Genomic DNA, 72,089 nt, shown 5'->3' on the forward strand with positions numbered 1-72,089 from the left:
ACAGTCTGGTTAAAAAGATCATGTTAATTTAGGATGCACCAAGAGACAAAAGGGAGAAAGGGGTTGGGGTGGAGGGAGGGGAGTGTATTATGCCACTTCCAATTTTCGCATTTTAAAGAACCTAACTCTTTAACCTACGAATTATAGACACAAACAGAAAGTGATCAAGTGAGAAAATTAAACAATACAATGATTTATATGTGAAAAGCTTTCTTGCTCAAGGGAGTAAAATTACTACAAACCCTCGTAGAATTTGCATCAAAACTTCACTATCTTCAAAGAGCGATTTTAGGTTACAATTCAATAATTAAAGGGAATATAATTAAACTCTAGTATCTCAACCCCTACCATCAATCCAAATGTAGCTATCCCCTTCCTGAATATAAACTCTACCCTAGAAGGCTAAACAAAAATTTCAAAACTGTTTATCTATGACTGCACTTCTCAATATGCAATATAGGTTACAATTTAAAATAACTGACTGAAACTTAAAAACTAAAGAACTTTAGTAGGTTCATTTGCTCGACCTGGTTCTTTAGTTGAGATAGTAAATTTTGTTGTGAATTGAAATAGGAAATAAAGGATATAGGAGGTTCTAGGACCTGCGGACGCCTGCAGGTCTACCTTGGATCTCTGTGGGGACTGAAGGTAGCCCCCCAAATGCTATGGTCTAAGAGCTGCTCGGGATCTGCACATAGTGCAGAGTGTAGTATCAGCACAACCGACCCCATGTGTTGGTAAGTGCCTAGCCTAACCTCGGCGAGGTAGTGATGAGGGTAGGACCAGACTACCAAATGAACATGTGCAGTTATATAATATACAATGTAAAATAAAATAAGAATAAACAAGTAAAGATGGGAGGGAGTACATGATGCGGGGGTGTATCAATATCAACAATAAATCAAGAGTAACGACATAGGTACATCTTAGAATTCACGGCAAAACAATAAGAAACTTGTATCCAATCTATAAACACTTTGTATCAACAATTATTGCGGCGCGCAACCCGATCATAATATATAACAACACTGTTGTGGCGTGCAACCCGATCCATATCATTTATCACTATTGCGGCGTGCAACCCGATCCATATCATTTATCATTGTTGCGGCGTACAACCCGATCCACATATATCATTGTTGCGGCGTGCAACACTGTAAGCACGTGATTTTTGCCCAATATGAGAATTACTCCCAAAAAATTCAAAAATAAAATGATTTTTCTTTGGTGTGCAATTTTGTGATATTTTGAATAATTATTTGTATTTGTCTGTGCATGTTTATTTGCTAAATTAATAAAAAATACAAAAATATGTCGCATTTTGCATGTAGAATTTAATTCTATAATTGTTAGTAATTAAATTTGTTTTACAAAAATTAAAAATTACAAAAATAGGCATCGTTTGCATTTTTAGCATTTAATGTCCAAATATACAATTTTATGCTTAATTATTACTTAATTGTGAGTTAATTGTTATTGGGAGTTAATTTGCGCTTTTATAACTTAATTTAATTCTTAATAATAGTTTAAGTATTTTTATAATTTAGTTTTAGAGAAATAAAAGAAGAAAAGAGAGCGAAAATATAAAGAAAGTCGGAATTGGGCTTCTTCTTCGATTTCAAGCCACAGGCCCAAAAAATGGCCCAATCTTCCCTACGACCCAGTCCATTTCGAACTGGGTCGACCCAGTCCATAACCCAATAGACCCAAACCCCTTTGTCTTACATTTTACAAAACAAAACAAAACAAAAAGAAGACAAAAACCCTAAAATATTTCAAAACAATCCGCCACCCCCCTTCCCTATCTTCTTCTTCTCCAAGTATCTCCAAAGCTCATCCATGGCTTCCCCCTCAAGCTCCCATGGCTGCCTCGTCCTCATCTTCTTCATCGCACCATGAACGAGCAGTCCCATGGCTGCTTCTTCTTCTTTTAAACACCAACAACTCCACCATCGCACCATGAACGACCCCAAGCTTTCTTCATCGCACCATGAACGACCCCAAGCTCAAGCTCGTTCATGGCTGCTTCCTCGCAGTCCCTTTCATCCTCTTCGTCGAACAACCAGCCTCGCCTTCCACCCGAGGCAACCCCAGTCGCGCCGGAAAAACCCTCGACCAACGAAGGAGGAACCCCATCGTTGCGGCTTCCCTTCCTCCTCCCAGCTGCCGCGACGCTGCTTCTTCCTCCTTCCGAGCACGTCGAGCTGCTGCCATGGTCGACCAGCTGCTCCTGTTCTGCCGCGTCAACTGCTGCCCGTGTCCAGCTGCGACGAGCAGCCATGGCTGCTCCGAACGGATGTCGCCGCTGTTTCTCCTTAACCTCCATTGCTACTACTTCGACGTTGTTTCAGCCAAATCCTTAAGTTCGAGTTCGTCGTTGGTTAGTCGTTCGTCGTTTCAATCCGGTACATATCTGTAAATTCATGTCATGAAAAGCTTCAACATGACATATTAATGAAGTTCGGGAATTATAATTCTGTTTTCCATTCGTTCAAGTTCATTAGTTTAAAATTTGGTTTTGTTTCAGTTGATTAATATAGTAGTATGTTTGACGTGATGAATATAAGATTATTGTTACCTCTTAAAGTTCGTATAAGTGTTGTAATAATATCACCTATTTCGGAATTTTCATTAAGTGAAGTCATGATTGAATTATCAAGGTAGGGAACATGACATAAAATGGGCCATTAATTACATCCCGTAATATTGTTAGCTAAATGTAAAGTAGAATGGAAGTATCAAGAAATTACATTATTAGTATATCTTGTAAAAAATCTGATTTTCGTTTAGATTGATATAAGTTGTATGTTCATATATGTCATGATGATGAGTATATATATAATCATATATGGAAGGTGATTTGATATAGCTCGTTACGATGTTAGAGTGTTATGAATGTTTCAGACGGACAATTGTGTTGCATGTAAGGCAATTTTATTCAATCGATTTGTATAATAATTCATTTTCTTATCAACTTGATGCCTATCTACCATCATAAACAAATTAATCAAACGATTATAACTTTGGATTAAAACCAAGTAATGTAGAAGATGATTAGGTTTATAGATTATAACATTTTTTTTAGCATTCGCTTCAAATAGAACAATGAAAATTCTTCAAAAATATCACTTCCTTTCTTACATCCATTCTTTCCCAATTTTTATACGTAATTTACACGTTATTTATTTGGGTAGGCAAATATTGTATTCACTAAATGGTAGTATTAATCACACGTTGTTTATTTTTACTCCTCAAATTCGAATGGTTTGAGGAATATAATTCATACGCGAAAAAATATAAATTGCGATCAACGTCCAATAAATTGTAAATTCTTTTTAAGGAATTTAGAGACTAGAAGAATATTTATTTCTCATGATGTTCACATAAAAATACGTGGATATAATAAACAATTTGTAAACAAATTTATACTACCATCAAGAATATTTTTGTGATTAGGGATACGTTCGCGTAACCTAATTATATTTCTAAAGGCAATTCGGATTATGCGTTCGCGTAACTTCGATCGAATATTAATAAAAGGGATTTCTCGGAGAATATCATTATTAATTTCATAAAAACCCGAGATGTGCAGTTCACTATTTAATCATACAAGAGCGACAAATGTTCTTAATTTTATTTTAAGCACAATTTCCAATTTAAGTCTGTTTTTATAATAAAAAAAATTTCGAAAAAATAATTATTATATTATCAATATCATCGTGTATACGTACGCGTGACACGATTTTTCACGTTAAAAATATATAATATATAAAACGGATACACGTATGCGTGATTCGATTCGAAGAAGGGTCTTTAATTATAAACAATCTAAACAGAAGCGATAACAAAATCATGCAATAAAAATGTAAAATCGAGATAATTAAGCCAAGAATAAAAACAGTTAAGCGACCGTGCTAGAACCACGGAATTCGGAAATGCCTAACACCTTCTTCCGGATTAACAGAATTCCTTACTCAGGATTTCTGGTTCGCAGAATAATAAACAGAGTCATATTCTCCTCGATTCAGGGATTAAAATTGGTGACTTGGGACGCCTTAAAATTCCCAAGTGGCGACTCTGAAACAAACAAACAAATCCCGTTTCGACTGTCCTTTAATTGGAGAAAACTCCCTTCACCCCTCGCGGGCGCGGAAAAAGGAGGTGCGACAAGCATGACAGTCCAGAATAGCACGACACGGAGATAGCCAATCCATGCTCAAAATTCGAGCTTAAAATAACTGTTATAGTTGGCTTTATTTATTATTTGATTTTTACATGATATATACTTAATGTGCTAAATGATGCTTTTACCGCTTTAGTATTATCTGAATTGTGTATATAAAACTGCTACGAAACCCTTCTTCTTTCTGAGTCTTCTAAATTTATGGTGTACACGTGCGCGTGGTCCACCTTTCTGTTAGAAGTCACACCAAATAAGACGAAGTTGGGACAAGTAACTAGGCCGGGCAGACTTTCGTGCTCCCGGTACGTTGCCCCCATTTCGGCTCAAGCTGTCCACTTGGGTAAGCCAGGGCTAGAACAATATGCCTTAGGTTTTTCACTTAGAATAACTCAGCTACATGCCGGATCCCTAGTAGGAACGTTTGTTTGCATCACGTGCATTTGACTTTGGAGGCTCAACACAGGGGTTGGGTCTGTCTAGGACAGGTGTACCAAAAATGAAAATGACCATCCTGATGCATCTTACTTGCTACTATTTGCGCATTTATTTGATTCGGACTTGTGTGTTGACTGACTTTTGAATATCAGGAATAATATTTTGAAATTGAAAAAAAAAGAAAAAGAAATAGCGGTTAGGGAATTGATTGTTTATTTTTGAAAAAAAAAACCAATGCCTAAATATTGTCAAAACTCTGCCGAAATTTCGAAAAAATGAAAAAAAATGTTTTATTAGTTTGTTTTACTAAAAAGCAAAGGAAAATAGAAGGAAAATAAAAAAGTCGTTGTTCTGTCTTATTTTTTTTTCAAAAAAAAATAGAAAAAATATATAGTTTGTCTTGCCATGAAAATAAAAATAAAAAAGAGTCTTATTTTTTAAAAATGTTTTTTTTGTTATTTATTTGTTTATGAAAATGTAAAAAATTTAAAAAAAATAAAAAGAGTCTTTCATTATTTGTCACAAATATATATATATAAGTCCAAAAAGTTTTTCTTTATTTCCAAAATATATATGTATATCTTTATTAGTTGCAAAAAATATTTGTCTTGCCAAAAGTCTAGAAAAGTTTTTTTTAGACCCCCAATTTTCAAAACAAAAAATTCAAATACATTTTCCATTATTGATTTCTTTAGAAAGTTATTTTTTAATTATTTTAAAAAAAATAATAAAATAAAAAATCCGAAAATATTTTGATTCTTCTTTCAAAATTGAAAAGAAAATTCAAAATTCAAAATAAAATATTTTTAGAAGTATTTCTTTGATTAAAGGTAAAATTCCGAAAAAATATTTTCTTTTTTTCTTTAGAATAAGAAAAAAAAACAAATTTCAGAAAAAATATCTTAGAAGTCTTTCTTTTAAAAAGAAAATCAAAAAAAAAACTTCCTTTCTTCTTTTAAAGTAGTTCTTTCACAAATTCAAAAAAAAAAAGTTAGTTCATTTACTTATTCTTGATCTGCCCGAACTACGCGGGTTTGATTCTCACCGGATGTGAGATACGTAGGCAACCCTCATCGGGTCCAACCCCCATTTTTGCTAAAATAGCCAAAAACCAATAAATAAATAAAAAACATGTCAAAATTTTAATTTTTTTATAAATAAGTCGGGCAGTGTCCAGCCTCCACTTTTTGCTAAAACAAAATTGCCAAAAAAAAATATGTCAAATTTTAGTTTTGTCATAAAGAAGTCGGGTAATGCTGTTTTATCAAGACATAGCCGAATGTTCCCGAAAGGGCCGCCGGAAGGCTGACTTTGCATAAACAGCCACCTTTGGGTCATTTTTTAAAATTTGGTTCAGTTGGCCCACACAGCCTTAAAAAATCTTCGTCCCCGAGGCGCTGAAGGGCCGTGTTGCAACACCTAGTTTTTATTGTAATTTGAAAAAAAAAAACAAAGAGTCAACGGTCAGGTGAATTTTTTTTTAGTCAAAAATAAGCCGAGCTAGCTTCGACAGTGTCTTAAACCGTTCTTGCCGAAATAGCCTTAGAGTATCTTTCAGTTGTCGAAAGGTTATTTTCCTAAAAGAATGGACAAGTTTTTAAAGTGTCATAAAATAATCCTCTCCGGCCTCAAAATTTGGAAGGGGCCACATTTGCAAAAATAGCCGTTTGGTTGCATTTGTCAAACGGGGAAAGGAAGCTGGCCGTTTGTTTTTGAGTTTGTAAATCTTTTGATTAAAATATGTGGGTTGTTTGATTTTCGAGTTTGTAGGTCATCTTCAAACCATTGAAACCCAGTTTATTTTAATATGAAAATTGAAAAAAAAATGATTAGTATTGTTCATCTTTTATTGGTCCGAACTACGCAAGGTCTGATTCATGCGGGGTCATGATACGTAGGCAATCTCCATAAGATTCGACCACAACAAAAAAATGAAAAAAAAATGAAAAAGAAAAAATGAAAAAAATGAAAAACAAAAATCGAAAAAAAAAAGAAAGAAAATGAAAAAAATGAAGGAAAAAAAAAAGAAAAATGAAAAAAAAGAGATGTTGTTAATAATGAGGACCGACTGAGTCCATTCTAACCTGTTTTGAATCGCAAAGAAAGAAGGTGGTTGGTTTGTGGTAAGCCGGAAATACAAGACCCAGAAGCACACTTTGCGGGGATCAGGCCTGATAGCAGAAGCACTCGAATCCTATTGGGACTTGTTGACTAAGGTTGACGATATCGAAGTTGGAAATGGTCTAGACAATACTGATGCAAAGCTCAGTGGCTAAGATGCCAATTTTGATAAAGTGGGAGGACGCTCCGTTCCTTGGTTAGCAAGAGAGAAGCTTTTGGTGGCTTGTTTTGTTGTCATTTCTGTTGTCCGGATTATCCTTAGGGTTGTAGTCCGAATATTGTCTTGTGTCAAACCTTCTTATCTTTCCAGTTTGTCATATCAGTTAGTTTAAGTTTTGTTAAGGTTGTGTTAGGATTTTATTCTGGTTGTTTTGTTTGTTTTATTATTCAAACCATTTTGCCGGTAGTCTAATACAAATGCCGGTCTTTTATTGTTTCCAGTCATCTTTTGTTTAGTCCTTTTATCATTTTTTGTTCAGCGCCGATTCTCGTGACATGACATGCGCACATATTGAGCCTAATCTTTAAAGTTAATCATAAAACCCTGGAGAGGTGATCAAAGCATTTAAGGGAAATAAGAACAGTTTGAGATTATTTGAAGCCCGAGTCATGTGGAACTGGGGCAAGTAAAACTTAAAGAAAACCATTAAATGCAAGATTCGCCAAATTGGCATGAGGGTCGTTCATGAGAATGAGAGTGTCGCCCAACGGTGCTTTAGAAATGACAAATGAAAAAGCAAGTGTTTAACATAATTGTCAAGTCCAGCACCATCGGAAAAGACTATAAATCTATGATCAATTGTGTTGTTTGCATTTGGCATGTTTTGAAGACTAGAATGACGAAGGCATTTTGTTCTGCTATCTAAACACTTTATCCTTCGTTACCCCCCTTTGAGCCTTATTTATTTTCTTTCATACCCCTCGTTCGGAATCAATAGCAACGACTAGGAAATACGAGCCTGGAAGGTAAAGGAAAAAAAATAAAAAAAAAACGAAAAAAAAGGAAAAGAAAAGAAAAATGATAAGAATAAAAAAAAACAAAAGAAAGTCAAATGAAAATAGAGGAATTGGGAACTACGTTTGACCTGATTCCTCAAAGAGGATACGTAGGCGCCTCACGGCTCGGTCATGGTGTAATAAAAAAAAAATTAAAAATAAATAATCCCCAAGCAAGAAACTGGGGCAAGAGTTGCGCTTGTTATAAACAAATATGATTTCGAAGGTTGTAATTTTGAACCCCAAATTGATTTATTTTTGAGCCTTTAATACCCTTTCTTTCTAAGCCTATCCAAAAAAACCCACATTACGGTCCAAAGAAAGATCTTCTGACCAGTCTGCAAAAGATGCCAAGTCAGACAAATGAGAGTCTTACCGGTGAACATAACACTCTGTTCCACAACAGAAAAGACTCTAATCTCCAGCAGAGAGAGTCATATCGGCAACACTCCAAATCCCCAGCTAGAAAGTGATACAAATGAGAGAGTCTTATTGGTGAAAATCTTCACGGACACCATAAGGTGATGAAAGCTGAGAGAAAAACCCAAAATGAGAGAGGCTTGATAGTGAAAACCCTTCGGGCACTACAAGTCGAATAAGATTGGGAATCAGATGGGGGATAGGCCACATATGCATGTCATGACCATTAGAGTCGGTGTTTGCGTTTGATAGGTTTTTATTTATAGTTTCTTTTGTTAAAGAGTCATTTTTTTCCGTTGTCTTTTATTCTGTTCCCTTTTATCTTTTCCTTTCATAGAAATTTCCCCAGTAGAGTCTGTTTGGTCAGAACCAGTGGGAAATGACTTCAAAATAGGCCATCGGCTTTCCAAGATAAGATCTGACTAGTACATCCAAGTGGTATAGTCAGGAAGGAACAAGCGCGAGGCCAGTGTCAAGAAAGATATCCCCAACAAAAGGATTGACAAGTGTCAAGAGGGATATCCTTTCCAAAATCAAAGGTTATAAACCTCAAGGCCAAGGCCTATGGACAAATCAAGGAGAGCAATGAGCATGATTTGGGAAATTCATGCAAGACTAAAGGGTCGGGAAAATGCAAGTTTCCGAGCCATGCCACGAAAGAAGAGGGATATCCCCAGCAGAAAAGGATTATACCCAACAAATAATATCATCCCCAACAAGTTTTGGAATGCAGAGCAGGGAAGGAGAAAGGGAAAAGCCATCCCAGTAGGCGTATCACAACCAACCACCGCATTTCAAACTAACAAATTTTGTTTTGAAACAGGTAAGATAAATGACATTTATAACGGAAATGCATGCCACAAGAAAGATTGTCAAACTGGGGCAGAAAATTTTCTTTTCAGTTAGAAAATTTTCTGGAAGACAGGTACCCATTCGAGGAAGAATAAAAATAACACCAGTCTCAAGGGAAGTGGTCTTTGAACTAGTGTTGCCCCAATATAATAAGTTTCAATGGAGGAAGTTGTTCCCCAGCAGACATTAACAAAGGGATGACACTTGTGCTCAGAAAAATAAAAGCCATTATCATCCCCAACAGCTTCCAGAAGAATGAAGCATAGATTTGAAGGGATAAAATTCCCCAGCAACGTTATCCTCAACAACGTTATCCCAAGAAGATAACACTTTTATCCCCAGCAGTGTTGAAAAAACAAAAAAAAATCAAAAAAAAAGAAGAAGAAAATAAAATTTGAATTTGAAGGAGGGGAAGAAAGGAGACTCCCACAGTGGTATTATCCCCAGCAAGCAAGAACAAAGCAGAGCGAAGGAAGGAGAAAAGAAAAGAAGAAATTACGAAGGTAAGTTTCTCAAATCATTGATCTTTACATTTTCCTCTTAGGATAAAAAGTCCTAATCTGATGAATTTCCCTCCCGATACAATCTTGGTCCGATGAAATTTTTCTCCCAAGATAAGATATCAAATCTTAGTCCGATGAATCTTTCTCCTAAGATCACAACAAAATGGACCTAGTCTGACGATTTATCTCCTAGAGTCACAATCTTGGTCTGATGAAATTTTTCTCCCAAGATAATATAATAAAATCTTAGTCGGATGAATCTTTCTCCTAAGATCACAACAAAATGGACCTAGTCTGACGATTTATCTCCTAGAGTCACAATCTTGGTCTGATGAAAATTTTCTCCCCAGATAATATAATAAAATCTTAGTCGGATGAATCTTTCTCCTAAGATCACAACAAAATGGACCTAGTCTGACGATTTATCTCCTAGAGTCAAAATCTTGGTCTGATGAAATTTTTCTCCCAAGATAATATAATAAAATCTTAGTCGGATGAATCTTTCTCCTAAGATCACAACAAAATGGACCTAGTCTGACGATTTATCTCCTAGAGTCACAATCTTGGTCCGATGAAATTTTTCTCCCAAGATAATAATAATATCCAAATCTTAGTCTGATGAATCTTTCTCCTAAGATACTAAAAAAAATAAAAGAAGAAGAAGTCAGGCGTCCACCTGGAGAATGAGGATGAAAAATTGAAGAAGAAATCAGGCGTCCACCTGGAGAATGAGGATGAAAAATTGAAGAAGAAATCAGGCGTCCACCTGGAGAATGAGGATGAAAAATTGAAGAAGAAATCAGGCGTCCACCTGGAGAACAAGGATGAGGAAAGGAAATAGCAATCAGGCATCCACCTGGAGAACGAGGATGAAGAAAAGAATTAGCAACCAGGCGTCCACCTGGAGAACAAGGAAGAGCAACGGAAGTATTAGAAGTCAGGCGTCCACCTGGAGAACAAGGATGAGTAATGGAAGTATTAGCAATCAGGCGTCCACCTGGAGAACAAGGAAGAGCAATGAAAGAAACAGCAATCAGGCGTCCACCTGGAGAACAAGGATGAAGAAAAGAAATAGCAATCAGGCGTCCACCTGGAGAACAAGGATGAAGAATTGAATTAGCAGTCAGGCGTCCACGTGGAGAACAAGGAAGAACAGTTGAAATATAAGTCAGGCGTCCACCTGGAGAATGAGGATAAAGAATTTAAGAAGAAGTCAGGCGTCCACCTGGAGAACGAGGATGAAGAATTTAAGAAGAAGTCAGGAGCCCCCCTGAAGAACAGAATGGCGATATATTGGTTGAAGTCAGGAGCCCGCCTGAAGAGAGGAAAGGCGTTTTAAAAAGTTGTTGAAATCTTGCCAACCTAAAGAAAGAAATGGCAATGTATGGTTTGAAGTCAGGAGCCCGCCTGAAGAGAGGAATGACAATTATTTTCAAAGTTGTTGTCAGGAGCCCGCCTGAAGAGAGGAAAGGCGTTTTTAAAAGTTGTTGAAATCTTGCCAACCTAAAGAAAGGAATGACGATGTATTGGTTGAAGTCAGGAGCCCGCCTGAAGAGAGGAATGGCAGATTATTTTCAAAGTTGTTGTTGAAGTCAGGAGCCCTCCTGAAGAGAGGAAAGGCGTTTTTAAAAGTTGTTGAAATCTTGCCAACCTAAAGAAAGGAATGGCGATGTATTGGTTGAAGTCAGGAACCCGCCTGAAGAGAGGAAATGGCGATTATTTTCAAAGTTGTTGTTGAAGTCAGGAGCCCGCCTGAAGAGAGGAATGGCGATTTAATGGCGATGTATTGGTTGAAGTCAGGAGCCCGCCTGAAGAGAGGAATGACGATTATTTTCAAAGTTGTTGTTGAAGTCAGGAGCCCGCCTGAAGAGAGGAAAGGCGTTTTTAAAAGTTGTTGAAATCTTGCCAACCTAAAGAAAGGAATGGCGATGTATTGGTTAAAGTCAGGAGCCCGCCTGAAGAGAGGAATGGCGATTATTTTCAAAGTTGTTGTTGAAGTCAGGAGCCCGCCTGAAGAGAGGAAAGGCGTTTTTAAAAGTTGTTGAAATCTTGCCAACCTAAAGAAAGGAATGGCGGTGTATTGGTTGAAGTCAGGAGCCCGCTTGAAGAGAGGAATGACGATTATTTTCAAAGTTGTTGTTGAAGTCAGGAGCCCGCCTGAAGAGAGGAAAGACATTTTTAAAAGTTGTTGAAATCTTGCCAACCTAAAGAAAGGAATGGCGATGTATTGGTTGAAGTCAGGAGCCCGCCTGAAGAGAGGAATGGCGATTATGTTCAAAGTTGTTGTTGAAGTCAGGAGCCCGCCTGAAGAGAGGAATGACGCTTATTTTTAAAAGTTGTTGTTGATGTTGGGAGCCCGCCCAGATAACAGAGGCATACATTTCAGTCTTTATATTTCAAGCGTCGAAGTTGGGAGCCCGCCCAGACAACAGAGGCATACATTTCAGTCTTTACATTTCAAGCATTGAAGTTGGGAGCCCGCCCAGATAACAGAGGCATACATTTCAAGTCTTTAATTTTCAAGTATTGAAGTTGGGAGCCCGCCCAGATAACAGAGGCATACATTTCAAGATCAAGTCAGAGGACAATAAAACAGAGGGTTACAATAGGAATCCCCAGCAGGAAACAATAAAATTCCCCGGCACCGGGAAATAGAAGGTTGCAATAAGAGGTCACAATACAAACTCAAGTACATGTGTCAAAAGAAGAAAAGCACCGGAAGAAATGCAAGCAGACAAGGAAGCAAGACAACAAAAACAAATTGTACTCTAACCTAGCTTCTTGTTTTCTTTTAAGCATGGTGTAACAAGGAGATCGGTAAGCAGTGGTAATAGCATGCAACAACAGTAACATTGCAGTTTCACGGTAGTCCCAGCTACCAAAACTTCCCGAACTACATTGACCTGATTCCTGTTTAGCCCAGGATATGTAGGAAACCTTTGAAGCAAAGGTTCGGTCAAATCTTTTTCAAAAAATGCTTCACACGGAGTACTCGGATGGGCAAAAAATCGCTCGCTTTATCTTTGCACGAAAACCCTTCGTGTCTTCGGGCAAAGAGGGGCAGCTGTAAGCACGTGATTTTTGCCCAATATGAGAATTACTCCCAAAAAATTCAAAAATAAAATGATTTTTCTTTGGTGTGAAATTTTGTGATATTTTGAATAATTATTTGTATTTGTCTGTGCATGTTTATTTGCTAAATTAATAAAAAATACAAAAATATGTCGCATTTTGCATGTAGGATTTAATTCTACAATTGTTAGTAATTAAATTTGTTTTACAAAAATTAAAAATTACAAAAATAGGCATCGTTTGCATTTTTAGCATTTAATGTCCAAATATACAATTTTATGCTTAATTATTACTTAATTGTGCGTTAATTGTTATTGGGAGTTAATTTGCGCTTTTATAACTTAATTTAATTCTTAATAATAGTTTAAGTATTTTTATAATTTAGTTTTAGAGAAATAAAAGAATAAAAGAGAGAGAAAATATAAAGAAAGTCGGAATTGGGCCTCTTCTTCGATTTCAAGCCACAGGCCCAAAAAATGGCCCAATCTTCCCTACGACCCAGTCCATTTCGAACTGGGTCGACCCAGTCCATAACCCAAAAGACCCAAACCCCTTTGTCTTACATTTTACAAAACAAAACAAAACAAAAAGAAGACAAAAACCCTAAAAAATTTCTAAACAATCCGCCACCCCCCCTTCCCTATCTTCTTCTTCTCCAAATTTCTCCAAAGCTCATCCATGGCTTCCCCCTCAAGCTCCCATGGCTGCCTCGTCCTCATCTTCTTCATCGCACCATGAACGAGCAGTCCCATGGCTGCTTCTTCTTCTTTTAAACACCAACAACTCCACCATCGCACCATGAACGACCCCAAGCTTTCTTCGTCGCACCATGAACGACCCCAAGCTCAAGCTCGTTCATGGCTGCTTCCTCGCAGTCCCTTTCATCCTCTTCGTCGAACAACCAGCCTCGCCTTCAACCCGAGGCAACCCCAGTCGCGCCGGAAATACCCTCGACCAACGAAGGAGGAACCCCATCGTTGCGGCTTCCCTTCCTCCTCCCAGCTGCCGCGACGCTGCTTCTTCCTCCTTCCGAGCACGTCGAGCTGCTGCCATGGTCGACCAGCTGCTCCTGTTCTGCCGCGTCAACTGCTGCCCGTGTCCAGCTGCGACGAGCAGCCATGGCTGCTCCGAACGGATGTCGCCGCTGTTTCTCCTTAACCTCCATTGCTACTGCTTCAACGTTGTTTAAGCCAAATCCTTAAGTTCGAGTTCGTCGTTGGTTAGTCGTTCGTCGTTTCAATCCGGTACATATCTGTAAATTCATGTCATGAAAAGCTTCAACATGACATATTAATGAAGTTCGGGAATTATAATTCTGTTTTCCATTCGTTCAAGTTCATTAGTTTAAAATTTGGTTTTGTTTCAGTTGATTAATATAGTAGTATGTTTGACGTGATGAATATAAGATAATTGTTACCTCTTAAAGTTCGTATAAGTGTTGTAATAATATCACCTATTTCGGAATTTTCATTAAGTGAAGTCATGATTGAATTATCAAGGTAGGGAACATGACATAAAATGGGCCATTAATTACATCCCGTAATATTGTTAGCTAAATGTAAAGTAGAATGGAAGTATCAAGAAATTACATTATTAGTATATCTTGTAAAAAATCTGATTTTGGTTTAGATTGATATAAGTTGTATGTTCATATATGGCATGATGATGAGTATATATATAATCATATATGGAAGGTGATTTGATATAGCTCGTTACGATGTTAGAGTGTTATGAATGTTTAAGACGGACAATTGTGTTGCATGTAAGGCAATTTTATTCAATCGATTTGTATAATAATTCCTTTTCTTATCAACTTGATGCCTATCTACCATCATAAACAAATTAATCAAACGATTATAACTTTGGATTAAAAACAAGTAATGTAGAAGGTGATTAGGTTTATAGATTATAACATTTTTTTTAGCATTCGCTTCAAATAGAACAATGAAAATTCTTCAAAAATATCACTTCCTTTCTTACATCCATTCTTTCCCAATTTTTATACGTAATTTGCACGTTATTTATTTGGGTAGGCAAATATTGTATTCACTAAATGGTAGTATTAATCACACGTTGTTTATTTTTACTCCTCAAATTCGAATGGTTTGAGGAATATAATTCATACGCGAAAAAATATAAATTGCGATCAACGTCCAATAAATTGTAAATTCTTTTTAAGGAATTTAGAGACTAGAAGAATATTTATTTCTCATGATGTTCACATAAAAATACGTGGATATAATAAACAATTTGTAAACAAATTTATACTACCATCAAGAATATTTTTGTGATTAGGGATACGTTCGCGTAACCTAATTATATTTCTAAAAGCAATTCGGATTATGCGTTCGCGTGACTTCGATCGAATATTTAATAAAAGGGATTTCTTGGAGAATATCATTATTAATTTCATAAAAACCCGAGATGTGCAGTTCACTATTTAATCATACAAGAGCGACAAATGTTCTTAATTTTATTTTAAGCACAATTTCAAATTTAAGTCTGTTTTTATAATAAAAAAAAGTTTCGAAAAAATAATTATTATATTATCAATATCATTGTGTATACGTACGCGTGACACGATTTCTCACGTTAAAAATATATAATATATAAAACGGATACACGTATGCGTGATTCGATTCGAAGAAGGGTCTTTAATTATAAACAATCTAAACAGAAGCGATAACAAAATCATGCAATAAAAAATGTAAAATCGAGATAATTAAGCCAAGAATAAAAACAGTTAAGCGACCGTGCTAGAACCACGGAATTCAGAAATGCCTAACACCTTCTTCCGGATTAACAGAATTCCTTACTCAGGATTTCTGGTTCGCAGAATAATAAACAAAGTCATATTCTCCTCGATTCAGGGATTAAAATTGGTGACTTGGGACGCCTTAAAATTCCCAAGTGGCGACTCTGAAACAAACAAACAAATCCCGTTTCGACTGTCCTTTAATTGGAGAAAACTCCCTTCGCCCCTCGCGGAGGCGAAAAAAGGAGGTGCGACAAACACTACAAGAAAAATAATTATTAGTGACAAGAAAAATGGTCCCTAAAAACTAAAATCTGATCCTTAAAGAGAAACAACGACCAACATCACCTGGTCGCGACCCGTCGCTATAGGCTTCGCCGCTGAAGGTCAATAGCGATGGGGATTTTGAGCCGGTCTCTAAAGGGCTTCAACGACCAGCAATTTTCCCTTCTCTATAATATTTTTAAGGACCAGATTTCTGGTCCACAATAAAAGAAAAATAATACCTTAATTAGATAGTATCTGGTCCTTAATTGATTTAGCTACCAGATTTTTCTGGTCCCTGAAATATTTTGGGAACTACTTTTTCTCGTCCATAATTATAAATCAATATCTATTAAATTGATCAAATGACTATTGACATTACAGCTAGTCCCTGAAGGTTAATATGAATAAATCTCAATTTTAATCAATAAAATTCTCTAACCACCATGGTCACAAGAAATAATATAATATAAATCTTTCTATTACAAAAATTGAGTAACTTCTTGTTAATGGCAAGATGTATATATAGCCATAATATAAGTCACAATATCTTTTACAAAAACCCATAGCAAAAACACCTAATTAATATTCCTAGATTAGAAATATAAAAATAGTTTTTGCAATAATATATCATTGTAAAATCATAGTCATCTTTTATATATGTCTCCAAAAGCTGCATCTTAATATGTAATTTATAGTTTCCAAAACCTGAAAAAAAGATGCAAACAATTATTCTCAAGAATAAATTGAAGGAAAATAGAAAATAAATTTTAATAGGATAATTATTTAACCACTTACCTAAATAAATGCCCAAATTCGTCAAATGTAATTATATATACTTGAAAAACAAACCGTCAATATAAAAGAGGCTGCATGACAACAAACATGAGTAGATTAGAAATAATATATCTATTTTTTGGATAATAAGAATAATAAGTCAAGTTTTCCTAAGCTTTAAGATAAAAAACTAATAGTCAAAAGGCTGAGCTGAGGAAGTTCTTCTCATTTCACACAACTGTTGATAAGGACAAATTAGCAACAAAAAGCGCATTATGTAAGTCAAGTACACAAGGATGACAAATGCAAGATACATAAAGATAAGATCTGTTAGGACAAGCAAAATGTATTTGGAGACACAAAACTAGTATCCTCAAAAATTGGCAGTCCACTAGAAATTGAAGTGGATGGACTTCAGCTAAAAGTATACAATCTAAACTGCATACATAGAATCAAGAAGAGTGTCAGCGGGAAAAGGAGGAGGGTGAATTTCATTATCAAAATACCAAAAGATCCTAGCTCTAGAATCAGGGAATTGCGTCCACTTAACTAAAGAGCTATGCATTTGAAAAAACAGACAATACAAATCAAATTGGAAGTAACAGTTTATGACTTGTTGTGTTAGAGCAAAGTAATTAAAAGATAAGTAATTTGCTATAAATAGTACTCTGTCTAGTCTTTTCAAGCTTAGTGCTTGGATTAATTAGTCCCTTTCTAGTAGGTCTAGTTTCTCATTTGTTAGAACAAGCATTTACATTGATTTTTTTAAATTGGAAAACATTCTGCATCTTGACACAATTGAGAAGAATTCTAGTAGGTCTAGAGGTTATTGAAGCAAGATTTGTGTAATTTGCTTGCACATGACTCACACATGAGATCTCTGGTTCACAATATAGACAGCAAGGAGCTATGGGGTAAATAAAATATCATAATACTGAACACGATAATAAGAATTGCTAGCCAAAAGGGCAGCCATTCCCATTCTTTCTTGTCTACCCCCTTTGGCACATTTATAAGAGCCTCTTGGATTAGCTTACCCTTCACATACTTTGCATGCAATTTTCCTCTCCATTTAATCCATAATTTCTTCATCCAACCCAAAATATGATCACGATGAATATCCATGTCATCACTATCAAATTTATCCTACAATAAAAATAATTTTTTTAAAGTTTAGAGTATGTGAAAAGCTCTCCTGGAGCAAAGCAAAAATTTAACTTTCTAACAGTTTTTCAAAGTTAAGACATTAAATCATACTCTATCGTATATAATTCAATAACATCAGAAAAAGGATAACTACTAGGAAACATCTCAAATAGCACTATAGAGCATATTGATATCAGCCTTTGCTCTAACTAGCAAAGTAAAATTACCAGTGACAAACATTTTTCGGAGGCAATCCTCTGAGTCATTTATTTGGAACTCTCTGCATCTCATCAATAGAAGAATTGATGAACCCCGATTGAATAAGCTTCATCAAGTCGGCTATCAACATGCTGCATCCATTGCTTACTTGGTGCCATAACCTTGACTAGTATATAGATATTAGATAAAAAATATATATTTAGGATAACAAAAATACTAAGGTGCACATAACCTTTTATTAAACTTGCAAACCCATTCTAATGAGCAAAACTTTCTAAGATATCACAAGATGAGATACACTATTAATTGATAGTCAAAATAAATAATATAGAATTGCTCAGCAAAATAAATAAATGATGTAGCTTACATATTCCTATTCATTTAATACACCTTCTACCATAATTATTTTTGACTAACGATGACACTAGTACATATACTATTGTGATATTTTGACAGAATTGACAGTGAAAACAAAGGACTTTAATGAAACCAAGTTGTTTACTGATTATGATGTTTAAATTTAGCTTTGAAGTTCGCTCCTCTATCTATCTTGAGGTTTCTTAGATAGATATTAGTCCAAATTAGCTAAGAAACTCATTAACAATAAAACTTAATTAGTAAGTTTGAAAAGACAACCTCAAGAAAAACAGATATGGGACATTCAAATCTTGCATATCTACATATGTAGTTATGCACATACAATCCTAAAGCATTACAACAAACAATAACAACATATTAAACTTCATTAAAGCATTATGTAAGAGAATGCATGTTAGTATTGAGAACAAAACAAATTTATTCTTCAGATTGCTTCTACATGAGAAGTAAAAAACTAAACAAATATATTCATAGTACAACACATTGCTGGAATACATTTCTATGCCAGCAACAGTGAAATCAAAACTCTCATACTATTGGATATTCTTAATTAATGAACATAGACTTGCAATCTTTCATAGCTAGTGCAGTATGAATCAAACAACTGGGACTGTAGGGACCAGATGATCCAAAATGATGTCAACATTAAAATATGCAAGTTTAAAAATTGAAACAAAGACAATGGAGGGAAATAGTTAACAAAGACAATGCATACCACCATTTCTTCCCGTCTAGAGGTTTTCTTAAATATCATATTGGATTTACCAAGATCAATAAATTGGTTATACAATTCAAAAACCCATAAAATTCTAGAGTAAAGAAACTAAATTATAGCACATAATATGTAAAAAATTCAACCAATTCATCACCACATAAGAAAACCCATAACAAATAATATCACACAATATACCCACGACATACATTCCTTAGTCTTTCAATCAAGTTCCCAAAAGACTTGCTTAATACAACTCTAATAGACAAAGTTCCACAACTAATACTCAAATACTTTACTTTAGCTCACACAAGAACAATTAAATTTTAAATAGATTAAAAAAAATAAAACGTTAAGGTGACTCTTGCCCTCCAAGCCCCAACTTCAAACCCAATACCCTCACTTCTAGTTCTCAAACAACAAAAATTAGTATTCTAACAAAGAAATAAACACAATCAAAGAACCATATGTCAAAAGAAAGAACGAAAAAGAGAAAGTAACGGAAGGAAAAAGTTTCTGATTTTCATTTTAAAAAAACGAGTAACATGAGAAATTGAAGAAATTAACTTACCCTTGAAGTAGCTAATGCCCAAGGATTAACAAATTTGTGCCGAAAAAAGAGCTATTGAGAAGGTTTTAGGTGTCTTGGAATTTTAGGGTTGAGAGAGAGAGACGGGAAAAAATATTTTGGGAAGTACCTAAAAGTAAAAAGTTTTTACTTATTCTTCTTCCGTTGAAATGTGATTATTAGAGACTGGGTATTTGTCTTTGTTTAGACCAGATTTAAATCCCTTCATTTATTTCGAATAAAAAATGCGATTTTGGGACCAGGAAATGAAATGTTCCCTATATGTACACTTTTAGAGACAAGATTTTTAACTAGTCGCTAATTCTTGGTCCCTAATAACCCTTTTTCTTGTAGTTCAACCCGATCTACATATACAATTAACAACAATCATAACGAGAGTCCCGACACGGAATCAATAAAGAACTACACTATTCCGGCAAGAGAATCGACAGTATAAGTAACTACGTCCCGGCAAGGGAGAAACAACTATAACCAAACTTGTTCCAACACCTGACTACCTCAGCTAACACCAATACTTAGTAATATGTATTGGTGATATTATTACGGTGAAATAAGGGAGAATTGTGTTGTACGATGGGATCAGGTTTCGCGCCACAACAATCTATGTGTTTCTACTTCCTTAATGTGTTGTGTTGGCTTCGATATCTTCATATAAGGCTCAAAGGGTTGGTATTTCTGGCATTTACTGGTTTTCCTTTGGAGGTTGAGTTAATTTCATGTGTTAACTACTTTAATTCGATTCCACATTTTCTTTCCTTCCGTTATTTCATTCTGCATATAGGTTACAGTGTAAGTGACCCGCCTTAGCCTCGTCACTACTTCGTCGAGGTTAAGCTCAGCTCTTATAGAGTTCATTGGGTCGGTTGTACTCATACTATACACTCTGCACTTCTTGTGTAGATTTGGGAGTCAGTAGCGTGCCCGGGTTGACTATCAGTGTGGAGACTTGAGGTACAGTTGCTCGGCGTTCGCAGTCCCCCCCCTGGCTGTGTATTTTTCTTTTAGATAGCTTTACTTTTATTCAAACCTTTATCTGTAGTATTCTAGTAGCTCGTGCACTTGTGACACCAGATTCAGACTGTATTAAAGATTTTAATTGTTATATTTTCCGCTCTTTACTTCATAGTTTGTTTCAGCTATTTCGGTTTCTTTATTATTATTTAATTTGAACTGTTGAAAATGGATAAATACTCTAACGTCAGCTTGCCTAGAGAGTGAAATGTTAGACGCCATCACGATCCCGAGGAAATTCCCGGTCATGACAATGATGCTTTGCATAACAGTGAGATTGACCGAAATCCGCTTCAATTAATACTCCAAAACTTGAAATATTTCGGTTTAGGAAAACAACCGTTTTAAGATTCGGTTTTCTTGTTTTATTCTCAATTTTACACATTTTCCCCTTTTTCACACGTTTTTTTTATGCCAGTATTCTCATAATTAAGGAATCCTTGTTAATCACAAACTCCTCCAATTATTATCATATTTTTAACCCACGAAATAAATCCTTTAACGATTTGCATTTGGAATTAATTTGAAATTTTTACCTCCTATAGCAAAGGTTAACACCTTATTTATTTTAAATAAATTAGTTTCGCAGCTTCTGATCGATGTACTTCAAGAGACATGGTTCTTTTGATGTTTTCACAAACTTGTAAATCTGTTAGTACAATAAATATGTTCAAAGATCTAGTTCTTTAACAACTGTTTGTTAATCATCAAAATTAATATAAGCTAAGCTCAACCGTTCATCTTACAACAAATCTAGTTAGCAAAAACTATAGTTTGGATTTGGAAGAAATATTTATCTCGTTAACTCAGTTTACTGCATGCATCTCGTGTAGTTAATATAATACATGCAAAACAGAGTGCAAGAGCTTGTAGAAAATGATTTTTGTTCATAAGTGCTTGTAGGTTTTATGTCTTGTTTCCACGATTTTTTTTTGAAATACGTAATGTTTTATTCTCATTTTCACTTAGCAAAAGATAAATAACAAATTATAAATAACAAATTAAACTCTCTTTTTTGGTTGTTGTGAAAGGTTGGATAACTACTTCTCTCTCTCTCTCTAAAAAGCATAGTAATTGGGAAACTAAAATTATTGCTAGGGTTTAAGTGCCTAAAACCATAGAGTGAAGAGAGGGGGGCGGCACCTCGGTTTAGAGTTAAATTAATAATCTAAGGTTCAACTGAAAATTATACATATTAATATATTAATATACATACTAGTACTAGTTGATAAAAGAAAAAAAAATTAGACTGCCAGGTGCAGTGCTTCTAACATGGCATTCTCGATGACTAATCACACTACGGTTAGACCTCTCTATAACAACATTTCTTTATAACAATCATTTACTATAAAAGTGAAGTTTTTTTCGAAACTAATTTTTATGTTATGTTATAATTTATGTCCTTTATAACTGCACCTCACTATAAAAATAAAAAAATATCGAAACAAACGAAATTATTATAGAGAGGTTTGACTGTATTAGTTATTACGTAGTATTAAAATTATATTTTCTTTTAAAGAAACAATGCAATAAATTGAAAAGGTGATAACTTGACTGTGAAGCTTTAGACAAACGGCTTTACCGACTTCAATAACTGAATTAATATCTATATTATCCATTAAGAAAAAGAAATTGAATTTAGTAATAGTAATTAATTGTAAAGGAAGGAATGAAATCAGAAGAGAATTAAATGAGGTCAGCCACATTTCAACCTCTGTGAGTTATTGTTGCTACTAATGGACACACAACCCAATCTTCATTAATTAGTTCTATTATTGACCTTGATAATATATCCTTGTTATAAGGAAATTGTATTACTTCACGTTCTCATCCATGTGATTATACCAAAAAATGGGATCTTTAAAATGACATTAATATCTCCAATAAATTTAGAATAATCCTCTTTGCTACTTTTTTTCTGGCGTCCTCCACTTATTTTTGGTTAAACAAAAATAGTTGAAACCAGGAAAATTCCTAGTTTGATTTTGAAAAGAAAAGGGAAAAGGGTCGAAATTGCTTCTCAATTATTGAAAATAAAAACAACTATATCACTTATTTGATTTTGGTTTGGCCGTTAGCCATCTGACCAACTATGCCCCTCAAAACCAATGGACATTTAAGTCTGATTTTAATAAGTATAAAAGGGTCAAAATTGCCCCTCAACTTTATGTTAGCAAGCTGTTTAAAATTTCAGTTAATTGATACAATAAGAGTTTCATGAAATCAATTAAAAGAGTGTATATTTTGGTTTGAAAATATGTGAAGGAAAAGAGAAATCAGAGAATAAATTAATGAATAGGAGTTATGGGTAGCCATTTTACCAACTACAGAAAGAGGTAGTGGAGATATATATTAGTAGTAGATGGATATAGAATTTAATTGTCTTAAACTTATTGAGGAAAGACAAATTAGACAGATGAATATATCAATTAATATGCCTAATAATTGTTACTGAGATATAGTATAAAGGGTCACAAGTCATATTCGGGAAAAAAACAAAACATAATTTGTAAGCAAATATTCCATCTTGTAAGAGCAAATCGATAAATGAAGGATTTAGTGAGTCACAGTAGATATATATATATATATATAGCACAAGAAAATAATGAGGATTCTCTAAATCTTTCCTAACTTTTAATTTTTCCCATATAGATTTGCTCAGATTATTTCTTCTACTTTTCCTATTTTCTTCTTAAATTTTTATTTCTTTTATTCTTCTAAGGTTCTCAATTCTCATGGTGCCATGTGATCCACCTTTTTCCTTGCTAGCTACCAACACGATTTTAGATGGAGAAGGTGAATCTTATATTCCCTGCAGCCTCTCTCAGCTCACTATACTCTTATTTCCATTAAACCACAGAAGACACTATATTCAAGTAAAGGGTTAGAATGGTGTTGGACCTACTGGTAATGCTGATTCAATAAATGTTTGTGACACTTCTTGTCTTAATGAAACACATGTGATATATTGTGTATGTAAGAAAATATATGCTTTAGACCATAGTGCAAGCCTAGGACGTCGAATGAGATCAGTATTGCTAGTGGTTGCTATTCACGTATGGTGTGAACACCCAGGGGCGGACCTAGGTAAAAATAGCACGGGCTAGTCAATTTTCGGATCGGTCATTCGGAAAAAACCAACGTTTGCAAAGTTATTAAAACATAGCTACTATTTTGCTGCAACACAGAAAGTTCCAGCATAATATACTGGAGATCGGTGCACATGTATATGAACTTCCAGCATATTATGCTGGAACTCCAACACGTGGAAAGTTCCAGCATAATATATTAGAGTTCCAATATATTATACTGGAGTATTTTTTCGGATTTTGAACAGTGTTTTTGTTCAGATTTATCTTTACATGAAAAGTGGCTAAATTTCGATTACTTTTGAAACTGTGACTATTTTTGAATGACCACTTGTAAATTTGACTATTTTTGAATTTCTCCCCGGACCTAGAGCATAGAATACGGGTTCCCAGGAACCCAGTAACTCTTGCATAAACTCTGTATTTATATTAAGAAATTCACTAAATATTTGTAAATATCTAATTGTGAACCCGGTTATTATTGCATATTAATCTGAAATTATAGTAAAGAACCCATAAGACTCAAATCCTAGATCCGCCTCTGATCATATCGAAAGCTAAAGAAAAAAAATAAAGAAAGTTTTGATAAAACTTGGTTCAAGCTATATTACATCAAGAAAAAAGAGATTTCCTCTCATCTTTTAGTATACACAATAATAGGGGTGTACAAAGGAAACCGACAAACCGCGCCAACCCAATAATCCGAGTCAAACCGGAAAAAAAACTCGACTATGGTTTGGTGTTGGAAAAAAAACCCGACCATAATTGGTTTGGTTTGATTTTAACTAAAGAAAGTCAAACCGAAACCAAACCAACCCGACATTATATATACAAAATTTTTAGATATATTTAATATATAAATATACTTATTGTGATGTAATTTATAAATATTTCTTAAAAATTTTCATAATTTTATCTTTTAAGGTATTGTTTCAAGGTTGGACTTAGAACTTTTGAATGCTTAGCCATTAATATTAGTAAATTAAATAATACTAACAAAAGCCAAACCAAAATCGAATCAATACTATTGCTAACAAAAGACATTCAATTTAATATTACGAACGAGAATGTATTGAATATCTATTTTTTGTTTTGCAATAATTTAGATAAAAATGCATAACCTATTTTTATTTTTATTCAGCGTTTAATCATGTAATTAATACTCCCGTATTAGTTTATTTATTTAACATGACTTAGTACTTATAGATTATGTTTATTTTTATTATGGATTTTTAATTAGCAATATTTATATTACATAATTTTATTGTCTTTATTGTTGAATATTTTAGTATAATGCCACATCTCATATTTTATATTATTTTCTTGGAAAATACTTTATATAGTTATATCTTATTAGTATTAAAGAAATATTTTGAGCATACGTTATATGTTTTGTTCTACGAAGATTTTACCGGAAAAAACTCCGAAAAATCTGAATAACCCGAAAATCCAAGAAAAACCGAGATTGAAAAACCCGAGCTTTATTGATTTGGTTTGATCTTTAGATTTAATAACCCGACATAATTGGTTTGATTTGATAATTGTAAAATCCGAATCAACCTGACCTATGTACACCCCTATACAATAATATCTGTCATTAATTTCATGTCAAGAAGAAAACCTTCATTTTCTCCAATGATTGAAATGGCCAAACATAATTGAAATTAATTAGTATACATACATATATACTAGGTTGGTTGAATAATTCTGGAATTTCTTGTTTTGAAATGAGTAGGGATATATACATTAAAAATGATTTAACAACATTATAAATGCATTTAGGGGAGGAGAGAGAAATAAAGTATTCATGTATTGAACCTAACTCCGACTCCATAATCATTATACTTTGCAGCGCCATTTATAGGAGATATACTTGGCTTGTGGTTGACCAAGAGGAAGTTTTTAGACCAATGAAGAAGACCTTGATTTGTAGGGTTACCTAAATAATGATTATGACAATAATTAATTAGGACTCCTTAATTAGTAATTATGTGGTGGAATGGAAGTGGAACTCTACTACTTAATTAATTAAGAGGTGGAATCATATGATTCAAAGATTAACAAAATCCTTCCATCAGTTATTAAATTCTTAATGGATCTTTTAATCCCATATATAGGAGTAACGTAACCTGTGTGTCAAACATTCCAAACAATTAATTGTTTATTCTTAAGGTTTTCTATTTTGTTGATTTAAAGGAATTTTGTCTGATTATTACATACATTCTACTGCCAATGCTTCTTCCTTCCTTCCTCGAAAGCTCCTTTTGGTGGCTTCATACAGAATCTGAATTTGAGTTAAAAAACAAGAAAAGAAGAATAACCTGCATATATAGTATCCTTAATTTTTATATTAAGAAAAAGGAATACACTCACACATTAGAGTTATAATTTTCTTTTTCCTCGCCGTTTATTTTTTGTTTCCTAGCTCCCTTTGCTTTCCAAGGAAAAGCAAATATTACCATTAACAAGATAATCTAGTCAATTAAGAGAACAAAAGAGTACGTTAATTATAGGCCTCATCACTTATAATGCAAGTAGAAAAAAATACAATTTGATGAGAAGTACTTATATATGCTTAATTGCTTGAACTAGGTACGTAGAAGTACTTAAAAACATGATAAGCCAAGGCTATCAATAATTAATATGATTAGAAGATTGTAAAATTTATAGAGTTTATATATGAAATTCGGCATAATAAATGCTTAAAAAAGGATAATTTAAATAGTAAAGAGAAAGACAAAATTTTACGTGAAATTAAACAACCTAAAAGGCTAATACATCTATAGATCGAGAGCAATATAATTTACCCCTGAAAAATTACGATGCATACCACAAAGAATTCAAATGTACAATATCACCCCACCTTCCCAATTCTTTTCCCTAAATATTGTTCGCCCATTAAAGCGATTATTAGTAGTGAGTTGGATTTAGAAGGTCGTGAAATACTTTTAAACAACATTCTTATCTTAATATGTTTGAGAGTAGCAGCTTTTTCGTCGAACACTTTTTTGTATTTTAAGGATACTTTTAGGTGGAACCTTCAAACCAACAATATAATGGTATATGTATATGCAATTAGGCTAGGGAGGGAATGTATGTTGTACAAAATTCCAAATCACTTCTTTAAATTATGGTGGGGTACAATTCGGCAATACTTTAACTAAAACTAGAATCAGTGGTACTGATAAAAGCTTTGTGGATCTTAGCTAAGATATTTGGAATTTGTATTAATTATTACTCAACTTTCTGCCGAACCAAGAATAGGAGAGTTGGCAGCTCAGCTTCCAGGAACTGTACTGTTCTTTTTTTAGTTTCTACTTGGGTTTGATACTATTTGGAAAATCTCTCTTTAAGAAGTAAAATTTTTGCTTCATTTTTTAAGTTTGAATTTGAAACCGCTAGTTTAAGATAAGAAGTACTTAGTTACGTATTATTCCATCATAACCTTCTAGAAAATTGCCTAATTTCGTCCGCCAAAATCGACCGACATTAGTCGGAATTTGAGAAAAAAGCTAAGCGATCGATTTTCGATCGCTTTTAATTAGTTAGAAAAATAATGGTAGCTAATTAAGGTGTTGCGACCGAAATCGGTAGTGGAGATATATTGTTCTATAATTTTAAAGAGGAGAGGAGCCACAGAAGGAATTAATATGATATACTAATTATGATTTTTATCTTTTTTTTCTCCAACTTTACTTTACGCGTGACCGAACTCATCATAGATTTCATCAAAAGCTACACTTTTTTTTGTGTGTGTTGTATAAAACAAATTCATTAACCGCTTTTTGTTGCGTTTTTAATTTGTTATACTATTTTTAGTTATTAGTCCCAAAATACAACTAATTAAAGATATTCTTCCCAATACACGGTCAGCCGACCCACACAAAGTTAAGGGGGTGGAAACGAAGCTCCTAGGTCCTTGCTAGTACAAATTAAGAATCAAGTGGAAAAAGAACGAATTTTAATTTTATGCCCTAAAAATTTTCTAAGTTAAAATATAAAATCATTATAAGTAAATTTCATGTTAAATATTAATGTGCCATCTAACATACTATATAATATTAAATTACACTAATTACTTAAAAAATCTATCACCGTAATAGAACTTAGATAAAAAAATAAAAAAAATTGAAAAATGAAAAAATGAATAATCCTAAAATAGTAAAATTGGCCCCCAGATGATCAGCTCCAAGCTGAGCAAAGCTGTGAGGAGGAAAAATTGGGATAAACGAAACAACACATATCCCCATCAAACCGGGCATGGAATTTCCCTATAAATTTTTATTGCTACTAGTATTTTCTTTTTTCAATCTTGTATGATTCCTTAGCTTTTTTTGTTCATCAGTTTCTGGCTTTTGGGGGTTCGGTCACCGGCCCAGGCAGAGGTGGAAGAATTATTATGGTACGTACTGCTGATTCCAAAGCCATTTTTATTTTTATTTTTTATTTGTATAGTATATGATGCTTAATATTTAAACCTTACAAAAGCCAAACCCTAGCTAGCTCCCAAACCTTTCATAAAAAGCAGCGAAGCTCTATAATATCAAGGTCTCGTGCACATGCTACCCTCTTCGCACTCGAAAGCATTGGTGTTGGTGATGGTGGGGTACAACTATCATTTCTCCATCTCACTACTCTCTCCCGTAAATGTTTTGAGGGTATTAGTTTAATTTTAGTATCTACTTCGATTCATTTAAATTCACGTTATATAGGATTTATTAAAAGAGAAAACGAGGAATTACTCTATTCTCAAGCTCAAATCAGAAACCTAATTAGGTCAAGTATCGACGATGCATTCGATCATATTCCTTGGAGATAATATTTTAAAGATTTAAGTTATATATACACATTTGGTATAAAGAATCTTAGTACTACTTCATGTAATGTAACTTTTTATAATAAGTTATTATTCTATTTTACAAATTGCTATATCAAGCTTGTTGCAAAGAATTACCTATTGTATTGATCCAATTTAAACTAATAAATTACAATCTATAAACCGGTGTAAAGAACTTAAACTATCTTTTTAAACACTTCAAAGTTGATAAACCCTATGAAGCATATATACAAGTAAGAGCTGTAATAAAAAGAAAATACTATTGTACTTGAAACTTTTAAATTACTATCACAATTACCTACTAAGCAATGCATCTAAACGCTACTTTAATTTCTTTTCAGTTATCATGGCATGACGACGCGTGTTCACACTGAAACCAAGATTATAATTAGGTTTATGCTGTTGTGGATCAATTTCAGCCTTACACATGAAAAGGTACGTAATTAAGCATGCATGCGAGCTTATTAGGGTTTCACAATATATGTTACATTTAACCAGCTAGATAGAGGTTCTAAAAACAATCACGAACCCGTGCTCTGATACCAGTTGTTGGGAATAAACCCCTTATCAAAATAATATTCACGGTAATAAAGCGGAATAATAATGTAGCACCGAGATACGGTAATTAACAAGAATAAAAGAGTAACAATGACACCAAAATTTTTACGTGGAAAACCCTTCTGAATAAGGGAAAAAACCACGACCCCGAGAGGAGCAACTGATATCACTATAGTAAGGAATTTTACAACTTTGTAGGTCGGAGGTAAATACTCCAAAGACCACTACAACACTCAAAAGAAATAACCCTCTTTTGATATTCCCACCTCACTACAATATCGCTCACTCTCTATTTTCCTCACAGACTATTTTCTTATACCTTGTCTGTGAAACCTTACTCTTTCTTTCTCTCTTTGTTGGTGTGTAGAAATGAGAGTTGAAGCTCTCCTTTTATAGCCAAAGCTTCACCCTCTAAAGCCTACAATATTTGACAATTTACACACACTTTTCACAATTCAACAAAGTTGGCTACCAAACCAAAGAAATTCAACAAGGTTGGCTACCAAACCAAACTAATTCAACAAGGTTGGCTACCAACCAAACCAAGTCAACAAGGTTGGCTACCAAATCAAAGAAAACTCTTATTAGGCACATGCCTAATACTTCTTCAATGAGATGGACATCATCAATCTCCCCCTCCAGTCTCATTCATCTAGAGGAGGTAGCACTGTCTTCTAGTTTGAGTGCATGCCGACAAGTTCTTTGCATAGCTCGAACTTGTTCCTTGGTACCACCTTGGTCAGCATATCTGCGGGATTCTCACTTGTAGAAATCTTCAAGACTTTTAGAGATTCATCATCTACCATTTCTCGAATCCAATGATATCTCACATCAATGTGTTTGGTCCTTGCATGGTACATAGAGTTCTTGCTAAGGTCTATTGCACTTTGACTGTCACAATAGACGACATACTCCTTCTGATGCAATCCAAGCTCTTGAAGGAATCGCTTGAGCCATATCATCTCCTTGCCAGTTTCTGTAGCGGCAATGTACTCTGCTTCAGTTGTTGAAAGTGCAACGCACTTCTGCAACTTAGACTGCCATGATATAGCTCCCCCTGAAAATGTAAATAAATATCCAGTAGTAGATTTTCTGTTGTCAATGTCACCTGCTATATCAGCATCTGTATAGCCCTTCAAGATTGGATCAGATCCTCCAAAGCACAAACAATCTCCCGTGGTACCTCTCAGGTACCTGAGTATCCACTTGACTGCTTCCCAATGTTCCTTTCCAGGATTTTCAAGAAACCTGCTGACAACACCAACTGCGTGAGCAATATCAGGTCTAGTACATACCATTGCATACATCAAGCTTCCGACTGCTGAAGCATAAGGAACTTTAGCCATGTTCCCTTTCTCCTCCACTGTTGTAGGACACATCTTCTTACTCAACTTTAGATGACCAGCAAGAGGTGTGCTGACTGGCTTAGCATTCTTCATGTTGAAGCGTTCTAGTACACGTTCAATGTACTTCTCCTGAGATAGCCACAACTTTCTACTTGTTCTCTCTCGAACTATATTCATCCCTAGAATTTGTTGTGCTGGGCCCAAGTCCTTCATATCAAATGACTTGGACAGATCTCCTTTCAACTTTGCTATCAACCCCTTGTCTTTTCCTACAATTAACATGTCATCCACATACAACAACAATATAATAAAGTTATTCTCAGAAAATCTTTTGAAGTATACACATGGATCAGAATAGGTCTTTAGGTATGTTTGACTTTTCATGAATGAATCAAACTTCATGTACCACTGCCTTGGTGCCTGCTTCAATCCATAAAGACTCTTATTCAATTTGCACACCATGTGTTTCTTTCCAGCTACTTCAAATCCTTCTGGTTGCTCCATATAAATCTCCTCTTCCAAATCTCCATGAAGAAATGCAGTTTTCACATCCAACTGCTCTACTTCAAGATCTAGGCTAGCTGCTAAGCTCAAAATTGTTCGAATAGAAGTCATTTTAACAACGGGGGAGAAAATTTCGTCAAAATCAATACCTTTCTTCTGTTCGAAGCCTTTAACCACCAATCGAGCTTTGTATCTGACCAGCTTGCCATCTCCATCTTTCTTGAGTTTAAAGACCCATTTGCATTTGAGTGGTCTTTTACCCTTTGGAAGTTCAACCAGCTTGTATGTGCCATTTTTCTGGAGAGATTCCATCTCTTCTTGCATAGCTTTCATCCACTGGTTCTTTTCTGGATGGGACAACACCTCCTTAAGACTTTCTGGCTCCCCCTCATCACTGATGAGGACATACTCTGTGGAAGGGTACCTGCGTGACTCTACCCTTGGCCTCTCTGATCTCCTCAGAGGTTGAGGTTGTTCTTCTCCCTGAGTGGGGTGCTCCACTTCCTCGACACCTTCATCAAGTTGCTCCCCCTGCTCAATAACCTCACCAGGTTGCTCCCCCTGCTCGGCAACCTCGTCGGTCGTACTTTCTGCACTTGTGGGATTGTTAGAAGTAGAAGGAATAGTAACAAAGTTAGGAATTATACCATTTTTCGCCTTTTCTGACATATCAGCAGCAGTTCCAACTTCACTTTCTCGGAAGACTACATCTCTACTTCTGATGACCTTCTTCTTTACAGGATCCCACAGTCTGTACCCGAACTCTTCATCTCCATATCCGATAAATATGCAGGGAATAGATTTATCATCCAGCTTTGTTCTCTGCTCTTTTGGTACATGTGCAAAAGCTCTGCAACCGAACACCTTCAGATGCGAGTAGGACACCTCCTTGTTGGTCCAGACTCTCTCTGGGATTTCAAACGCCAACGGAACTGATGGACTCCTATTGATCAGGTAACAGGCTGTCTGAACTGCTTCACCCCAGAATGACTTAGGCAGTTTAGCCATTCTGAGCATGCTTCTCACCTTCTCCACAATGGTGCGGTTCATCCTCTCGGCTACGCCATTGTGCTGTGGGGTTCCAGGAACTGTCTTTTCATGTCTAATCCCATGACTTGAACAATACTCTTCAAATTCCCTTGAAGTGTACTCACCTCCATTGTCACTTCGGAGACGCTTTAGCTTTCGACCCGTCTCCCTTTCTACTAGAGCATGAAACTTCTGGAAAACTTGAAACACCTGATCTTTGGTTTTCAAAATATAAACCCATAATTTTCGTGAAGCATCATCAATAAAAGTAACAAAATATTTGTTACCGCCCATTGATTCAATTTCCATTGGGCCGCAAACATCAGAATATACTAAATCAAGTATATTCAATTTTCTTTCAGACGATGTCTGAAATGAGACTCTATGCTGCTTACCAAATAAACAGTAGTCACAAGGTTTTACCGTTGTACCTTTGGCATAAGAAATGAGTGATTTCTTGGCAAGAATCTGCAATCCCTTCTCGCTCATATGACCCATTCTTTTGTGCCACAAATCTACAGAAATCTCATCTTGTGCCGCGTTCAATTCACCTTGGCATATTTCTGCATTTGTCCTGTACAACGTGCCACGAGCAACTCCCTTTGCAATCACCAATGATCCCTTAGTGAGTCTCCACTTTTGATTTGCAAAATAGCTCTCGTATCCATCTCGGTCTAAAGCAATTCCCGAGATCAAGTTCATCCGTAAATCAGGTACATGCCGCACATCCTTTAGAACCAATGTGCATCCGACATTTGTCTTGATACAAATGTCACCAATCCCCGCAATCTTTGAGTAACTTGTGTTACCCATTTTCACTGTGCCGAAATCACCTGCTACATATCTGCAAAAAAGATCTCTTACCGGTGTGGCATGGTGAGATGCCGCTGTGTCAACCACCCATTCCGACTCTGAACCTGACAGGTGCATGCATTCCTCTTCCTCATTTATAAAGAGGACAACATTATCATTATTTTGCACCATGGCGGCTGTGTTGTCGTCATTCTTCTGGCCACTGGTTTCACCTTTGCCCTTCCTTGGATTTGGGCAATCTCTTTTGAAGTGACCTGGTTGATTACAGTTGTAGCAATTTCTGACTCTTGATTTGGATCGGTTCTTTGACTTCCCACGAGCTCCGGATCTACCATAGTTGTTCGAACTCCTTTGATAACTCCTGCCTCTACCTTCTGTGATGAGAGCCTGTCCTTGATTTTCAGGCTTCTTTCTCATCTTCTCATTGAGTAGAAGAGCCGATGTGACATCTTTCAACTCAATAGTAGTCTTACCGTGCAGGATGGTTGTTGCCAAGTTATCGTACGAAGATGGCATCGAGTTCAATAGCAAGATGGCTTTATCTTCTTCCTCGATTTTCACTCCGAGGTTGGCAAGCTGTGTGATTAGTCCGTTAAACACATTTAAATGTGACAAAAAATTCGTACCTTCACTCATGTGTAGGGCGTATAACTGCTTCTTCAGGTACAATTTATTTGTCAGCGTTTTGGACATGTATAGGCTTTCCAACCTTGTCCAAATTCCTCGTGCAGTGTCTTCATCAATGATGTTATTTACCACATCATCTGATAAGTGCAACCTAATTGCACTAGCAGCTCTTTCATCCAAGTCAGCCCAATCCTCAGCTTTCATGGTATCAGGCTTTTTGGAATCAACATCTAGAACCTTGTGTAATCCTTGTTGGATGAGCAAATCTCTCATCCTTCTTTGCCATGTTGAGAAACCGTTATCTCCGTTGAATTTTGCTACCTCGTACTTTACTCCGGACATTTTTATTTTTTCACCAAGTATAGTACTACCGACAGTGAATAGTATTTCAGTGAACGAGCAGAACCCGTGCTCTGATACCAGTTGTTGGGAATAAACCCCTTATCAAAATAATATTCACGGTAATAAAGCGGAATAATAATGTAGCACCGAGATACGGTAATTAACAAGAATAAAAGAGTAACAATGACACCAAAATTTTTACGTGGAAAACCCTTCTGAATAAGGGAAAAAACCACGACCCCGAGAGGAGCAACTGATATCACTATAGTAAGGAATTTTACAACTTTGTAGGTCGGAGGTAAATACTCCAAAGACCACTACAACACTCAAAAGAAATAACCCTCTTTTGATATTCCCACCTCACTACAATATCGCTCACTCTCTATTTTCCTCACAGACTATTTTCTTATACCTTGTCTGTGAAACCTTACTCTTTCTTTCTCTCTTTGTTGGTGTGTAGAAATGAGAGTTGAAGCTCTCCTTTTATAGCCAAAGCTTCACCCTCTAAAGCCTACAATATTTGACAATTTACACACACTTTTCACAATTCAACAAAGTTGGCTACCAAACCAAAGAAATTCAACAAGGTTGGCTACCAAACCAAACTAATTCAACAAGGTTGGCTACCAACCAAACCAAGTCAACAAGGTTGGCTACCAAATCAAAGAAAACTCTTATTAGGCACATGCCTAATACTTCTTCAATGAGATGGACATCATCAAAAAGCAGTGAATCTAGGTTAGTAGAATTTGGACTGTAAATCTTTATTACAATCTTTTAACTTTATTAATCACCATTACATAACTTCAGATTCTTAATCCCATGTGCCCCGCATCTAATTGGCCTAAGATATGCAAAGTGTTTTGAACTTATTGACATAAATATTCAAAAATAGAAATAGGATTGAGGCTCTCTATGTTTAGTTTTATTTTTCTTTTATAGGGTTGCTCACTTTTAAATGTTCTTTTACTTTTATGCTTGCGGGGTTGATACATGCCTACTAACTTATGTAGAATTGTGCACAAACAATGTCAATTTATCACCCATGTACAATTTGACTTTTAATTGATCAGTATTTAGAATTGTACTAATAGTTTTAACACTTTTTAATTTCTTGTCTTAAATTAATATTTACTTTAAAAAAATAACACTGTATATCAATTAATATTTACTTTATATATATATAAAATGTTTTTTTTCCCGCAAAACGATATTGCATGTTGAAGACGCCAATTCCCAAAGGAAATGATAAATTGTGTCAGCTCAAGAACCTTGGCAGCTTCTTTTCTCCCTCTTTTGCTCCCGTGTTCATTTCCTTTTTGTCTTCAACATTATTGGATAAATTAAGCTGCTAAATTAACTCGAGAAACCTTAAATTTCATGATGTTAACGGATCGATGATATAAATTTTTATCTTCCCATGAATTGAGAGCGTTCACCTTTAATGTGAGATGTAAATTAAATTAAGCATGTTAGTTTGAGTGCCTGTATGAATTACTACATAATTTGGTTCTTTATCGTGTTCCTTAAACGTGAAGTAAAATGAGCAGTAAAGTAAACACATCAATTTATACGTGAAAAATCACCTGCTTCAAAAGGTGCAAAAATTACGACCTACTCTGTGGGATTTTCAACTTCAACTCCACTAGAACAATGAGCCAAAATGTATCAATTACAAGACTGTAATTCAATACTCTCCAGTAATTCTACTACGACTATTTGATTTACAGGTTACTCTAACTTGTAAAGCAAACACTCACTCCAACTCACTAATTGTTTGTGACACTTTGATTACAACTCAATTTCCTAAAATACATTCAGTAGAGTGACTCAAGAAAAACACAATACTCGTACTCGACTAGAGTGTGCGAAATGTAGTTCTTCAATTGACGTGTAAAATGATATCCTCAGAAGTCCAAATGGATAGTATTTAAACGCCTGGACTCCAAGATCTTCTAGGAGTCCTATGCATATATAGTCAGCTTCTTGTTTGATAGGACTCCTATTGTTCCAAGGACTCTACAAGTTTTGTGACTCTTGTCTCTTACTGATGTATTCGTATTTTCTTGGGCAACAAATCTTATCATGTGTAGCAGTCTTTTTACACCAAACTCGGACCTGAATAAATTTGAGATAAAGTTATTGTCTTGCACACACGTACAATCATCAATCTGTAGAAGCTGGTCCTTTACCCTGAGAAGCTGGTTCATTCTTAGAACAGTTAATCAACTACGTTGAGGATCTGATTTTTCAAACATTGCACCTGAACAAACTTTGTTAATCATCAAAATCTCAATACTTAACAGAGTACTGATATTAAAATCAGTACTGATATTAAAATGTACTCTCTTTTATTGATATAGTAAGCTCGTGAATACTGAAGATGAACAAAAAATGTACTGATATTAAAATCCAGAGCGGCTGAACCTAACTAGCTAAGGTGTCACACAAGTGAATTTGGTAGTTAGCTAAATAATTGTTCTTTTCTCCTTAAAAAAATGAAAACGAAACCTAGTTGCTAAGGCGAGGGTTTCTCATGTAGATGACGAGGAAGTAGAATGGATAATAGGTAAAAAAATATATCACCAAAAGGTATAATGGGATGAATGAGTTCCTTTATTCTAGAATAAATATATCATCAAATTCGAATCTTGAAATAAAAACCCTTTTGATAGGGAGCATTTTTACCTTAAATGAACTTTACACGATCCAAATTTGAATTATTGGAGGCAGTGAAATGATGGTGGGAACCAAAGGGGTCTTAGGCTGGCAGGAATGGGCAATTTGTTTGGGAGAAACAGCCATAGGAGTTAGCATTCAAGTCACAACCCCAGGAGGGTTAGCCCCCTTCTAATCTTATAGTGTGGGCACTCCTTCTAATTGGTCCATTATTTCAGTAACTGAGGTGACGTTAAATCCTGGCCATATCATTTCCACGTGGGCACCCTTGCTTTATCCTAGTCAGCCTCCTATTGCCAGGTAAGCTTCACCTTATAAAGATTTTTGTGTAATCTTCAGTGGGGCTTCTCTCAGGGTCCCCCAGATCATCACACTACATTATTCTCTATTTCTCTATAATTATTTTAATTATTTTCTTAAAAGAAAAGATATATTGAAATTCTAAAAAGATTAGACAATTTATATTCGAATTTGTACACAAAATTATAGGCGTAAACACTCCGGTATTGTTTTTGGGGTAATTGAAGTGAGTAAGTTTTAATCAGTACTACATAATTCAGTCCCATTGGTCAGAACTGAAATATAACAAATACTTGATATGCATCATTAACTGTTACTAGTGAGCCATCATTATATTTTACAAATTTGACGGAACCTAATAATTTTAGCTCAAATCCTTTATTTATATTCGAAAATTAATTTATATATATATATATATATATATATATATATATATATATATATATATATATATATATATATATATATATATATATATATAATAAACGAAAAGAATTATGGTCTAAAACTCACAAACTAAAAATTTTGGCCCGGCTTCTAGCTAATTTTGGTTAAGTTTACAAAGGGGTCCCAATTTATCTGCTTCTACAGCCTGCAAAGCGAACTCTGTACTCACCAAATGTAAATGATAGTCTCAAAGTTATAAATAGAAAAGAAGAGATTCTTGTTGTATCAAAGAACTGCATTTGTAAAATAATTCTGGAAAATATAAAATAACATAAATAGAAATATAAATGAAACAAAAATTAATCCGAGCTTGCTGAATTCATAGCGTTTTCTTAAGGAATTTAATCTCTTCCTAATATCTAAGGTTATGGATTATTTCCTCCCAGTATAGAACGAATTACACACTGGTATAGTGGTACTTCAAACACCAATGTTTCAACGAACACAAAGTTCGGTAGCAAATCATACTTATTATTGCTTTCTTTGAAGTTAAAACAATACAAAAGAAGGAGGAGAAACTCAGAAAATCGTATGGAAATTCTGAGAGAATGGACTTGTATTTATAGCCAAAGCGGGGCTGAAAACTGAAGAGGTGCAACTCTTCAGAATGACTTTTTATGCAAAACGCCCATAGCATAAATGCCATAACATAAATGGCTAATTTATGCAATAATAAACCGGGAATTGAAGAGGTTCAGTTGCATAACCGAAAATTGGAAAACGGATAACGGTTGGATTTCATATTAATATTAATATTAATATTCTGTTATTAAAATAGTTTTTAATAACATTTCTGTTAATATTTACTATTAACAAATGAATTTGCTCCAAAAAATCAATCAATCATTTGACCATATCCGAATCCGAAGCCGAAGCCGAGCCGAGCGAGTGACGGCGCGAGGCTTGCCTTCTTCTCAACTCTTTAAGAGCTAGAAGAAGAGTAATTGCTTATATACCCATTAAAAACCTCTTCCTCTTCCAATATGAGACAATGTCCCTTTGTCAAAGGGGGGTGGGGAACTTAAAATTTCATTTCCCTCCATTCCCATTCACTCTCTTTTAAGTATTTAATATAGCTTAAAAAACCCAACATCATGTACTAAATTGAACCTATATAATGCACAACATCACCAACAATTCTTGAAAATTTTATCTAAATGTTAAACATAAACGTAGAAAGTACGAAAATAAACATGCCATGGTCGGTCCTAAGCATCTTCAACAATCGTCACTTAGTTTATACACTTCAATAAAAATTATACTAACTCTTAAAGCTATAAAAGGAAAAAAAATTACTAATTCAAAATAAAAAAACAAGGGAGTTAAACCTCCACACAACCCCACCCCTCTTCCCAACAAATATAAAAATCAAAGTGTATTATTTTAGTAAGATCCAATAATTTATTGATTAAGTATCATGAAATTTAAAAAAATAGAGGGCAGACTTTAGCTTATGATTTGAGAATGACCCCTCGAAAGGCATTAACTTCCCACCTTCTGTCACATGCACCTTTCATATATCACTGCCCAACACTTCTATATAAAGAGCTTCTCCCCTCTCATTTCTTCAAACAACTTCTATATTCACTTATCTCTCATTACCAAAAACAAAACCAACTTCTCCAATTCAAAAACCGAAAAAAAAAATACACCATTTTCAGCAAAAATGTTTAGTTTCTCAGATAACGATTTCTTTGCTCGTAGATGTGTTTGGGTAAATGGTCCTGTAATTGTTGGTGGAGGTCCATCAGGATTAGCAGTTGGAGCTTGTTTAAAAGAACAAGGAGTTCCTTGTGTTATCTTGGAAAGAACTGATTGTATTGCTTCTTTATGGCAAAAAAGAACTTATGATCGTTTGAAACTTCATCTCCCTAAGAAATTCTGTCAACTCCCAAATTTCCCATTTCCAGAACACTACCCTGAGTACCCTACAAAGAGACAATTCATTGATTATCTTGAATCCTATGCCAAGAAATTTGACCTCAAACCACAGTTCAATGAGTGTGTACAATCTGCTAAGTACGACGAAGCTTGTCGCTTGTGGAGGGTAAAAACTGTTTCAGGAAATGGCTCTGAAGTTGAATATATTTGTCAGTGGCTTGTTGTTGCTACTGGTGAAAATGCTGAAAGAGTTGTGCCTGAAATTGATGGGTTGAAAAATTTCGGAGGTGAAGTAATTCATGCTTGTGAGTACAAGTCTGGTGACAAATTTCGGGGAAAGAAAGTTCTTGTTGTAGGCTGTGGAAATTCTGGCATGGAAGTTTCACTTGATCTCAGTAATCATGATGCTCAACCATCAATGGTTTGCCGTAGCTCGGTAAGTAATTACTACAGAACTATAACTTTTAAATGAGATGGTCACACGTCAGAGTTTAGATTTCTAATATTGTTTTGTTCTGTTATTCAGGTTCATGTTTTGCCAAGAGAGATTTTTGGGAAATCAACATTTGAGCTGGCTATGATATTAATGGCATGGCTACCACTTTGGCTAGTTGACAAAATTCTACTTATTCTAACATGGTTTATTCTTGGAAATATTGAGAGTTATGGACTAAAAAGGCCATCAATTGGACCATTAACACTCAAAAATACACAAGGAAAAACCCCTGTACTTGACATTGGTGCTTTGGAAAAAATCAGATCAGGAAAAGTTAAGGTTGTACCAGGAATTAAAAAGTTCAATTGTGGCACTGTTGAACTTGTTAATGGTGAAACACTTGATGTTGATTCAGTTGTTTTGGCTACTGGCTACTGCAGCAATGTTCCTTACTGGCTACAGGTGAGAAAATGTTCTACACTTATTTAAATAAAAATATTAGAGTATAGCATATATTTGACCAGTTGACTAATATTGTTTTGTTATTTGTTATTACAGGAAAGTGAATTTTTCTCAAAGAATGGATTTCCCAAGGCACAAAATAACTGGAAAGGAAAATCTGGGCTATATGCAGTTGGATTTACAGGGAGAGGGCTGGCTGGTGCTTCTGCTGATGCTATTAGAATTGCTAAAGATATTGGCAAAGTACATCAAGAAGATCTTAAACAAAAGAAGCAAAAAGTTCCAACACACAGACGTTGCATCTCTACCTTTTAAATTCAAGTGAAAAAAATCATTAAAAAAAGAAGAAGAAAAACCCCAGAATTTCCCTTCTTATTTTTTTTCACAGGGGGAAAGAGAAAGATGTAAAATACTTGTGTAAAAAACATTATACTACAAAAGCCAGAAGATAGCCATAGGTTTCAGCCCTCTCCAAAAAGGCCCAAGTTTTGCTACAGTTTGGGTGTTTTGTATCTAAGGATGTAGAGGCGTTTTAGTTCCTCTTTTTTTTTTTTTCCGTAAAAATATTTACCATATGTTTTTATTTGTATTGACATTTCATACATACTTGTACAATCTCTACTGATGATTAATTACAGTGATCTTATTTCTTTACGAGTTTAAGTTCTATGCACTGGCCATGTATAAATTTTATTTACATCATCAAATTAAATTGACTATAACTCTTTGTAATAAAAGGAAACTCGAGAAATAACAAAATAACTTGCTATAAAATTGATTTAATTAGTGCACTAATTATTTATATTGTCAACGTTTATAATTTAAATTATTCTGCTATTCTTAGAAGAATTAACCTAAATAGCTGTTCACCTAATCACTTAAACTAAAAATAGCCAGCAAGTATATAATATATGTATAATATTTGCATAATTATGTATAATCAGTACATAATTTATATAATACCAATTAGAAAAAAATAAACAGCTATTTGTGTAAAAATCCTTTTATTCTTATCATTTTCCTTTACGAGATTCATGTTCTATGATGTTTTCCTTTCGCAGGGTCGGCCTAAGTTTAAGGCAAACGAAAGCCATTGCCTTAGCTCCCCGAAATATTAAGGGCTCAAATTTTAATTACTATGTGTCACGTATATTTTATGTAATTATTATTAGACAGTCGATATATTATCGCCGTACGCTCTCTACCTTCTTCCACTTAATTAATACCATATTTTTATTTTTGACATATTTCTAAACTGTGACATGCGCGCCAAAGTCCTAGAAATTTACTTTGTATCTCATTATTATAGTATAGATATTGCAAAAGAAATTTAAGGATCTTTTAATATGTTTTGGCTTGAGGCCACAAAATCTGTTAAGCCGCCCCGGTCCTTTCGTCACAAATTAAGTGCTGATGTCGACGACACGATTGGGAGATCAAAATGATAAGCCTTTAGATGGAAAGAAAACAGAACACTTCTCAATAATGTTGGGTGCAGTAGTACGGCCTGCAATGAAAATGATGAATGAGAAAATGACTCTTCAATTTGCCATTTTTGTGCATACTTAAAGAGGTAGGGATAAAATTCGAAGTATTACAAAAGGAATGTACTACTTCTCAAGTTCCTTTCAAGTCTCAGTCAGTACAGTTATGAGTTCTGAGTTTTGACAGCAACCACTCGTTATTTCAACACATTTTTTGGGTACTCAATACGTACTTGCATATGAAGAATTAGTTTTGGTAGATTTAGTTAAAAAGTTAATTAAGTTGAGTGTATTGACTTGACAATATATGAATTTTTGCCTCATCAAGCAAAATTGAATTACTACCAATCTACAATAATAAGTGTAGCTCTTTTGTCTGTCATAGCCTTGAAAATGGAGCAAAAATTAGGTACTCATCCGTTATAGTTTATGTTACACATTTTCTAATTAATTTGTTCCAAAAAGAAAAATAAACTTATATATTTGAAAGTAATTTCACTTAGGCTTTTCAATTTACTCATAATGAAAAACTTTTAGAAAATATTACGGGATGTTTAAGGTCACAGATTTCAAAATATTTATTTCTTTCTTAAATACCATCCTGAATCAAATTTTATTTCATAAATTAGAAAAGAGGGAGTACAACCAATAAATTATATAGTGTAAAATTCTTTAGCACTGTCATCGTATACAACTTTTTATTATATTGTAATTGTATACAACTTAGATCCCATTTAAAAGGCCATGACTCAGAACAATTTAAATGAATCTCATAAGGTTTCAAAATTTTATTTAGGGGTCATGTGCTCACTGATACATACCAGTTCTTTCGGATCATCTTATGTCCTAATTAAACAATGTGATGAAATAGTTCAAAAAAAAAAAATAAATAAATAAAAGAGAGTGGAAGAGAAATAATGTAAGCGGTTCCTTCATATGATGACAAATCGAACTTGTTAAGATATGAACAATTGTATTTGTAGCTAGGAATAAAATGAAATGGAATAGTCTAAGGGTGATTAATTGTTAACCAACTTGCCAATGATTAAATGCATTTATAATCAGATGAATAGGATATTGGAACAAAAGATTTGACATATATCTTTGGACTAAGATCATAATTATTATTACATATATATTCCTTTTCATTTGATTCCTTCCAGATGAGTATGCATGAAAGAGTTGCACATCACACATTGCTTTCATTTCTTAATAATGATCTCAATATATATACTAGTCTTTGACTTACTTATAATCATAAGACTAATATATCAACTCTCTGTTTCTAGCACATGGAATGATTCATGCCCTTTTTTGCAGTTATATCTTCGTTGTACACAACATTACCATATGATTAATACTGCTACAAAGAATAAACTGGCCAAGAAAGTATGAAAAGTTTGTTAGTAGTCTCAGCTGGATAGCATAATTTTTTCAATGTACCAAAAAAAGATAACTTATTGCATAACAATCCATTACTAGAACCTTTCCAATGAACATGGTATATATATAACAAGCAAGGTTCTATTTGAAATTATTTTACTGCACGCTAGCTGTTGCTAGAAAAATCCTCCTACTAAGTACACCAGGATGCCAAGTACATATGTGTTTTATAATAATAATAAAATTAAAAGCCCAAGATTATAGTTGTTAAAACTAATGCGTGGCTTAATTAATTTACTAGTCCGTTCCAAAAGCTTCTAAGGAATAACCAGTTAAAGTGTTCCTCCTCACCAAACTGAGAAGGGCTATGTAGGAATGTCAAATAACACCTCCTAACGTAGTTAATTATCAATATATTCATTGATCAATGAATCCCATTTCTGTGGTCCGATCCATCACCTTAATTCCATCAAGTATTACGTTAACATAATATTAGTACGAAAGATCTAAGAAGATCATTCTCTCGCTTAGTTCGATCTATCAGGCTGGAATCGTCAAGCTTTGAGTACGACTCCTAACATAAGACAATAGAATTCAATGTTTTCGCTCTAAACTGTTTTTAGTTGGAATTGACTGATTTCTCATGTCTTAGATCTAGATCTATCCAAAAAGTGTGGACTTACCCTAGCCTCGTGTTTGTAGCATCTAACCCCAGAAATTTCAACCGCATTTTAGTAGTATAGTTTCATTTGTTTTACAAATATAAATGCGTACAAATTGACTTGTCTCTAATTCACAAACGCCAACTTAGAAAAAGCCAAAATTTCGTTCGGTCAAATACAAGCTAACTTTGGGGGAAAAAAATGCAACAACAACAAACCCAATTTATTTTCAAACAGGTGGGGTCTGGGGAGAGTAATCTGTACGCAGACCTTATCCCTACTTAATGCAGGTAGAGAGGCTGTTTCCAATAGCCTCTCAGCTTGGAAAGGGTGAGGAGAAGGAGGAGGAGGAGGAGGAGGAGAAAAGCAAGAAAGGAAGAGAAGAAAAAAGAGGGAGATAAAGAATAAGTAGTACCAAATAATAGCAACGGGGAATACAATACCTGGGGCGAACAAAATAAAGATTTAAGAATAGGACTATTGGTGAGCAACTAAGAAACCACCTACTAACTTTCTACTCTAATTTTTGACCTCCACACCCTCATATCAAGGGTCATGTTCTTAGTGAGCTGAAGCAGTGTCATGTCCTGCCTAATTACCTTTCCCCAGTGCTTTTAGGCTTACCTCGACCTCTTCTCAAACTCGCCATGGCCACTCTCACACCTCCTAACGGGAGCATCAATGCTTCTCCTCTCAACATGTCCAAACCATCTCAGCCTCAACTCCTGCATCTTGTCCTCCACGGTTCCCACTCTGTCCCGGATAGCTTCATTCTTAATCTCATCTCTCCTAGTACACCCACACATCTATCTCAACATTCTTATCTCTGCTACTTTTATCTTCTGCATGTGGGAGCTTTTGACTGACCAACACTCAGCCCCATAGAGCATAGTCGGCCGAACCACCATTCTATAAAGCTTACCTTTAAGTCTTGGCGGCATATTCTTATCACCTAAAAAACCCGGAAGCGAGCCTCCATTTCATTCATCCCGCTCCGATGCGATGTGCGACATCTTCGTCAATCTCCTCGTTACCTTGGATAAGGGAAAAAAATGCAAGCTAACATAATAAATACAGAAAAAGAATAATATAAAGATCATATATAGACTTTAATTTAACACTGTTGTTTCAGTTCAATTTCAAATAGCACTAGAGACTGAGAACAAATCACATGCTTCTTCTTAATGTTTTGATGGCCCATAGATGTTTTTTAGTGTTTACTACAAGCACGTTCTCAAAATTGAGACCCCAAAATCTCTCACTGCTACTTTACAGCTGCAAAGAGGCGTCCTTATATATTTGGTTTTGTTCTGTTTCTTACTGAGATTAATGTTTGCTTCTTCTTTGTTTGTTCAGTTCAGACATCCCTTACCAACATTGACAGATTACCACATGGGTAGGTCCGAATCTCACTTCCCTCAATCCTTATAGGTGTTAAAAAATAATCACAAAAGTGAAAACGAGATTGAGAAGGCTTGAGGCGAAGAACAACGACTTTATTTAAAGAAGTTATTGTCCGTATACAGAATTGGAAAAAACACACACAATCTTCTTCAAGATATAATAAGCCACTATTTAATACTTGCCGATTTTTCTAACTTACTTTGTAGAGATTCTCCTGTAAAATTCAAATAAAATAGATTTTATGTTGTAGAAATAAAAAATAAAAACATTAATTTAATATGCGGCCCTGCCCATGTGTCTGTTTATTCAAATTTTAAAATTCAGAATAAAACTGATTTTCTGTTATAGAAATAAAAAATAAAAATATTAATCTAATTTCCGGTCCGGCCCGGCCCAAGTTCAAGTACTCTCTCTGTTCACTTTTGATTGTCCATTATACTAAAAATATATTTTTATTTTTATTTAACCACTATACTAAGTCAATAAAAATACAATATTTTTTTTGTTACACATATTATTAACTACTACTCATTCCTCAATTTTTTTGAAAATACTATGTCCTAAGTTTAAACTTTGATGTTTAAACTCTAGGACGTCGTGTCCTAAAGTTTAAAAATTGTGTCCAGGAGTTTGAATCTCGGCTCCTGAGTTTTAAATTAATAGTTCAAATTAGCAGCTCAAAAGTCCAGGACACTTAGTCCTGAATTTTCAAATTCAGGATACTTAGTCTGGAAGTTTGGATAAATTGACTAATTTTTAAATACATTTTAAATCGTGAACATATTTTAAACAACAGACTTAAAAGTGGCTATTGATGCACTTGGTCCATTTGTTGGACTTGAAGAACATCAACCTATTATCCTTCCACTGCACACCAGCCCGTTATTTTTACATCATTAATGCAAACTTAAACTCTTTCGACATATGCATACTGTGCATGCCAACAACATTTCGAGACATTCTTCACTTTGGTGATTAATGAAAATACATTTAGTTTTAAAAAAAAAACATTTCGAGACATAATTTTGTGAATCAGTAGTAATGGTCCACCTTGGAAAGCTCACGCTTATGATACACACTAGTTGGAGGCAGCCCGACTTTATTAGTGTTTGATTTAATGTATAAAACTTTCCTTCGCTGAACGTGAACAAATTTGAACAAATACCACACAATCTGATTCAAAATGTTGCAAAAGTAAGAACACAATTGATTAACTTTAAAGTTGCATCAAAAGTCAAATAGGAATGAAGCACATCAAAAAGATAGTGTGCAAGTATCTAAATCAATATGCAATTCTACAAGCTGTATTACATCCCGGATAGTTTGTGTGCTCTTAGGAAGCAGAATGTTTTTGCTTGATATCCGAGACAACAAGCTGATATGAGAAATGCAAAAGTAGAATAAGTCTTAGCACATATCCGTAATACAAATCATCCGAATTGGCGGAAATAGAAGGTAGCACCTGTGCATAATAAAAACCATCAGGTAATATTCTGATATATTTTCTGTATGTTCCAGCACAATCTCTTTATTTTTTTATTTTCTTCCTGTTGGGCAAGAAGACAACAAAGAGATTAAACTTTTATTTGGTAGCATAAGTGTACAATAACTAATTTGTTGACAGCAAAATAAACAACTCAAAAGAAAGAGCAATAGAAAGAAAACATTTATCAAAAGAAACTCCATTTTAACGATGCCTTTCCATTTATAAGATTCTAATAATTGAATACACTTTGCATATGAATAGTTATAAGATACAGCAACAAATTCTTGCTAGGACCTTTCACTTGCAAAGATCCTTAATTGAGAACCACTTTAAACATGAGAGAACATTCAATCATCATCTAAATGATTCTTAAAGGCAGATTTTCAGCCAGTGTAAATATGTAACTTAGCCCCAAGTGAAAAATAGGATCTGAAATGGTGAAGATGTTAGCTCTTTCATTGAATTTCAGCTTTTCTCGGGAAATAATATAACCTAACTATGGAAAAATTCATCTTTGGATCATATAATAAGATATGGCAAAGAAAGATGTACCACACCAGCACGAATAGGTATTTTAGATGGACAGTTGTACAATTAGTTCAGTCGTCATGTGACAAGCTGTTGGTAAGTTCCCAATTATAGAACCATAAATCCAATGACAATCCAATTATATAATTATCACCGACATTTAAAAAGTGTAGAGAATGATGTACAATTAGTTCAATCATAATGTGACATGCTGTTATTATATAGAACCATAAATTCAATGACAATCCAGTTATATAATTATCATCGGCATTTAAAAAGCGCAAATAATATCGCAAAGCACAACGACAATGGGCATAGTCAGGGGAATCATGGACAATGATGAGATCTTCATTCCCCTGCCACAGAAATACGTCAGCAACTAATATAATTAGTTTAAGTTTGTATCATAATTGGCTCTTTTTTATGCTTCATATGGACAAATAAGCTGAAACATTCGGTTCTTACTTGACAATATTCACTGATTGTGTCGACAGCAATGATGCCAAGGTCTAAATCACCTTATACCAACTTCCGAACAATGTCTTTTGGCCGTTGAAACAAAATCTGAACCAGATTGGATATCTGTAACCCACAAAGAAAAAGAAGGCGTGTAATTAAAGTAGACCATGTGTTCTCCTAAATAATAGGCTCTAGATTCCAAAGAGATGATCCAAAAAAATGCAATGCTTAAATGAGACATTTCAATCGGTGTGAAAATGTTAAATATCGATACTACAGTCCTCCATAATATCAAATTTACTGTGAAGTACAACAGCCAAGATAATGTAAGATAGTTTGTTATTGGCAAGTTGGAAGTGAGATTCTTCCCACATCGGAAGAAAGAAGTTCCGTGCCTGTTATGTGAAACACCCCGGGACCGACCTTACTCGTACCGTGCCTGTTAGCCTCGGAACTGATCATTATAAAATAGCACATAATAGGCACGAGATTGACTCAACATGCACGAGATTGACTCAATAGGCACGAGACTGACTCAACAGGCACGAGATTGACTCAATAGGCACGAGACTGACTCAACAGGCACGAAATTGACTCAACAGGCACGAGATCCTAAAGTTAATTATTTTTAACAGAAAAATCAAATTTATTTGAATTTTAAATTCAAAATTCGAATAAATAGTCGTGTCTGTTTGTGAAACAAGACATCTTTTCTGAAAGGGTCTGTTGGTTGCCTATAAATACACAAGAATTCCAACGAAATGGTATAGAAAATCACAAGTGTTATTGCAGGCTTTGTTGTATCCTGAAGAGAATCATTTTGTATTTTCCCTAAATTAGTATACAGGCGATAACTCTTTAAGGACAGTCGATTTTCACGCCTCAAAGCCAATTTTGTTTATTATTTTCTAACAATCTTAAAGAGTTATTCTGCTATGGAGAAATTGATGTCTGTTGTTGAGAATCCGAAGGAGTTCATCAAACTTGATCGCTTTGATGGAACGAACTTTACCCGTTGGAGAGACAAGATGATATTCTTGTTGTCCGCTCTCAATATCTACTATGTTCTTGATTCTGCCTTGCCTCCGATGCCTGAGCCCACATCAGAAGATTCTGACGTAGTCAAGGAAGAAAGGAAGAAACGAGAACATGATGAATTGTTGTGTCGCGGCCATATTCTGAATACTTTGACAGATCGACTCTATGATCTTTACTGCAATCTGAAGTCGCCAAGAGAGATTTGGACTGCTCTACAAATTGCATACCAGAATGAAAAATGAGGTATTGACAAATTCCTGGCTCTGCAGTACTTTGAATTTAAAATATTTGATACTAGGACTATAATGGATCAGATTCATGAACTGCAAATCTTAGTATCAAAACTAAGTGATCTTGAAGTTAAAATTCCTGATGCACTTCAAATAGGTGCTATTCTTTCGAAATTGCCTTCCTCTTGGAATGACTATAGAAAGAAAATCCTACATTCTATGGATAAAATGACTGTGGAACAATTTCGTACTCACATTCAAATTGAAAGTGAGACTCGTGCTCGTGATGCTATTAGTCAGCCTTCGAGTTTCGCAGTCAATTTTGTCAGTCAGAATGATTCAGGAAGTGGGAACAAACATCTGAAAGTTTCCAAAAAGTCTTCTTTTAAAAAGAGAAAGAACTTTAGTTGTCATCATTGTGGAAAGAAAGGTCATATGATTCGGGACTGCAGATATAGAAAGGCAGGAATAAATTTCAATGCAGGCAATACCGAAAAGTCTGGAAAGATTAAAAAATCTGGAAATTCTGAAAAGGCAAACGTAGTGGAAAATTCTGCCCAAGGACTGGTTGCCATAGTTTCCGCAATGCAAATTGGTATGGTCATAGAGTTGAATGTGGCTACCGCTGCTACAAATACTCAAGACTGGTGGCTAGATTCGGGTGCTACTATTCATGTCTGTTATGACAAGAAGATGTTCAAGACATATGCAGAAGTGCAGGATTCTGAACAAGTCTTGATGGAAAACCATGTTGCGACAGATGTTGCTGGAAAAGGAAGTATTGAGATTAACTTCACATCTGGCCAGAAGTTGACGTTACTGAATGTGTATCATGTTCCTGATATGAAGAAAAACTTAATGTCCGCTGCTTTGCTGTCAAAGAACTTCAAGATAGTTATTGAGTCTGATCATGTAATAGTGTCTAAGAATGGAGTTTTTGTTGGAAAAGGCTATAACTGTAACGACATGTTCAAATTGAGTATTAATGAAATAAATTATGTTTCTGCTTACATCGTTGAGTCTGATTCTTGTTTATGTCATGCTAGACTAGGACATTTAAATTTTGGCTCCTTGAATTATATGTCTAAAACTGGTTATATCTCATGGAAAACTCAACATATAAAATGTGAAATTTGCATACAAGCAAAGATGACTAAGAACCCATTTCGTAAAGTTGAAAGATCCACAGAACTATTAGATTTAATACATTCAGACTTGTGTGAATTAAATGGAGAATTAACTAGAGGAGACAAAAGATATTTTATTACTTTTATAGACGACTTCTCTAGATTTACATATGTTTACCTACTTAGAACTAAGGACGAAGCTTTTCAAAAGTTTAAAGAATACTAGTCTGTTGTGGAAAATCAAAGGAGTAGGAAAATTAAAATTATTCGAAGTGATAGAGGCGGAGAATATTTTCCTAACGAATTTAATAAGTTCTGTGAAGAGCATGGCCTAATACATCAAATGAGTGCCCCTTATACTCCTCAACAAAATGGGTTAGCGGAAAGAAAAAATAGAACTTTGGTGGATATGGTTAATGCTATGTTACTTAATGCACATCTGCCACATAATTTATGGGGTGAAGCACTACTAACTGCATGTTATATTTTAAATAGAGTACCTTCAAAAAGTATGCATATTTCGCCTTATGAGCTTTGGAATGGTAGAAAACCAAATTTAAATTATTTTAAAGTGTGGGGGTGTATATCCTATTATAGAGTACCTGACTATCAAAGAACAAAATTGGGCCATAGAGGAATTAAAAGTGTTTTTGTAGGATATGCACAACACTCCAAAGCTTATAGACTGCTAGATCTAGAATCTAATGTCACTATAGAATCTATACATGTTGAATTTATTGAAAATAGATTTATGAATGACAATGTTGATGAAATGACTGAAATAAATGGAAAACGTATTGATGCTAATAAATTGTCGCTTTCTGAAATTATTAAAACTAAGGAAAGAAGTGATGATATGCAGATAGAACCAAGGAAAAGCCAAAGAATAAGAAAAGAAAAACATTTTGGTTCTGATTTTATTTCTTCACAATCTATAGTATTTCTTGTTGAAGGAGATAGGACAAACGTTTGTAATCAAATTCGAATTGTATTAAATGTTGAAGAAGACCCAAAGACGTTTCAAGAAGCAATGTCTTCTAGAGACGCAGCTTTTTGGAAAGAGGCCATTAATGATGAAATAGACTCAATTATATCCAACAACACTTGGGTTTTGGTTGATCTTCCTCTTGGATCAAAACCTATAGGTTGTAAGTGGGTCTTTAGGAGAAAGTACAATACAGATGGTTCTGTCCAAACCTTCAAAGCAAGATTAGTTGCAAAAGGTTTCACTCAAAAGGAAGGCATAGACTATTTTGATACATATGCTCATGTTGCAAGAATAACATCCATTAGAGTCATTTTATCCTTGGCCTCTATCTATGATCTTTACGTACATCAAATGGATGTTAAAACATCCTTTTTAAATGGGAACCTTAGTGAAGAAATATATATGCAACAACCTGAAGGTTTTATTCTTCCGGGAAACGAGAAGAAAGTTTGTAAATTGATAAAGTCTCTTTATGGTCTTAAACAAGCGCCTAAACAGTGGCATGAAAGATTTGATAGTGTAATACTATCAACCGGATTCGTACATAATAATGCAGACAAGTGCATTTACTCTAAATTTACAAAAGAATATGGAGTAATAATTTGTTTATATGTCGATGACATGCTGATTTTTGGTACGAATCTACAAGGAATTATCGAGACCAAGAAGTATCTAACCTCAGTTTTTAAAATGAAGGATTTAAATGAAGTTGATACTATTTTGGGAATCAAGGTCAAAAGAGATAACAAGCAAGTGACTTTGTCACAAGCACATTATATAGATAAAATCCTTACTAAATTCAGTCATTTAGGAATAAAGGGGTATAATACTCCTTATGATTCTAGTGTTAAGCTAACTGCAAATACTGGAAGAGCAGTAGCACAGTTGGAGTATGCAAGTGCGATAGGTAGTATGATGTATGCAATGCATTGCACTAGACCCGATATTGCATTTGCTATTTGTAAACTTTCAAGGTTTACCAGTAATCCAGGTAATGATCATTGGAAAGCAATAAGTAGAGTACTTGGATATTTAAAATATACAAAGCACTTAGGCATTTGCTATAATGGTTTTCCTAATGTATTAGAGGGATATTCTGATGCAAGTTGGATTACAAGTGTTAATGATAATAAATCCACATCAGGATGGATATTTACTCTAGGCGGTGGAGCCATTAGTTGGGCATCCAAGAAACAAACATGTATTTCCCATTCTACTATGGAATCTGAATTTATTGCATTAGCAGCTGCTGGAAAAGAAGCAGAATGGCTGAGGAATATGTTACTTGATATAAAGTTGTGGCCACAACCCATGCCAGCCATTTCCATATTCTGTGATAGTGAGACTACAATGTGTGTTGCTCACAATAAAATATATAATGGGAAATCGATACATATAAGCTTGAGACATGCTTATATAAGAGAATTAATTACAAATGGAGCTATAGCTATAATATATGTGAGATCAAATAAGAATTTGGCTGATCCACTTTCGAAGCCATTAGGTAGAGATGTAGTACAACAAACTTGTGGAGGGATGGGGCTGAGACCCTTAAATTAAATACAAGGAATAAGGAACCCCACTTTGAGTTAGTATACACTCTAACAATATAAGTTCAATGGGTAATAACAAGTTACTTGTATTGTTTAAGCACTGATCTCCTCTTTAGGAGCCCTAATTCTATTGTACTACTTACTGTTATATGAGGAGTTAAGGAGTTGTTAAATGCTTGTTATAACAGGGGCATAAAGACAAACTCCAAAGTGCATACTGTTACATGAAGAGGTTGATTAATCTTAATGGAATTATTAATGTCTGGAGTAACAGGGACATAGTAACTAATTCCACCTATATGAATATTGAAGTGGTGCCGCTTCTAGCAAGATTTAAAGGGTTGATCTTGTAAATATTCATGAATTCAGGATGAGCACATGGTCGTAAACGTGCTAAAGCGAATACTGGATTTTCTAAGCTACTAGATAACGCTGTGTGTGTGGTACTTTCGGTTTTGGCACAAGGATTTGTGGTTCAAATCTTAAGATACCATTAACTTCGTCAAAACTTTAATATACTTACACTAAAGGAAAGTTCAAATCTGTAAAAGATACTTTCAATTATTCACAAGTGTTATGAAGTGAAATAATAAACTAGTGGGGGATTGTAAGATAGTTTGTTATTGGCAAGTTGGAAGTGGGATTCTTCCCACATCGGAAGAAAGAAGTTTCGTGCTTGTTATGTGAAACACCCCGGGACCGACCTTACTCGTACCGTGCCTGTTAGCCTCGGAACTGATCATTATGAAATAGCACATAACAGGCACGAGATTGACTCAACAGGCACGAGATTGACTCAACAGGCACGAAATTGACTCAACAGGCACGAGATCCTAAAGTTAATTATTTTTTAACAGAAAAATCAAATTTATTTGAATTTTAAATTCAAAATTGGAATAAATAGTCGTGTCTGTTTGTGAAACAAAACATCTTTTCTGAAAGGGTCTGTTGGTTGCCTATAAATACACAAGAATTCCAACGTAATGGTATAGAAAATCACAAGTGTTATTGCAAGCTTTGTTGTATCTTGAAGAGAATCATTTTGTATTTTCCCTAAATTAGTATACAGGCGATAACTCTTTAAGGACAGTCAATTTTCACGCATCAAAGCCAATTTTGTTTATTATTTTCTAACAGATAATACACATACCTTGCTTTAGAGAATTACAGGTAGCGACAATGTTACCACCAGCAGAAGCGTGATGTCACTACCCTTCAAAGTTGAAGAATAACTCAGTTATTACTCAATAGGTTGATAGATGTAACCTGAATTTAAAATAGTCCAGAAGGACACTATTAGGAAAAGTCTTAAAAGAAATTTTAAACAGTGATTTACTCTAGAAAATACTTTCAATGCCATAAAAGCAATATCAGGATCCTTTTTTCAATTTTGTGCAGCTTCGGCAACTTATTTACTTAAATACAACATTGTGATGAAGAGTTTATTGGTAAAATCAAAGCAACCAATTTAACGTAAAATCATGATTTTCATTGGTGGAAATGCAGTTCATACTCTATATAGAAAATGGAAGTTTTTATGAGGAATCTTAATTAGAACTGATCATAAATGTTTCTCTAAAAAAGCATAGTCTATCCCAGTTTTTTAGAAGCTTACTTGTGGGTAAAAATCCCAAGAAGCATTGGCTTGAGGCAACAACATCCGCTCTCCTCCAAAATAAAGTTACTGCTTCAAAAGACTAAAACATAGAAAATGATGCTTTAAGGAAACTAAACTTTTCTTTGTCAATATGAACTTATATATGGAACATTAAATAGTCCAATAAACACTTACTACAATCTGAGAGTATTGTCTGATTCATCAATTAGCAAATGATAAATCTTTAAACTATGTTATCTCATCTAGATAAAACGGAAAGAAAACGAAGAAACAGACATAGTCAAGGGAAATAGTCTGTCATCAAGACAGAAGGCAAGATGGCGAGGTCCAAGAGAGAAATAAAATGACTCAACGTTAGAATATTCAAAGCTTAACTTCTTATAGAAATTAGTTATCTACATGGCAGAAATTTTGAACATTGAATATGTGAGCACATGGAATGACTATCTTTCTAACTCATACAATCAAATGTGCGCTTAAACATGTTGTATGTTGATTCATAAGTTTATCCTTGTAATCTCATTGTTTTAGTGTAGAATAGAAAGAGGAGCACAAGGACGAAGGAAGCTTCTAAATACTGATTTGTAACTTTTATAAAAAAAAAATAGTCAAATTACTAAACATATTAAAGCTTTTATACCACAGAGACAAATAAAAATTACTTTCAAATTTCAAATACTTTTAAGTTGATGAGAGGACAATACATATGCTACGGGGGTGGGACAAATTACAAAAATTCAAAACTATAGGAGACATGAAAATATTAAGACGCTAGATTATGACATTTTTGTTACCTTTTGTATGAAAACCCAACTATTGCAGAAAAAGTTCAAAAATCAAAGCAGTTTTAAGACTGAAACTAATAACTTCAGTTCAAATTTATTCCCAGAAAGCTTCTCCAACATACAGCTTCAGTGTTCAAACAAAAGTTAAACTGAGGTATGGAAAAGGCTCAGATTTTCTCTGATTAATCAAAGAGCAGAGTTAAAACTGCCATGGCTGCACCATTGGTTGCCTCGTGAGAAGGGAAATAAGAAACTTAATTCTTTCTCATTCTCCTTCACAACCTTCCAAGTGCCAAGCAAGGAATTAACCCAAAAAAATATTGCAGTTTGCCTAACAATAATCTTCACACCTTGGAAATTTTGGATTCTCAAGATCCGAAAAGGGCATAAATATTTGAGCATGAATACATAATACTTCTCTCTTCATCGATCAACCCCTCTTACAAACACACATTCAAAACTTCTAAGTAAAAACTCCATTGAACGAACACACAAATTTTCAGTAATTTGTACTAATAATTTTGCTTATATGCAATTCTCCCAACTTTCAACGATTCTTTTCTTTTTTCCTTTGTGACAATCAATTTCACAAAAAAAAAAAACCAACACAATCTTAAATCTAAATAACACATAATAATAAAAGTTGGGGGAAACAAAGATTTTTTTTTGGAAAAAGTCAGTTAAAATTGTACATGCAACTGACCCAGAGAGGGAAGAGCTTTCTCCTACAACAAAGTATGGAACTTGCAAACCTGAATAGCAAAGGAGGGCAGAGCAACTGATATGGTTTTTTCAAATGTCAAACTACCAAGCCTTAATTGTAGGCAATTTGCAAAATTTTACGGTATCTTTGAACTACTTGAAAATCTTAAAACTATCCTCCTGCATTTAAAGCAATGTTAAACTCTACTTTTAGAAAATCTAAAGAAATCTCTGTTTTCTCGATTAATAAATAGAATTATGTAAAAATGAAGTATCTCCACAACTCCATGAAATATGAAAAAGAAATACAATAGTTTTACCTACCTAGGTTAATCTAGAGTAGAGTGTATCAGTATAAGCGAAACACAAATTGACTTATAAAAAAATTTCCCAGGTAAAGAAGCATTCAGAGCAGCTAATTACAATCTTGAGTATCAAAAAGCCCAGGTCTCCTAACGGGGAATCTGAAATAACAATTGTGGACTTCACTCTAAAAATGATGAGTCAGGCATATCATCTCTGTGGGTGCATAGGTCGCTTCAATGATAATTATTATTATTATTATTATTATTCATAATCACTCTATGAAAAAGGAAAAAACAGAGATTGAAACTCAACCTGGTAAAGCAATCATACTAGACGTATATTGGCGGTAACAACAGATCAGCCCGTCCTCCTTCTCTCCGTGCTCGTTTCCCAATTCAGAATTGCATCTTTACACAGATTAATCTGCAGAAAAAATAACGTAAATTAAGAGATCCAATCTTTGAACGAATATTGAAACAACAAAAATTTGATAGGACTGTTTAATCCTAAAGTGATTAGTTGGCATCAAAAACACATAGTAAATGTGGAAATCAGGAATATTTACTGATATGTATATAAAAATTCTAGCAACAATTATGCAAAACAGCAGAAAACGAACATTTACCAACCAAAATTTAGATTAGCAGTAGAAGAAGTGCAATAAAGAAAGAAAATTGCACAACGATGGATAAAGTATCTGCATATGCCAACAAGAGAATTCACAGAGAGAAATTGAGAAATAAAGGGAAAATAAAGAGGTATATAGGTGAATAGATGATGGAGTAGAGTAAGGCAGATGAAACAATGAAAAGGCTGTGCAGGTCATGGCGCTTACTCAGCAAATTTTAGGCTACGTGTATAGCGTACAAAAAAAGCAGAATGGGAAAGAGCAAGAAATACCATTCAGATCGATCACATTCACCTGTGATGTCAGAAGTAGCAACAAACTCCGCAAACTTGAAATATAAAGAAATCTGTACATGAAGCAGAAAAGAACAAATAAAGAGAAACCCAAACTGAGGAAAGAATTTTCACAGAATAGCGTGGATAGATAAACAAATAAAGAATCTTATGAAGAAAGAGGAAGACATATGACCATCAGATATAGAAGAGAAACAGTCAGAGCAATCAGTAGAAGAACAAAAGAGAATTGTTCATTTTGTGACACGAATACCAATTCTTCCACCACGTGAACGCAATCTCATCCATATTCAAAGAGCTCCAGCTAAACTCCGTCAAAAGCAAAGATGGCATTCGCAACCAAAAGATTGTAAGTCATGAGTTGTACCCTGCGTAAAACAGAGGATTCAGTGATTATTGAAATAAGGAATAAAAAAATATTAATTTCACTTAGTGTCACACCTCCTTTTTGCGCGCCCGGCCCCAAAGGGTTAGATGCGCGGGTGGAGTTTTTCCAATTTAAGTGACAATATTCGAAATGGGATTATTTATTTAATTCAGAGTCGCCACTTGGGAAAGGTTTGGCTTTTGGTGTCCCAAGTCACCGGTTTATCTTGAATCCCAAATCGAGGAAATTTTCGACTTTTCCAAATGAAGTCTGCGAACCAGAAATTCTAAGTAAGGAATTCTGTTGACCCGAGGGAAGGTGTTAGGCACCCTCGAATCCCGTGGTTCTAGCACGGTCGCTTAAATTGTTATAATGGCTAAATATCTGATTTAAATACATGTTATGACTTACGTGCTTTTATTAAACTTAAAACCGCTTTTATCATTATCACTTATTTTTATAGAATTGCAACGTCGTGAAAATGCATCTCGAACCACGTCACAATCAATGCGCCCGTGATCGTCAACACATTTTGACTTCGTTGAGATTTGGATTTGGGTCACATCAATGTGCACCCAAATTTAAGAATATGATTTAATTAAGCCGCGCCAAAAGAGTCTAACGCGTTATTATTTTTTGGGAAGGCCATGAGATCCACTAAACGGCCTAGCCTGAATTCTAAATATTTATTATGATTATTTATTGAGGGCCCCGCAATTTGCATTCTATTTGGCGAGGCTCGTCTCATTATTTTAGAAGGGTATCCTACAGTGACTACATTTCTACTACGTTTGTCTCTAAAAAAAAAGATGATACCGAACTTACTTGTTTGAACAAATACAGACTGGATCTTTATTATGTTTGCCGAACCTAAATTTGTTTGATTACCTGATTGATTGTTTATGAGGTGAAAGTTACCTCATGCTTTGTCTTCATCGAGTGAATACGCTTATTAATTTGCTAAGTGAGATTACAGGCAAACTAACAACATATACTGAGTTATATTTAACGACCTCCAAGTTTTATTTTTTAAACTCTAACCCATTTGAACTTGATAAACGAAATTGGCTGTTTATTAGGAAAATTACTACTAATTGAACTCAAAACGCCTATTAGTTTTCCTCAACAGTCATCGCGTTATTTCGAAACAAGGAATCTATACCGAGATCCGATATCGAACCTATATCGGAATAAATAATCTGACAGGAGAGCTGGCATTCATAGCCAGACTCTTAATGTGGCTGCATGAGAGTTGGTTTGGGATACATTTATCCCGGACCTAGTACCATAGATTTGTCAATTCAGTGGTCTGGACAAAATACATACAGGTGCTTGCCATGACTCTATGTTATACTGCCATAACTAAATTAAACAGAATGTTATACTGAACTGAACGTATACTAAATCAAACATACTGTCTATGTCATACTGTCATTACTATTAAACAATGCTATCTAATAGTTCATCTCAAACAGAATGTATGTTAGTTTATACAGAATGTTTGCAGTTTGCAGTTAAACAAATACAGGCTAAACTAGCATTTAACCTATTTTGACCACCAGTATTATAACATAAACAGATGTTCATTTCCTTATTTCTGCTTCAACCTCAAACTTTCAACAGTACATGGTTTCAGAGGTTGTGTACCTGGAAATATTTGACAATTGAAGAAGAGGGCAGTCAGCAAAGTAACAATGACAACAAGTGCAGCAGCAGTAACAGCAGGTAACAAAATCCCAATGCAAGATGCAGTTATAGCCAACGGGAAGAGGTAACAAAATGACAGCAACAAGCAGGGGAGTGGTCTCAGAACTCAAACAGTCCAACTCCAAAAGAAAACAACCAATAAGAACCAAACAGCAGAATCCTAGCTGATACTTGAGAGGAAATCAGCACTTATTTGAAAAAGGGTAAACAAACTGGGAATCGAACAAACAACAGAAAGAAAACAGCTTCTGATTTTTGTGATATCCCTCTCCCTCTCTCCTTTATTTTCAAAATCCAATGTCAATCTTCAGCTTTGAAAATATGCTTGAGTTATCAGGAAGAAATCTTTTCCAGTTTTTCTGGTTTTTTCAGAATTTTCAGTTCTCAAATATTCAATCTGAGTTCTGTTTCTTTTGTGTGTCGTGTGTGTGTATATATCCCTCAATGTGTATCACCCTCTCTTTCTTTCAAAAAAATATTCCTCACAGTGTGCCTCCCTCTATTATGTGTGTGTGTTTTTTCCTCTAATCTTAGGGTCCGTGTGTATATCTCTGTCTATCAGATGTCCTCCCCCCATTTATAAGCCTTAACACTACCCCTTTTAACAGCCTGTTTAGAATATCACCATACCCCTCCCATGTGCCCTCCATTTTCAGTTACACTTTAGCTAATTAAGTATTAAACCCCATCAACATTCCCTGGCAGACTTATCTTTCCCATTTTATTAACTAAAAGCAAGCATGGGCAGCAGGATGTAGTCTGACAGCACATGCTGTCAAACTATTTAATTCAAAAGGGCCTTTATGCCCATGTTGTGCACATGCCCTCCAGTTCAGATTACCATTACAGACTAAACATTAGGTTTCTGAAATCACATTAACAACTATAAGTAAATGAACTTAGTTCTTAATTGATTCAGGCAATGTTCAACAGAAGCAAATCGATTTATTTTGTTCAGACAGTTGAAACTAATTGACGACACATGTTGACTCGACTATATTAGCATTAACATACACAATCATAGCCAAAAATCAGACATTTAAACAGTATCGATACATGGTTCAAATTATACTGACTAAGCAGAAATGCACTCGAGGAGTCAACTAGTCAGTCCAAACTTGAAAATCAGCTACTTGCACAACACTTACATACACATTATCAGGACAAATGGAAGGGCTTAATCAAACAACAGAGGTTCAGGCAAAGTGGTTAAGGCACAGTTGATAGAAGTCAAGGACACAAACAGAACATGAACAGACCCTTACAACAATCAAATGAACCAAAACAACTAAGAAAAGAAAGAAACTCACCTTAAACTGCAAAAGATCAAAGCCTTAACTCGGACTCGGACAGACCTTTCTTAAGGCTGAATGGACTTTAATCGAAGTGTTTCTCAGATGAGAAACACTTCGATTAAGGTCCATTAGACCTTAATCTCTTCGGCTCGGACGGACACGGACCAATGATGAGGAATCAACCAGTTCCAAAACTCAGATCTGGGATTCATGCTTCCCTGATCAGATTCGGACCAAACCAAGTATGGTTTGGTCACGAGGGGGGTCTGGGGAGTGTCTGGTGTGAAGCTGGGGTTAAACGGTGTAGATCGAGTTTTGACTCGAATCTTCAAATGAAGATTCGAGGACCTAGAGGATGATTCGAACTAAACGGTCAACAGGTCTATGTTCAGGGTGGTGAGGGGGTTCTATGGTGTTCAGGTGGAGGTCACCGGCGTCCGTGCCGCCGGTTTTCATGGTGAAGAGTACAGGGGCGGCTCTAGGGTTTGGGGGTTCTGGTGAAGACGACGAGGCTGGGGTATTGGATAGGGGGGTAGGGTACGATTAGAGACTTATATAGTTAGTGGGTGGGCGGATCTCAACCGTTGGATCAACCGAAATCGATGGCTTGGATCTAAGGGTTTAGGGGAAACGGTGTCGTTTCAACTAATGGGGGTTTGGGTTGGTCCGGGTGGAAACGGGTCGGGTTCTGTTCGTGGGTATGGAAAATGTGATCTTGGCCGTTGATCAATCTGAGATCAACGGCCCAGATCAACCTGGATCAATACGACGTCGTTTGGACACCCTGGGTATCAGCTGGTGTTGGACCGGGCAGGCCTGGTTTGGACGTTGTTTGTTTTGGGCCAATTTTAATAAATTGGCCCAATCCGGAAGAAGAAAGGGTCTTTTTCTCTTTTTTTTTCTTTTTCTTTTATTATAAAATACAAAACTAAGTAAAATCAAATTAAAATAAACACCTAATACAATTATTTGCACACACATTAAAATAATTCAAAACAGGTAAAATTAAACAAAACAAAATCACGGACAAAGATGCCTGTTTATGCTTTTCTATTTAACAACCATGTTACGGTTCAGATTATGCATGACCCACACATTTTGTATTTTGTTTTAAATAAGTAAATAAATAAAAACGGGCAAAAGTCACAAATAAATCAACAAAGTGCCGTACAGAAATCCAAAATTGTACAGCAGGACCAATTTTTATTCTTTTGGAGCGACTGTCGCGCAAAACAAAAATCACGTGCTCACAACTGCCCCTCTTTGTTCGGAAACACGAAGAGTTTTCGTGCAAAGATAAAGTGAGCGTGTATGAGCGATTTTTGCCTATGGACCACTCCGTATGAAGCATGTTTTTGAAAGATCTGACCGAATCTTGCTTCAAAGATTTCCTACATATCCTGGGCTAAACAGGAATCAGGTCAATGTAGTTCGAGAAGTTTTGGTAGCTGGGACTACCATGGGATTGCAATGCTTGCTGCTACTGCTGTTGCTGTTGTCACTACTGCGTCACTGACCGCCTTATTACAACCAAACGAAAATTGGAAACTGAACTAACTACTTATATGCATGTCAACTGCTAGTTACAAGATTCCTATCTATGATTCTTTTACGACTTGATCTTGGGTCTTAGCTGATTCTGCTTGTAGACTCCGATCTGAATCTTGATGCTTGCGAGTTGCGGCGACTTGTTTAACCTCTGGGATACTGAGTGAGACGCGATTGGCAGGGTTCAGGACCTTAACCAAATGTTGGAGTCAATTTGCTTTCCATTTACTCCGATAGCTCGGGACATCTTCTCTCTTTTTTCTTCTTTTTCTTCGTTGATTTCGAACTGGGACTCATCTCGTGGAGTCATTTCGATCCATGTGGGTTGAGGTTAGACCTGCGGGAGAAAACAAACGAATGAAATTTTCTGCCCCAGTTTCACTAGGAAAATTTCGTTAATTATTCGCCAGGAAGTTCATAAAATTGATGAAAGAGGATATGCATGCTCAGTTCAGGGTTGGAGCCCTAATACCGACTAGCTAGGGAAAGGTTCAGTTTAGGGTTTTAAAACCCTAACGCCGAACGAAGGAAAAATTCAGTTTAGGGTTTAAAACCCTAATGCTGACTAAAGAAAGATTCAGTTTAGGGTTTAAAACCGTAATGCTGATTAAAAGGAAAATTCAGTTTAGGGTTTAAAACCCTAATGCTGATTAAAAGGAAAATTCAGTTTAGGGTTTAAAACCCTAATGCTGATTGCATGGAAAAGCTCAGTTTAGGGTTTAAAACCCTAATGCTGGCTGAATGGGAAAAGTTCAGTTTAGGGTTTAAAACCCTAATGCTGACTAAAAGGAAAATTCAGTTTAGGGTTTAAAACCCTAATGCTGATTGCAGGGAAAAGCTCAGTTTAGGGTTTAAAACCCTAATGCTGGCTGAATGGGAAAAGTTCAGTTTAGGGTTTAAAACCCTAATGCTGACTAAAAGGAAAATTCAGTTTAGGGTTTAAAACCCTAATGCTGATTGCATGGAAAAGCTCAGTTTAGGGTTTAAAACCCTAATGCTGGCTGAATGGGAAAAGTTCAGTTTAGGGTTTAAAACCCTAATGCTGACTAAAAGGAAAATTCAGTTTAGGGTTTAAAACCCTAATGCTGATTGCATGGAAAAGCTCAGTTTAGGGTTTAAAACCCTAATGCTGGCTGAATGGGAAAAGTTCAGTTTAGGGTTTAAAACCCTAATGCTGACTAAAAGGAAAATTCAGTTTAGGGTTTAAAACCCTAATGCTGATTGCAGGGAAAAACTCAGTTTAGGGTTTAAAACCCTAATGCTGGCTGAAAGGAAAAAGTTCAGTTTAGGGTTTAAAACCCTAATGCTGACTAAAAGGAAAATTCAGTTTAGGGTTTAAAACCCTAATGCTGATAGCATGGAAAAGCTCAGTTTAGGGTTTAAAACCCTAATGCTGGCTGAAAGGAAAAAGTTCAGTTTAGGGTTTAAAACCCTAATGCTGACTAAAAGGAAAATTCAGTTTAGGGTTTAAAACCCTAATGCTGATTGCATGGAAAAGCTCAGTTTAGGGTTTAAAACCCTAATGCTGGCTGAAAGGAAAAGGTTCAGTTTAGGGTTTAAAACCCTAATGCTGATTGCATGAAAAAGCTCAGTTTAGGGTTTAAAACCCTAATGCTGGCTGAAAGGAAAAAGTTCAGTTTAGGGTTTAAAACCCTAATGCTGATTGCATGAAAAAGCTCAGTTTAGGGTTTAAAACCCTAATGCTGGCTGAAAGGAAAAAGTTCAGTTTAGGGTTTAAAACCCTAATGTTGACTAAAAGGAAAATTCAGTTTAGGGTTTAAAACCCTAATGCTGATTGCATGAAAAAGCTCAGTTTATGGTTTAAAACCCTAATGCTGGCTGAAAGGAAAAGTTCAGTTTAGGGTTTAAAACCCTAATGCTGACTAAAAGGAAAATTCAGTTTAGGGTTTAAAACCCTAATGCTGATTGCATGAAAAAGCTCAGTTTAGGGTTTAAAACCCTAATGCTGGCTGAAAGGAAAAGTTCAGTTTAGGGTTTAAAACCCTAATGCTGACTAAAAGGAAAATTCAGTTTAGGGTTTAAAACCCTAATGCTGATTGCATGAAAAAGCTCAGTTTAGGGTTTAAAACCCTAATGCTGGCTGAAAGGAAAAGTTCAGTTTAGGGTTTAAAACCCTAATGCTGACTAAAAGGAAAATTCAGTTTAGGGTTTAAAACCCTAATGCTAATTGCATGAAAAAGCTCAGTTTAGGGTTTAAAACCCTAATGCTGGCTGAAAGGAAAAGTTCAGTTTAGGGTTTAAAACCCTAATGCTGATTGGCTGGGGACAAAATTCGAGAACAACCACTGACTTCTTTTTTTTGAATTTTCTTACTTTAGTACGAGAAATAAAAGGGAGTTTCGTGGAAACTTACCTTTCGATTGAATTCCTTATTGCACAAATGTTTCTTGTATCCATGTACCTTCTTCTTTGGGCGACACCTGCTTCTTGCATGGTTGTCTTGGATTAGACCTATTTCGACCTTTCAAACAAAGAATCATTTGTTAGTTCAAAAATGACGGTCGGTTCGGTGACCTTGATCGTTCCCAGTTGCTTTCTTGCGTCTTTATTTCTGTGGTGAAGTTCCGCCATTGATTTGATTCGAATGGCGAAACCCTTCTAGACTGTTCAGGCTTGTATTTCCAGATTCTGCGATGATTCGCCTCGTAAGGCCTCTTTTTTTGTCCCGTTTTGATTGGAGGTTCTCAACGGGGATTTTATTGGAGGTGTTCTGTGGGAATTTGTACAAAAGGAAGCTCTGTGGGGGGAATATTTACAAAGTGGATTCTTTGTGCGGATTCTGTACAATGGGGTATGCTGGGTTTTTTGTTTCAAAACGAGTTTCCCAGGGTTTGTTGGGGTAAGCTTGTTGGGGAATATTTACAAAAGGACTCGCTGGGGGTGTGCTGAGGAAATTCCAACGGTTTTTCTCTCTTTTTTTTTCATACTGGGGAGACTTTGTGGGAGATTGTACGAAAGGAGAAACTCTGTGGGGATTTGTACAGGGGGAGACTCTGTGGGGATTTGTCCGAAGGCGGACTTGCTGGGGAAGATTTCAAGATTTCTCTCTTTCCTCTTTACTCTGAAACACCATCAAACGTCATGATTCATCATGCTTGGGCAATCATACCAACGAGATGAGGCGCTTTCCTTCATGAGACGGGATTCCGTGCAAACAAACCATGCCACCTATCCTTTCCGGTGTGTCCTGAACGCGGGGTTAAAATGCAAAAGGGATTCGAAAAGAAACAAAGAAAGGGGAAAACAAATCAGAAAAGGAATACCCTTTTCGGGACGAGAAAGACTTATCTGAGGAAGATAATGATGGCTTTAAATGACATGACATGCTCTTTGGACTGGACATCTGACCTTCTAAAAGCTTGCGTTTTCCTGAACCAGAACGGATCTGTGATTCCAAACCAGTGGCACTCTGCCGAAACTTTCTTGGGGTGGCGTCATTCTTTTCGGCCAACAGCGCCCTTTGCGGGTTTTCGCTGGCTGACCTCTCTCATTTCTCTTCCTGTTATCGCTTGATAGCACTCTTTGCGAGTTTTTACTAAACAAGCTCTCTTATTTTGGTTTCTCTACTCCCGTCGCCTCGTGGTGCCCGAAGGTTTTCACCGCCGAGACTCTCTCATTTTATCTCTCTCAATTCAGAGTGTGTTGGTCTCCATTTGTGACGCTTATTGGTTCCCCACCATATTTGGTAATTGATTTGAAGGCTTGTGCTTGGTAAGGAGAAGTAGATGATACTAACTTCTAAACTGCTCGACGTGCCCCGGTTTCAATTTCAGGGTGAATGGGATTTTATTGTTGGTGTGACTGAACCTCAGGGAGAGGCTGCCTACGTATCCTTTCGGAATCAAGTCAAACGTAGTTCAGGCCTCAATCAAATTTTGTTTTTTGTTTTCCTTTTTTTTTGTTTTTTTTTTGTTTTTTTCTTCTTTTTCTTTTTCTTTTTGTAGAGAGGATTGGGTAGTGTTTGGGAGTAGTGGGGGATAAAACCTTCGCCATTTTCAAATGTGTCAGGACCACTTGGAGTATGATCTAGACGTAGTATCTCTTGACTGCATCTGCATTTACTGCTGTGTCGGGGTCATTTCCCTCGATATCACCCAAATACAGTGCTCCTCTCGGCGATATCTTCCTTACGATGTATGGGCCTTTCCAATTTGGGGCAAACTTTCCTTTTTCTTCTTCATGATGCGGCAGAATACGCCTTAGTACCAACTGACCTACTTCGAAATTCCGGGGTCGGACTTTCTTGTTGTAAGCACGGGCCATCCTTCGTTGGTATAACTGTCCGTGACAAACTGCGGCCATTCGCTTTTCATCAATCAACGTCAATTGCTCTAACCGAGTCTTGACCCACTCGTTGTCCTCGATTTCTGCTTCGACAATGATTCGAAGCGAAGGAATTTCTATCTCTACCGGTATTACAGCCTCGGTCCCATAGACCAAAAGATAAGGAGTTGCTCGTAACTGATCATGCCACTGTCGGGAACTTTGGATGGTCTTCCTCAAAATCTTCTTGATGTTTTTATTTGCAGCTTCCACAGCACCATTGGCTTTCGGCCGATAAGGAGTGGAATTCCTATGCGTTATCTTGAATTGCTCACATACATCTCCCATCAAGTGACTGTTCAAGTTTGTTGCGTTATCTGTAATGATAGTCGCAGGAATACCGAAGCGACAGATAAGATTTGAGTGTACAAAATCCACCACAGCTTTCTTAGTGACCGACTTGAGAGTGACAGCTTCTACCCATTTTGTGAAGTAATCGATGGCAACCAGTATAAACCTGTGTCCATTCGAAGCCTTCGGTTCGATTGGTCCAATGACGTCCATGCCCCATGCGACAAATGGCCAAGGTGCGGACATGGGATGCAACTCCGTGGGAGGTGCATGAATCAAATCACCGTGCACCTGACACTGATGACACTTCCGGACAAAGCTAAAGCAATCTTTTTCCATGGTCATCCAGTAATAACCTGCTCGAAGGATTTTCTTCGCTAAGACATACCCGTTCATGTGAGGTCCGCACACACCTGCGTGTACTTCGTGCATGATCTTTCTCGATTCCTCGATATCGACACATCTTAGGAGATTGAGGTCCGGGGTCCTCTTATATAACAATTCACCGCTTAGAAAGAAACCACTTGCATGTCGCCTAATGGTCCTCTTCTGATCTCCAGTAGCATGCTCGGGGTATTCTTGCGTCTTCAGGAATTTCCTGATGTCATGGTACCAAGGCTGCGTATTTGATCCTGCCTCGATTACACTGCAGTAACCGTGTCTTTCCTTGATTTGGATTTCCAAAGGGTCGACGTGGGCGTTGCCCGGGTAGGGTAGCATTGAAGCCAAAGTAGCAAGTGCATCTGCCAGTTCATTGTGACACCTCGGAATGTACCTGAATTCTATTGATGTAAAGCGCTTGCTAAGGTCCTCCACATGCTGTCGGTAAGGGATAAGTTTGACATCCCGAGTTTCCCATTCGGCTTGAGCTTGCCGGATGATCAGGTCAGAATCTCCCATAATCAGTAAGTCTTTGACATCCTGATCGATTGCCATATGCATGCCCATAATGCAGGCTTCATACTCAGCTGTATTATTTGTGCAAAAGAAACGCAGTCTAGCTGTGGCGGGATAATGCTGACCGGAAGGCGAGATCAATATTGCCCCAATCCCTACACCCTTGGCGTTCACGGCTCCGTCAAAGAACATCTTCCAAACATGAGCTTCCTCCGAGATCACTTCTACGGTGTTTACCTCTTCATCTGGAAAGTAGGTATCCAATGGCTGGTATTCCTCATCGACCGGATTTTCGGCCAAATGATCTGCTAACACCTGGGCTTTCATTGCCGTGCGAGTGACATAAACTATGTCGAATTCCGTAAGCAAAATTTGCCATTTAGCCAGTCTCCCAGTAGGCATTGGTTTCTGAAATATATACTTCAAAGGATCCAACCTGCTTATGAGGAATGTAGTGTGGGCTTGGAGATAATGTCTTAGCTTTTGAGCAACCCATGTGAGAGCGCAACATGTCCTTTCCAGCAGAGTGTATTTGGCCTCGTAGCCGGTGAATTTCTTGCTCAAGTAGTAGATTGCTTGCTCCTTCTTTCCGGTTACGTCGTGTTGCCCGAGGACGCAGCCGAAAGAGTTCTCCAAGACTGTTAGATATAAGAAAAGTGGCCTTCCCGGTTCTGGAGGGACCAAGACCGGGGGATTCGAAAGGTATTCTTTGACTTTATCAAAGGCTTCTTGACACTCAGTTGTCCACTTAATCGCCGCATCTTTCCTTAACAGCTTGAATATGGGCTCACACGTGCTTGTCAGCTGGGCAATAAACCGACTGATGTAGTTCAACCTGCCCAAAAGACTCATCACGTCTTTCTTTGTTTTTGGGGGAGGCAGATCTCTGATGGATTTTATCTTAGTTGGATCTATCTCGATACCTCTCCTGCTTACGATGAAACCCAAAAGTTTGCCCGACGGAACTCCGAAAGCACATTTGGCTGGGTTCAGCTTCAAGTCATACTTCCTTAGCCTCTCGAAGAACTTCCTCAAGTCTTGGATGTGATTATCCTGCGTCCTGGACTTGACTATCACATCATCCACGTACACCTCTATTTCCTGATGCATCATGTCATGGAAAATGGCAGTCATGGCCCTCATGTAAGTAGCCCCCGCATTCTTCAAACCAAATGGCATGACCCGGTAGCAGTAGGTGCCCCAAGGCGTGGTGAAGGCAGTTTTTTCGGCGTCCTCTTCATCCATCAGTACCTGATGATACCCAGCATAACAATCTACAAAAGATTGTATCTCGTGTTTGGCGCAATTATCAATGAGGATGTGGATGTTGGGCAGCGGGAAATTATCTTTAGGACTTGCTCTGTTCAGATCTCTGTAATCTATACATACCCGAGTTTTCCCGTCCTTTTTTGGTACTGGAACCACATTCGCCAACCATGTTGTATATTGGACTACCCGGATCACTCCTGTTTTCAGCTGCTTGGTGATCTCCTCTTTAATCTTGTCACTGACCTCAGTTTTGAACTTTCGTTGCTTTTGTTGAACTGGAGGACAATCAGGATGAATCGGCAATTTATGAACCACTAGATCAACACCTAGTCCCGGCATGTCATCATATGACCAAGCAAACACGTCTTTGAATTCAAAAAGAAGTTGAATTATCGCCTCTCACGTCTTCTTGCCCGTGTGAATGCTTATCTTGGTCTCCCGGACTTCTTCCGGGGTTCCTAAATTTACCGGTTCAGTGTCGTTCAGATTTGGCTTAGGTTTATTCTCGAAATATTCCAACTCTCGGTTTATCTCCCTAAAAGCCTCTTCCGCATCATATTCTGGTTCTGGGTTCATTAATTCGCAGTTAAATAACTCATAGTGATCTGGGCGTGAAGTCCGCAAGCATGTCATATTTAAAGCCGCATTATTAGGACTGAAAAGGAAGATAAAAGGAAAACTAATAAAAATCAGAACAAAAGAAAGAATAGGAAAGCAATGATGATTTTTTTTTTATATATTTTCTTTGGAAAGTTGGAAGACAACAATGTTTACGACTAGAAATTCAAAGCAACAATTGAAAAGAAGAAAACGTTCAAGTTATGTCCTGGGATAACTTGTGACACAGGAAAGGTGGCAGGACATGTCTACCCGGACTTCCGTCTAGTCGGGAATGGCGTGGCCTCCCAGTTTTGGAGTTGGGCGCTCGGCCCCATGTACATCATCTCAGCAGTGCTTGTTCCTTCACCTGGTTGAACCATGTGGATCTCGTAGAGCATTTCCCTCATTGCCCCACATATCTCCTCGATTTCATCAGCTGTGAAGACCTCATCATCTTCTTCAACGTACCTTAGCCTGATGAAAGTTGCATATAAATCCGGCAGTGGTTGAGGTAACTTCCAACCCTCATTTCTCCTTTTCTTTGCCCATTCTTCGTCTGCTGGAGTAGGTTTGAAGCCTAGTCCAAAAGGTTTCTTGATGACTGGCAAAGTAATGGGTTCTGTTATTCCCTGAAGGGTTCGTCCAAGTCCCTTCCCTGGCCTAAATCCGTGTCGGATCATCTCTTTGGCCACCATAATCGAGGCGTTAGACAAGAAAGGCTAGGGGCAGGGTATTCCCTCTTCGTGCTGCTCTGCCAGTACAACCTCGAAAGCTTGATAGACCGTATGTTCGCTTCCTTCTCTTGGTTCAAGGTACGGGATGGATGGGTCCCGATAAATGGCATGCTCATCTTCCCCATGGACCACGATCTCTCGGTCTTCGTACTCGAACTTCACCATCTGGTGAAGAGTGGAAGGCACGGCTCCTGCCGCATGGATCCAAGGTCTGCCAAGGAGAAAATTGTAGGATGTGTCCATGTCGATCACTTGGAAGGTTACTCGAAATTCGACTGGTCCTATGACCAATAACAGGTCTATTTCTCCCATGGTGTCTCTCTTGATGCCGTCGAAAGCTCTTACGCAGACATTGTTGGGTCGGATTCTTTCGGCCCCAATTTCCATTCTTTGCAGCGTGGAGAGCGGGCAAATGTCAATGCCTGAGCCTCCATCCAACATTACCCTCTTGACATAATAGTCTTCGCATTTAACTGTTAGATGCAAAGCCTTGTTGTGTGCCGCTCCTTCCGGGGGTAGATCGTTCTTGCTGAAGGAGATTTGGTTGACGGCGAAGAATCTTTCTGTCATCTGCTCTAATTGCTCAAACGAGGTTTCAACTGGCACATATGCTTCATTCAGGGTCTTCAGTAAGATCTTTTGATGCTCGGCCGACCTTATCAATAATGATAGCATGGACACTTGTTCAGGGTGCTTGCGCAGCTGATCTATCACTTCATAATCCGGCATCTTCATTTGTTGGAAGAACACTTCCGCTTCTTCAACACTCACGGGCTTCTTTGGAGGGAAGCGCCTTTGTGTGGCGTTGTTCAGTTCTTGGGTATTTGCATACCTTCCAATGAAAGTATTTTCTGGAAGTTCTCCCATGACCTCTTTACCTTTGTACATCACCAAAATCTTTTGATAATTCCACAGCACTGTGGACGGGTTGGTCATTGGCTTTTGTGGCACGCGTCCGATAACCACTGGATCATTCAGCCGAGGTGGTTGAATCGTCCCCCGGACCACATAGGCCCCTTTCAGCACGTACATAGGTTTTGTCTTCTTGATCCCGAAGTTCTGCGTCTTCTCAGCTCGACCTCGTGGTATGTAAAGAACTTCATTTTTTACAGGAACCACTTTCTTCTCTACCTTCTTTTCAGGCTTGACCTTTTCCCCCTTTTTTGGTTTCTGGTCCATTTCGGGCCTTTTCCCCGTGTCGACAATGGCAATTATAGCTTTCAAAGCTGGATCGAACTCTTTGTCTTCACAAATCATTCCGTTCAGCGGCCCATTATTGTGAGCAGGTAATGGATTGTTAGTTACGTTTGGGATTTCTTCGTCCCTTAACACTATTTTCCCTTGCTCTATCAAATTTTCGACCACTCTTTTCAATGACCAGCAGTCGTTTGTATCATGTCCCTCGGCTCCTGAATGATAGGCGCATCTGACTCCGGCTTTGTAAGAAGGCGATGTTGGGTTTTGCCTCGTTTGGGGAATTGGTTGCAAGAAACCCAACTGGACTAGCTTAGGGAACAAAGTAGAGTATTGTTCACCGATGGGCGTGAAAGTCCGCCGTCGAGGTGGCTCCTGGGGGCGGTAGTTATTCTGCGGGGGTTGTGGGTTATAGTGGTTGCGGTAAGGAGGCTGATTTCTGGGAGGTGGAGCTGGGCCTCGGTTGGCTTGTTGTGGTGGATGGTTATAAGGTTGGGCATTCATGACCATATAAGGCTGATGAGCATATGCCAAATTTGAGTGGGGGTAATAGTGTTGTGGGGCTCTTTCCGGAAAATGGGGCCTGGGATGACGATACTCCCTTGCTTCAGAGGTTGCCATAGTCGTTTCTTCCTTCTTCTTCCCCCTTGTAGTTCCTCCAGACCCGCTTTGGACGGCTTGGGAAGTTGCCCTTATGGCTGCTTGACTCAGAATCCTACCCGTTTTCAACCCATTTTCCACCATCTCTCCAATCTTGATCGCTTCCGCGAATGGCTTACCCATGGCCGACATCATGTTTTGGAAATAGTCAGACTCTTGAGCCTGGAGAAAGGTAGTGACCATTTCCACTTCGTCCATGGGAGGCTTTACTCTCGACGCCTGTTCACGCCACTTAATAGCATATTCTCTAAAGCTTTCCGAAGGTTTCTTCTTCAAATTCGACAGAGAGTTTCGGTCTGGTGCAATGTCGATGTTATACTGGAATTGTTTTACAAAATCTCTGGCGAGATCATCCCATATATGCCATCGGGACATTTCCTGATCCATATACCATTCCGAAGCTATCCCTACTAGACTTTCCCCAAAATATGCCATTAGCAGTTCTTCTTTTCCGCCGGCTCCCCGCAATTGGTTGCAGTATTTCTTAAGATGCGCAATGGGGTCACCGTGCCCATCGTATTTCTCGAACTTGGGGGTCTTGAAACCCGTTGGCAGGTGCACGTGAGGGAACATGCACAGGTCGGCGTAAGAGACGCTCTTTTGTCCGCTCAATCCTTGCATATTCTTCAAACTTTGTTCAAGGCTTCTCATTCTCTTGGCAATCTCATTTTGTTCTGCAATTCTAGGGTTCTGATCCTGCCCGGGTGCAAGTTCGCACTGAGGCGG

General features: G+C 36.3%; 1 protein-coding gene and 1 long non-coding RNA gene across 4 annotated transcripts; one reads left to right on the forward strand and one right to left on the reverse strand.

The window, feature by feature from the left end:
* The first annotated feature begins 38,571 nt into the window (after positions 1 to 38,571).
* LOC107825840 (putative indole-3-pyruvate monooxygenase YUCCA8) lies at positions 38,572 to 40,437 on the forward strand. The gene is made up of 3 exons (XM_016652753.2): positions 38,572 to 39,321; positions 39,412 to 39,783; positions 39,880 to 40,437. Exons 1-3 carry the CDS (start codon positions 38,671 to 38,673, stop codon positions 40,096 to 40,098), a joined length of 1,242 nt encoding a protein of 413 aa, XP_016508239.1. The 5' UTR covers positions 38,572 to 38,670; the 3' UTR covers positions 40,099 to 40,437.
* A 5,478-nt stretch (positions 40,438 to 45,915) lies between these two features.
* Positions 45,916 to 56,823, reverse strand: LOC107759268 (uncharacterized). Of its 3 annotated transcripts, none has more exons than XR_012705481.1 (7): positions 56,633 to 56,823; positions 56,437 to 56,510; positions 55,849 to 55,959; positions 53,741 to 53,822; positions 53,276 to 53,391; positions 46,179 to 47,312; positions 45,916 to 46,091 (listed from the first exon to the last, which is right to left on the reverse strand). It is a non-coding gene; the product is annotated as an uncharacterized LOC107759268 (long non-coding RNA). The 3 variants fall into 3 exon arrangements; XR_012705479.1 differs by having other exon boundaries at positions 45,916 to 47,086; positions 47,196 to 47,312; positions 56,633 to 56,819; XR_012705480.1 differs by having other exon boundaries at positions 45,916 to 46,263; positions 47,196 to 47,312; positions 56,633 to 56,818.
* Between the last annotated feature and the right edge of the window lie 15,266 nt (positions 56,824 to 72,089).

This window comes from Nicotiana tabacum, chromosome 22 (genome assembly GCF_000715075.1).
Source record: "Nicotiana tabacum cultivar K326 chromosome 22, ASM71507v2, whole genome shotgun sequence".
In the NCBI taxonomy this organism is placed as follows: domain Eukaryota; kingdom Viridiplantae; phylum Streptophyta; class Magnoliopsida; order Solanales; family Solanaceae; genus Nicotiana; species Nicotiana tabacum.

What these genes read in the sequence shown, in the direction of transcription:
- LOC107825840 (XM_016652753.2), top strand. Translation starts at nt 38,671, where the DNA reads ATGTTTAGTTTCTCAGATAACGATTTCTTTGCTCGTAGATGTGTTTGG. An exon ending in CAATGGTTTGCCGTAGCTCG is followed by an intron (nt 39,322 to 39,411) that starts GTAAGTAATTAC and finishes TCTGTTATTCAG; the next exon opens with GTTCATGTTTTGCCAAGAGA. An exon ending in ATGTTCCTTACTGGCTACAG is followed by an intron (nt 39,784 to 39,879) that starts GTGAGAAAATGT and finishes TTGTTATTACAG; the next exon opens with GAAAGTGAATTTTTCTCAAA.